At 35.1% G+C, this 68711-nt stretch overlaps 11 protein-coding genes and 1 pseudogene across 14 annotated transcripts; 4 read left to right on the top strand and 8 right to left on the bottom strand.

The window, feature by feature from the left end:
* Positions 84 to 2290, bottom strand: LOC104728228 (RING-H2 finger protein ATL20-like). Its single transcript, XM_010447247.2, has 2 exons — positions 1494 to 2290; positions 84 to 673 (listed from the first exon to the last, which is right to left on the bottom strand). Exons 1-2 carry the CDS (start codon positions 2209 to 2211, stop codon positions 210 to 212), a joined length of 1182 nt encoding a protein of 393 aa, XP_010445549.1. The 5' UTR covers positions 2212 to 2290; the 3' UTR covers positions 84 to 209.
* On the bottom strand, positions 11900 to 14220 carry LOC104728212 (retinol dehydrogenase 12-like). The gene is made up of 7 exons (XM_010447236.2): positions 13976 to 14220; positions 13774 to 13894; positions 13460 to 13577; positions 13183 to 13319; positions 12878 to 12979; positions 12687 to 12779; positions 11900 to 12599 (listed from the first exon to the last, which is right to left on the bottom strand). Exons 1-7 carry the CDS (start codon positions 14197 to 14199, stop codon positions 12264 to 12266), a joined length of 1131 nt encoding a protein of 376 aa, XP_010445538.1. The 5' UTR covers positions 14200 to 14220; the 3' UTR covers positions 11900 to 12263.
* On the bottom strand, positions 14259 to 17024 carry LOC104728204 (nephrocystin-3-like). The gene is made up of 9 exons (XM_010447229.2): positions 16875 to 17024; positions 16467 to 16652; positions 16122 to 16380; positions 15882 to 16032; positions 15569 to 15791; positions 15383 to 15474; positions 15157 to 15292; positions 14749 to 15080; positions 14259 to 14638 (listed from the first exon to the last, which is right to left on the bottom strand). The coding sequence occupies exons 1-9, from the start codon at positions 16922 to 16924 to the stop codon at positions 14409 to 14411; spliced, it is 1659 nt and encodes a 552-aa protein (XP_010445531.1). The 5' UTR covers positions 16925 to 17024; the 3' UTR covers positions 14259 to 14408.
* Positions 17111 to 18876, bottom strand: LOC104728187 (50S ribosomal protein L9-like). The gene is made up of 6 exons (XM_010447212.2): positions 18771 to 18876; positions 18476 to 18647; positions 18236 to 18370; positions 17810 to 17920; positions 17613 to 17717; positions 17111 to 17529 (listed from the first exon to the last, which is right to left on the bottom strand). The coding sequence occupies exons 2-6, from the start codon at positions 18623 to 18625 to the stop codon at positions 17365 to 17367; spliced, it is 666 nt and encodes a 221-aa protein (XP_010445514.1). The 5' UTR covers positions 18626 to 18647; positions 18771 to 18876; the 3' UTR covers positions 17111 to 17364.
* On the bottom strand, positions 19069 to 22624 carry LOC104728194 (KH domain-containing protein At4g18375). Its single transcript, XM_010447218.2, has 8 exons — positions 21553 to 22624; positions 20793 to 21248; positions 20452 to 20703; positions 20125 to 20370; positions 19875 to 19945; positions 19658 to 19766; positions 19435 to 19561; positions 19069 to 19354 (listed from the first exon to the last, which is right to left on the bottom strand). Exons 1-8 carry the CDS (start codon positions 22258 to 22260, stop codon positions 19335 to 19337), a joined length of 1989 nt encoding a protein of 662 aa, XP_010445520.1. The 5' UTR covers positions 22261 to 22624; the 3' UTR covers positions 19069 to 19334.
* Positions 27926 to 31253, top strand: LOC104728169 (annotated as a pseudogene).
* On the top strand, positions 31962 to 33117 carry LOC109127444. The gene is made up of 4 exons (XM_019232114.1): positions 31962 to 32075; positions 32435 to 32507; positions 32616 to 32671; positions 32816 to 33117. Exons 1-4 carry the CDS (start codon positions 32020 to 32022, stop codon positions 32919 to 32921), a joined length of 291 nt encoding a protein of 96 aa, XP_019087659.1. The 5' UTR covers positions 31962 to 32019; the 3' UTR covers positions 32922 to 33117.
* On the top strand, positions 33547 to 34538 carry LOC104728153 (protein RKD4-like). The gene is made up of 3 exons (XM_010447185.1): positions 33547 to 33741; positions 33831 to 34278; positions 34377 to 34538. Exons 1-3 carry the CDS (start codon positions 33572 to 33574, stop codon positions 34536 to 34538), a joined length of 780 nt encoding a protein of 259 aa, XP_010445487.1. The 5' UTR covers positions 33547 to 33571.
* LOC104728146 (uncharacterized protein At4g00950-like) lies at positions 35029 to 36412 on the bottom strand. The gene is made up of 2 exons (XM_010447177.1): positions 35558 to 36412; positions 35029 to 35268 (listed from the first exon to the last, which is right to left on the bottom strand). Exons 1-2 carry the CDS (start codon positions 36206 to 36208, stop codon positions 35182 to 35184), a joined length of 738 nt encoding a protein of 245 aa, XP_010445479.1. The 5' UTR covers positions 36209 to 36412; the 3' UTR covers positions 35029 to 35181.
* On the bottom strand, positions 38814 to 41780 carry LOC104728137 (golgin subfamily A member 6-like protein 6). 3 transcript variants are annotated; one of them, XM_010447165.2, is made up of 4 exons: positions 41571 to 41780; positions 40344 to 41399; positions 39421 to 40256; positions 38956 to 39336 (listed from the first exon to the last, which is right to left on the bottom strand). In XM_010447165.2, the coding sequence occupies exons 2-4, from the start codon at positions 41287 to 41289 to the stop codon at positions 38956 to 38958; spliced, it is 2163 nt and encodes a 720-aa protein (XP_010445467.1). In that variant the 5' UTR covers positions 41290 to 41399; positions 41571 to 41780. The 3 variants fall into 3 exon arrangements, with proteins under 3 accessions (XP_019091332.1, XP_010445467.1, XP_010445473.1); XM_010447171.2 differs by having other exon boundaries at positions 41524 to 41779; XM_019235787.1 differs by lacking the exon at positions 41571 to 41780 and having other exon boundaries at positions 38814 to 39336; positions 40344 to 41289.
* On the top strand, positions 46672 to 54040 carry LOC104728114 (calcium-transporting ATPase 8, plasma membrane-type-like). 2 transcript variants are annotated; one of them, XM_010447146.2, is made up of 34 exons: positions 46672 to 47009; positions 47128 to 47226; positions 47330 to 47372; positions 47524 to 47618; positions 47701 to 47832; positions 47932 to 48021; positions 48135 to 48204; positions 48334 to 48404; positions 48482 to 48565; positions 48654 to 48731; positions 48807 to 48884; positions 49066 to 49146; positions 49223 to 49305; positions 49417 to 49525; positions 49609 to 49664; positions 49823 to 49865; positions 49934 to 50017; positions 50110 to 50247; positions 50345 to 50410; positions 50496 to 50591; positions 50792 to 50908; positions 50996 to 51136; positions 51236 to 51295; positions 51578 to 51733; positions 51826 to 51942; positions 52070 to 52168; positions 52307 to 52444; positions 52550 to 52653; positions 52786 to 52831; positions 53000 to 53128; positions 53214 to 53315; positions 53416 to 53507; positions 53594 to 53675; positions 53769 to 54040. In XM_010447146.2, exons 1-33 carry the CDS (start codon positions 46764 to 46766, stop codon positions 53643 to 53645), a joined length of 3195 nt encoding a protein of 1064 aa, XP_010445448.1. In that variant the 5' UTR covers positions 46672 to 46763; the 3' UTR covers positions 53646 to 53675; positions 53769 to 54040. The 2 variants fall into 2 exon arrangements, with proteins under 2 accessions (XP_010445448.1, XP_010445455.1); XM_010447153.2 differs by having other exon boundaries at positions 46673 to 47009; positions 48810 to 48884.
* On the bottom strand, positions 65872 to 67405 carry LOC104753533. Its single transcript, XM_010475777.1, has 2 exons — positions 67301 to 67405; positions 65872 to 66632 (listed from the first exon to the last, which is right to left on the bottom strand). The coding sequence occupies exons 1-2, from the start codon at positions 67308 to 67310 to the stop codon at positions 65872 to 65874; spliced, it is 771 nt and encodes a 256-aa protein (XP_010474079.1). The 5' UTR covers positions 67311 to 67405.

The following is a 68711-nucleotide window of genomic DNA, read 5'->3' as shown; positions in this document are numbered from 1 at the left end:
AATGACCAATAGATTTGTAATGACATGATATCATATTAACTCTTGAGTATGTCTAATTTATTAATTTAATTAAAAACGAAGAATAAAAAAAACTCTTATATTCATATACATAATAAACGATTGTAAAAATACATCATTTTAACTAAAATAGATGGAGGAGTATTAAACTAACTACAAATTACAGTAAAAAGGACAAAAGAGACTGATGCTTAAGAAGAATTAAAGTTATGCTCAGGTGGTAAATTCTGCTCCGGAGAGTTCCGACACACCGGACAAGTCCCATTCAACTTCAGCCACTCGTCAATGCAATCAGCATGAAAACAATGTTGACACGGTGGTATTGTCCTAAGTGTCTCCTTTGGTTCGTAGTCCGATAGACAAATGGCACAAGTGGAATCGTCTATTTTGGGCAGCCTTTTGCTCTCTCCCAACACTATTTTTGGGTACGATTCTATAGTAGGCTCATCAAGACCCGTTACGATGACACGAGAATGCAAATAATGGGCTGTTTGAGCGCTGTTGATGATATCTGGTGGTGGGCTTGGGACGAGACGGCGTCCTTTGATACACTCGTTGATTTTGCTATATACAAAACAGAAAAGACCAAATACGATTAAAGCTCCTGGGATCCCGGCACCGATGGCTATTGCGTAACGAGCTCTTCTCGGAATAGCTGAAAAATCAAGGGAATGAGAATTGATTAGAGGAAAATAATAATACTAAAAGCTATGATTAATTATCTTTAATCATAACTAATAGTATCATGTGTATTGAAAGAGACAAATGAAGAAAAAGAAGATAATGTGCCAAAATGTAATTGGTAGAAGAGAAGACTCTTTTAGTAAATGGGGGTAACAATTAAAATCGTTGACAAAGTTAAGCAAATCAAAGTGGGAGATATATACTAGTACTAGTATATAAGATAAAGTCAATGCATTGGAGCTTTCATTATGACGGCACCGACCCATTTGTCCACTTACCTAATTGTTATCTCCCAACTTCACATTCGTCTCAATGAATGCATGTGTTTTGTTTTTCTTAGTGAAAGTGAAAGTGAAAAGATGTAAGAAGAAAAGAGATAGTATTTGAAGTCTTTTAGGATAATAAGGTTGAGGAAAAACAAAAACGCTTAGCTGATCATGTGCCTTTCACATTCATAAGCTAGCTACTCAGTTTAGCCTGATCATGTGTACAGTGTACACGCATATAAAAATATTTTAATTTCACCTGTTGGTTCATTAGTCTGTCAATCTATCATGTTTGAATAGTCTCATGTTGGTTATATAACTTGTCATTCAACCAGATTTGTATATACTTCTATATAGACACAAAGACTCATTCAACACACAAATTGCGTCATGGTCTACGTCCGTTTTTCGTCTTAATTAGTAATTATATCTTCTTAAGCTTCTGAAATTTATTATAATGAAGATAAACAATCAACCAAATTTTACTAAAGAAAAAAATGAATGTAAAACTATAATTTAATTTACCTGGTTTATGAACATCAGAGCAAATGGTTTCACGAGAAGAATTACTCTTAACCCCACACTTACCACCTCTAACCTCACACCTTCTACATCTCGGAACCCTCCAAGTGAGCCAGAGGTTATCACTCAAATCCGAAGACGACACCATCTCCTCATAAAACGGCCACCGAACCGGAACATAAACCGTTTTCATCAACCGGCACGATTTGGACGACAAGAAGTTCATCACCCTAGGAGAAGGAGTCGCAAACACCGTGCCGTTCTCATCGCTCAAGCACGTTATCGGATTCAACGGCTTATAACGTAGAAACTCCGAAGTAGGACACTTAAAGAACGTGAACTGACGTGAGTAAACGCCACTAAACGGCGTCGTTGAGAGGTTTAGCTCTAAGATCCGTTGAGGAAGACAGTTATCTGGGTCGTTGATCCAAATCTGTTGAGCTGCGTAATCTATCTCTTCGACGGTGAAGCTACCGGAGAAAGGTAACGTTATAGTGGTTCGGTTAACGTCGTTTGTATCGCACGTTAAGTCAAAGCCTTTGTCGTAACCGCAAGATTGTGATTGTTGAGGTTTTAGACGGAAAGGGAAACGGATGGTCGGACCGTCACGGCGACAAACGGCGTTAGTGCATGTAACGGTGGCAGTGGTGGTCGTCGTCGGGATTAGGAGAGATGATATAATAAACAAGAGAGAGAATGATATTGTTTTTGTTAAATCCATTTTTTTTTCTTGGTTAGGTAGGTGTTGGAAACTAAAGCAGTGTGACCAAAACCTTTTTGTAATTGGACTGGACCCAAAGTGTGTGTACGTAAGCATTTGTAGTAGTGTATACTTATTTATTTTTCTTCGCAATTTAATACTACTAAGTATATGTCGTGTATTTATTACGTAAAAGATTTTACACCATAATTACTGAGAACGAACGTATTTATGAATTATAGATGAAAAAAAATCAAAATGTAGAAAAATAAAATTGATTGTTTGACTCGTAATGTTGAACTAAGTTTTGTGTTTTTGTTTATGTTATATAGTTATGTATTTTCATTGAATTTTCTCTGACAAGAAAAATATATAGGTGAGAGAGTGATAACAACTCAAGAAAGATGTATATTATAAAAGTCAACTATTTCCAAACAAGCAAGACTCAAATTTTTCACTTTGTCACAAGTTAAGACTGACTATGAGTTATGAATACAGTTTCCAAGAATTTCTAGTAGCCAGAGCATAATACACGATGCGACTACAATATTGTATATTTACATGATTATGATTGATTCATAAGAAAAATATTTGCATTGAACGAAAAGTCAAATATCAGATTAATTTACGAAACATTTACTCTTTAACTAATGAGTTCCATAATGACATTTGACCTCTTCTCCGTCTATGCGCTTATCGTCTTATCCACTGCATCAAGAGGTAGATTAATCAGCTCTAATGTCTTTTCCCAAATTTCTAAATGGTTCCCTTGCATGTTCATATCCATTTTTTGAGAATTTTCGTGCTCGTGAAAAAATAAACATGCATGCCGTTATCAAATTTCGATAGTCTTAAACGGCTCTTAACATGGAGATATATATATATATATATATATATATATATATATATATATATATATATTTGGTGATGATAACCAATTATTTTAATTAAAATCTCACACAAAAAGGTATATAATTAATGTTGATCATTGATTCTTTTTTCAAATATCTAAAAATTCAAAACTAAAATTGGTTTATTCAAGGAGAATTTTCAAACATTCATAATAATCTTGGTCTGACCATGGCATATACATATTGTGATTTCTACAACTTTGGAATAACGAACAGTATTTGGACGACCATAAGTGAATACCCTACCTCAGTGGAAGTACGCAGAAAATATGGCAATTCAAATGTTATTTGATTACAAAACAAATTCTTCATGCATTGTTCCAAAACACACAAAAAAAACGAATACTAATTACTAACACACAACCGCTATAAGAAATTGGAGACCGTAAGGACAAATAATTTTGCGACCCATTATTATTTATTGAATTGTGTCTTTCGAAAAGGAATGGTGTATAAGAGGTTTCAGCTGATCTCTACCTGATATATGTATTAACTTACTAATGAACAATAGATTTGGATAACTCATTTTGGTATCCCTACCTACTTGCTCTATGTACATGGCATTTTTAACGTCAAGTCTTCCTAATTAGACTTTCATGCATTACTAATGGAAATGCTTCTGTCTACCTAATTAATCGAATTCGAATGGCATGTAGTATACGGCTCTTAACATCAAGACAAAGACATCGTAATGGCATATGATGATTACTTACTGAGCTTAATTACTTTGAAGATGCGTTAAGAAAAACGCATTGTATCACAAACTAAATAAAAACACCAAAGAGTTTTGTCTTGTCCTAATAAAGAGAGAGCCTTCTACTCCGTAGTTTTCTTCTTCTCCATCTTCTCCATCTTAGCCTTCTTACACTACAAGAAAACAATCAATTTGCGATGGAAGAATCCATCGCACATCCCTCGCAAATCGTCAATCGCAAGGGATTTGCGAGATACTACGATTCCTCGCAAATCGCGTCTCGCAAATTCCAAACGTCGCAAGTGCCTCGCAAATTTTGCGAGGAAAATTTTCCCTCGCAAATGTCTCGCAATTTGCGAGGACACCTTTCCTCGCAAATTACTAGCAATTTGCGACAAACCTCTTTACTCGCAAAGCTGAAGCAATTTGCAAGAAACTGAATCCATCGCAAATACGTTGCAATCTGGATTAATTGTAATAAAATTAATTTAGAATTTGGATTAGAATTGAAATTTTAATTTGAATTGGCAATTGGTAATAGAATTAAAATTCCTATTAAATCCAAACTGAAATGGAATTTTAATTGTCTTAACAAAAAATTCAAACTAGGATGAAATTTAAATTGTCTTAAAAAAATATTTACATTACAAAACACAAGGTTTTAAAAAGTTTGAGAGAGAGAGTCGGTTCTAGTTCCGGTTGCGCTACCGGTGTTGGTAGTGTTGCCCTCTCCTCCGGCTTCTGGGTTGGTAGTGTTGCCCTCTCCTCCGGCTTCTGGGTTGCTTCTTGTCGTGTTTCCAAACTTAGAAGCAAATTCCGGATCCTTTTCAGAGAGATACTCGAAGTATGCATCATAGCTATGCATCCTCTCTGAACTTGTTTGGATTTGATCCGCCTGAGTTTGGATTTGATTCGCCTGAGTTTGGATTTGAGTCGTCTGAGTTTGAATTTGAGTGGCCTGAGTTTGAACACAGTCCTTAGCGGCAGCTAGCTTCTGAGCCAATATTACCGGATCATTAGCCGGAGACATAGGCGGTGGACGGCTACTGGCAGAGGATGCTTCAAACTGTAATGAACCAACCCCATAAATCCTGTTTTTCTTCTTTGGAGCAACCTACAAACAAAACAACAACACACCAATGAACTTCAAAGAAAGACAAAGACAAAACTCAAACAAACACAAAGACAGTCAAAATATATAAAACAGACAACTTACCGATGTGTAAATTTTGTTTTTGACATGAATGGGCACCCCACCAGAAGCAGTGCTCTCTCCATTATCCCATGTGCAATTCTCAGATTCCAACTCCTGAATCTTGGACGACACCTCGTTGAACAGAGACTCAGACTTTCCATCCGTGAAAGACCCATCAGGCTTTCGATGAGTGTCTTCTAGGATGCGTACAAGATCAGGAGTTAACTCACCAGTTAGCTCACACTGAAACAGAGAAACAGACAGATGATTAGTGTATTGATTGTCCATAAAGTCAATGCTAGTTCAAAAAGAAGAAGGCCTAAACACTTACATGTTTTCGAGCTCGAGCTTTAAAAGAGGTTTGGCCTGAGCGATGCTTATGTATGCCGGTGCCATCAGGATCATGATATCGAGCATTCTGGCTGTTGGTACTCTTGACTACTGATTTGGGGTCAAGCCAATATTTAACAAGACCAACCCATACTTGAGGATCAATCCACCGTGGCTTTGCCTCATCACCTTTCAGTTTCCACTTTAACTTCCACCTAGACACTTGATCACACATCCTGTCCTTAAGTTTGGTTTCAAACTCCTTCCTAACCCTATCGTTTATGGAACGGTCCCAATTATATATTTGCTTCCAAAAAACAAAAAAGTAAATTAGTATATGTTTAAACTTGACATATAAAACTTTTTGTAAATTAGCAAAATAGATTTGACTTACCGCAAAAGATTCATACCAACGGTCTACCACGTTAGTCGGCGTCTGTGTCCAATTGGCATGAGGCTCTTTGAAATCTCTTTCAAAGATGCTTCATACAGTAGCGGCAACAGAGGGATATTGGTCAAACCTCCAAACAAAATACAAAATGAAAGGAGTGAATTATTTACTAGACAGATTTCAGATTTCAACATGAAATTAAAAACTTTAAAGTTTTGCTTACCAGACAGTTCTTGGAGGTCGACGTGGATCAAGCTTCGTTAAACCTGCACGCCCAGGACTATCGAGCAACTCTTCCAGTGTAAGATTGTTGAGACGTGTAGAAGCTCCTGTAGACGACGAACGAGCGGATGGAGTCACCTCCGGATGATCCCCAGAGCCAAGATTCACATTAGAGGGTGAAGGTGAAGGAGAAGGAGTATGATAAGACGGTGTCACCGGTAGTGGTTGCGAGGTTGAACGGCGAGAGTTAGAACCGGTGGGAGTCCGTGTACGATTAGAACCGGTGGGAGTAGGTACACCTTGATCAGACAGGAACCTTGTGTAATCGTTGCCATTAAACATCTATAAGAAAATCAAAATCAATTTAATCAGATCTAAGAGAAATAAGAAATTAGGGTTAATTTATGAAATTAGGGTTAATAGAATTAGGGTTAATAGATGAAATTAGGGTTAATAGAAGAAATTAGGGTTAATAGAAGAAATTAGGGTTTACCTTGACGGAGAAGACGAAGGGTTTGCCGGTTCAACAGAGAAGACAAAGAAGAGCGGCTACAATTTTCCGGAGAAGACGAAGAAGAGCGGCTAGAGTTTGCCGGAGAAGACGAAGAAGAGCGGCTACGGTTTGCCGGAGAAGACGAAGAAGAAAGGAGATTAGGGTTAATTGAGAGGATGAAGAAGAGAGATTAGGGTTTAGGTGAATGAGTTTGAGCTTCGCTTAAACCAGAGCTCGGTGGTATATATAAACATTTTGAGCACTCGCAAAGCCCTCGCAGTAATTGCGACGGAGTAACTAGGAACCGACAAACTGACCAATCAAAATTCACCAAACATTGCGAGGGATTAGCGATGGATCCGTCGCAAATCCCTCGCACCTTTATAATCAATCGAAATTAATTTTATACCAAGACCATCCTCATTAAAATGTAATTAATCAAAAGCTAAAGAAATACCAAAATCCAATATTATTAATCAAAAGCTAAAGAAATACAAAAATCCAAGAAATCAAAATCTAATATTATTAGTTTTCTAAGTCCAACATTATTATATACAAATAGTTTGTTATGTGTAGATAAATCTCTAAAGTTTTGGAAATTAATCTCCAAAGTTACTTGTCTCTGGATGCAATGTTGGTTAGTAATGATCTTCTTTAATTTGCATGTAAAAGATCAAATTGCAAGGGAACCGTGAGGCTTTAGCGAGGGATTACCTAGGGTCCCTCGCACATCCCTTACAATTTGCGAGGGATCTGCGAGGCTACACTCACAGATCCCTCGCAAATCTCTCGCAAGTGTATATATCCTTTTGCATCAACTTTATTTTCTTAATAATACAATCTCTATTAATTTCATATTTTTCCTATGTTTTGGAAAGTTCATTTTTCATATAGTTGGTGATTACTGGACTATGGACTCTACATTGCAATTGTTGATCAAAACACCTTTAACACTTATATATGTTCATAATGAAAGTAAATCACATATTGATTTACATATATATATATATATATATATATATCTTTATGTGTTTTCTTTACACATGTTGATTCATCTCAAATGTTTTTTTGTCTCTTGATGTTTAATGGGAACTTCACTTCAGAATTAAACCTAAGCTCAAATCCTAAGCTCAAACCCTAAACCCTAAACCCTAAACCCTAAATCCATAATGACCTCACAAATCCCTCGCTTATTCCTCGCAAATTTGCTACGGATTATATTACTCGCTAATTCGTCGCAAGTCTGCGATATATTTGCGAGGGATGGCTTCTTCCTCGCAAATATATCGCAAGTCCCTCGCAAATTTGCGAGAAACGTGCGACGGACACTTCCCTCGCAAATTTGCGAGGGATTTGTGAAGGTCCTCGTCTTCGTAGTAAATGTCCCGCAAATTCATCGCAAATTTGCGAGGACGTTTCTCCGTCGCAGATTTCCGTCGCAAATAACGTGTTTTCTTGTAGTGTTAGGCTTCTCAAACCTCTCAATTACAATAACTAATAAGTATAAACAACGAAATTAATTAGAGGTTATAATTTTGCAAAGAATTGCTGGATAAAAAAAATCAAGATCAAGCAAGAGCAAATTTACGTACATGGATGTTCACAGCCAGTAGTCTTTCTTTTATTGACATTTAACGGGACAACATGATCGAGTACGATATTCCATCCATATTCTTCTTTTAAATAATAATAAAAAAAAATCATCAACATAGTCTTCTTCTCACTCAGCCATATCCCATATGAGCCTTTTAAATGGCTTTAATTAATATCACGCCATCTTGGAACCAAAGGTTTCGTATATACAATATACTGACAACGTGAGTTTGGACAACACCAGGAGACAAACAAACGACGATGATGCCGGTCTCCAAAAGGCAGTTTAGAAGTTTCCGCATGAGGCGAAATGTCTTTTCAACGCGAGCGTAAGAGCATACTCCTTAGTCCTTATCAACCCAAGTGTTATATCCCTCCTCTACGGAAATTATGCTACCGCAACAATTTGATCGCCATGCAGGAGATAATACTATCAACATGACAAAACCAAAACAAAAAGAAAAAGAAAAGAAAAATGTGTTTACCGTTCTATACTGTTCGTTTCCTGCGATTCCAGACCCTAAATTAAGGTACAAAAGATCCAATCAGAAAAATTCTACTACTTGAAATATATTATTTTCTTCTTTCTTGTGAAGAAAGAAACTATTATATATTAATCAAGAGTCCATAAAGGAGAAGAAGATTATACTTTCATGGCGGATTCCTCCATGGTTAATTTGAGAAGAGCGACTATTAATTAAGGGTTCCAATCTTCGAAAGTTGGTTTTGTTCAGATCTTTAGGGGTTTATGTATGAACAACGTTTTTTTAAAATAGTTTTTGTTACTTAGCTTATTTACTCTGGTTTGAGATATAATAAAGTCACCGACCGTATTCATAAATTTAGAACAAACGATTGGGCTTTAAATTTAGTTCAGGCGACTAAGCCCATTTAGTTATAATATTCTTACATACAGTAGTAATATATGATTGAAATGAAATATTCCTATTGAACGAATAGTCTAGTTTCTAGTCACAAATTAACTGGAACATCTTGACCTTCTATAAGCCTTTCCACTACATCAAGAGGAAGACCAATCATCTCTAGTGTCTTTTCTCAAACTTTGCTCACTGTTTCTACGTTGTGAGCTTCTTCGGAACAATTTGTGGGTTTGCAATTTTGAGATATGAATAACGTGCAAACAGATTTCTCATTGGTTTTTAGCTTTTGGTAATGTTGTGGAATCTGAGGATCTGTCGCTGAGAAGAGTGAGCTTCTACAACCTTCTTGTGGTGAAAATATGAAATACGGCCAGGCTGAGTAAAGTTCTTGGATCAATCTTGGAAGATCTCTCGTCTGCGGAATTTGAGACATGTCAAAATGTTAATTTATATATACAATATTGGATTTGATTGTTTATGTGCTTTTGTAATTGTGATCCAAACACAATTTACGCGGTATAATTAAAAATAAAAAAACAAAAAAAGAAGGTAAACACAAACAAATAATTTAGGTTTCCATACATACTTACACCATTTGTTCGGACAACACCGGGAGATAAACTGACGACGCTAATGCCGGTCTCTATAGGCAGTTTTTTGAAAAGAATATTGTTAAACATAACCTGACGGTACGGTTGAAAAGAACAAGAAAATGTAATAAGTTTTAGATTATAGAAAAATCTATCAATTCGAAAATGCTATATGTTCATCTATATATGTAATAAAGTTTACGTGAGCGAGTTTGCTGCTCGAGTATCCTATCAAGCTTGAAAACTTTCGTTTACCAGAAACAACATTCATGTCATTCGGATCGACAAAACCAACATAATGCATCTACAAAACCAAAACCCAACAAAGCATATATAATCACATGGAGAAAGATAGGGCAGTCAAACATATTTATATAGTAAAACGTTTTGATTTCATGATCGATTGATGATACTTACAACAGAACTGACGTTAATGATTCGACTTCCGGAAGCTCGGATTAGCGAAGGCAAAAGAAGTAGTGAAAGCAACGCTGGAGCTAAATGGTTCACTTGCATGTGTTGTTCATTACCATCTTTTGAGAATTTTTGTGCCCCTGCAAAATCAAAGTTACAGGTTGAAATTAATGTGCATTTAAATTTGCGTTTTAACATTTAGGTTTCGTGTTTTTGGTTCGATTCAAAAATATTTGATGACATTTACATTTGCGTTTTGATTTTGACACTTCTGAACGCGAAAAATCATGTTTTCATTTTGTATTTGTTGCTTAATTCATTGAAATTTCTTTTGACAAAGAATGGTGTAGATGAGATTTCAACTGATCTCTAACGTATATATGTATTAACCTACTAATGAACAATAGATTTGGGTACCTCATTTTGGTATCCTTACTTAGATCTATCTACATGGCATTATATATATATGTACTATCAACCCAAGTGGGTCCATAAATTTCGGAGTAAGAGCAATGATTAATGATGCAAAAACCATATGCCTTTGGGACCTCATCGATAGCAATAGCATCACAACAGGAAGAAGCTTTAAAACGTAAGTAAAATAGAAACAAACCTCCCATAGCGAACATGCCGGCATTGTTAATCAGAACATGCAATGGGGCTAACCGTGCGTTCCATGCATTGCTAAATCGGACTACGGAATCTAGAGATAGAAGCTCAAGTTCCATCACCTTGAGAAACAAAAACCATAGTATCATTGTTACCACCAATTTGGATGTTAAACCATAGTTACCAATTCAGATATGATATAAAATAAGATATATATCCTAAGAATCATATATAGAGATAAGTTACTAAAGAATCACTAGTATAGTTCTTACAAACATTTTCTTTACAAAGCTTAATATAAATTAATTTCACTAGATTATTCAAATAATTTAAAATAGCCATGATGACATGTAGATGTACTATAAAGCTGATAGAAATTGATCAAAAAGATTACCTCAATATTAAGTGGGAGTCCCTTACCACTAGCAGACCACTTGGTCTGCCATTGTTGAATTAGCTCATAAGCTGCTTTTATGTTCCTTACCGCCATAACAACATGAGCACCAGCCTCCGCAAGCTGCCTGCAAACTCTCACAAAAAAAAAAAAATCAAAAACAATATGAGGTGCTATAGGAAACTTTATACTAAAAAAAAAAGTCTTTGTTCTTTATTAGGGACCTAGCAGTCTCGGAGCCAATGCCACTAGTGGAGCCAGTGACAATGCAAGTTAAGTGGTTTAAAGAAGGCAGAGGTAATGGATTGTGTAAGTGAGAAGCCATTATTCTCTGAAAAAGAATCTCTTGCATAACATTGACCCATCCTCTCATCCACTCAATCCAACTTAGACCATCTTTTTTCTTAATTGTCTTCAACGACACCGATTCACTACTCATCTTCTCTCCAAAGTTCACAACGCTGATGGAGAAAGACAAAATGATTATATATTGATGATTATTGCGTCAAAATCTTTTTTTTTTAAAGGCTTACTATTAATTAGAGGAAACTCTAAACAGAAAATGTAACATCTTATATAATAAAAGTAAGTGGGGGTTAGTGGTTTGAGATTTTAAAGAATTCTAAAGACTTTAACAAAATCATCAAAAATTAAGAAATAAAAGATTTTTAAGGATTGCTAGAGAGTATTATATAGTTTTGTTGATTAGTTTTCTAAACTCTTGTAAAATTGTTAAAAAGATCTCTGTATTTTTGTGATAGTTTCCATGACTTTATTTTGTGAAGAAAATGTATAAAATCATGAACCAATAACATAAAAATTGAATTCATTAATAATCATAGATTCTTTTGTTTTAATTAAATAACACAAAACTTTTAATGACTTTATAAAAATCTGAATCTAATAACCCAAATTTGTTAAAATTTTAAATGATTTATTTTACAAATCACAAACTAATAACACTAAACTTTAACAGAGATTAACAAAATCTTGATCTAATAACAATTAAAACACCTCAGCTCTCACTTGATTACAAAGCCAAGAAGGCCCTCCAAGTGACAGATATTGAATGTATTTTTAAAAAACTAAACATATGCCAGACTTTTTCTAGTAAAATATATGTAACACGACACGACGTTTTTTTCGACAACAATCAAAGCCTCTTGTAACTTAGAAAAGAAAAAACCACATTGCTTAAAAAAAATATGAAAGCTAATCCGTGAAATCTCATCATTCATCTTTTAGGATGTGTGTAGTTAGCGTAATGCAGCTTTGAGGTCATGTTCTAGAAGCTATCAAATGGAGAAAAGAAGAGAGAGAGCCTATATCGCCTTGTAATAGACTTGGGAGGAAGACTTATTCTTGATGAGTGCCGTAACGGCATTGCACCTCTTGTCCTTCTATAAGCCTCTCCAATGCATCAAGAGGAAGACCGATCAGCTCCATCGTCTTCTCCCAAACTCTGTTCGCTGTTTCTATGTTGTGTGCTTCTTCTGAAGGCTTTGTGTGTTTGCAGTCTTGAGATATGAATGTACAAATGGGTTTATCATCCGTTTTAAGCTTTTCACAATGCTCTGGAATCTGAGCGTCTGTCGCTGAGAAAAGTGTGCTTCTACAACCTTCTTGAGGCGAAAAGATGAAATATGGTATCAACGCATATTGAACTTGAACATATCTCGGAAGATCCCTTGCCTGCGTAATTAGATGTTCAAAACGGTTCAACGCCATATAAGTTATGACTTCTTAGGAACGAGCAATGGAGTGAGACTTAATACTCACAACATTTGTAAGGACAATCCCGGGGGATAAACAAACAACGCTAACGCGAGTTTCTTGAGGAAGCCTTTTCAAAAGAACATTGCTAAACATAACCTGACCAGATTCAATTGAAGGGAAATAGAAAGTAAGTCCATTAGTTGCTGAGACCAAGAACGAAAAAAATTTGAATGCTCTTCTGTTTAAGTTCTCACCTGTGCAAGCTTGCTGCCAGAATATCCTACGAGGCTTGTAAACTTTCGTCTACCAGAAACAACATTCATGTCATCCGGGTCAACAAAACCAACATAGTGCATCTACCAAAAGAGCAAACCCAACAAACAATGATCTTGCATAAGATGGGAATAATTTAGAAATGTAAGTAACCCTGTATTATGTATATATAGTGTTAAAAATTTTCACTTTGTTTAGGATCTGTTGTATACCAAGAAGATTCAAACTTTTCAACATCACTACAAAAGTAAATGAAACAAAATTATTTAGTGATGATGATACTTACAACAGAGTTGACATTAATGATTCGGCTGGTGGAGCCTCGGAGAAGCGAGGGCAAAAGGAGTAGTGAAAGCAACGATGGAGCTAAATGGTTCACTTGCAAGTGCTGCTCATATCCATCCTTTGAGAACTTCTGTTCCTCTGCACAAATCAAGACAAGAAGCAACTAAGCTGGTTTTGCTCAAACATGTACTACAGAAAAATGTGGCAATCTGAACCTCATTGGTTAAGGAGAAATAGTTCAAATTTTTGACAGCTCAAATGCAATAAACCCAACCAACCTCCCATGGCAAATATGCCGGCATTGTTAATCAGAACATGCAAAGGGGATAACCGCGAGTTCCACACATTGCAGAATCCGACAACCGAACCAAGAGAGAGAAGATCAAGTTCCATGGCCTTGTAGTAAAACAAACATAAGTATATCTCATTCACTATACTTAACATCCACAAAATCTATAGATTCTTTTATCTAATAAGATCACAAACAGTTCTTGATCCATTTCACAGTTTCTGGATGGCACATTGTTGACTAGGTTTTAGTCCAAGCAAACACATTGCTAAATATAGATGTGATGATCAGATTAAGATATACCTCGAGATTAAGAGGGAGGCCTTTACCAGACCAATCGTTCTGCCATTGTTGAATCAGCTCATGAGCTGCTTTTGTATTCCTCACAGCCATTACAACATGAGCACCAGCTTCTGCAAGCTGCCTACAAAATTTTCACACAACCAAGTCAAAAAATCAGCTACTCTTCTACTTGTTCCCAAATTCCTAATTAAAATCAACAAACCTAGCGGTTTCGCGACCAATGCCGCTGGTGGAGCCAGTGACAATGCAGGTGAGGTGATTGAGCGAAGGAAGAGGAAGTGGATTCTGTAGATGAGACGACATGAATCTCTGGAAGAGAAACTCGTGGATTACACAACTCCATCCTCTGATTAACTCTATCCACCCCAATCCTTCCTTCTTCTTCTTCGTCAACGGAGACGTTTCACTGCTCATCTTCATCTTCATGCCTTAGAGATGAAGAGAGAGATCTGTGTTTAAGAGAAAAGACAAAAACAGTATCTGCGTGATTAAAGATTTTGATTCTTTTATTAATTTTAATCCTCCCTCACACACCTCGGACTTGTCGCTAATCACATTTGTCGTGTTTTGTATTAATTAATTAACAACATAAATTCGAAATTAACAACAATACTCTAGTAGCTAAGACTCTGCTTCTATCTCTCTCTAATCAAAGCTAATCTTCTTCTAAACTTGAATTTCTCATCTTTCATCTCCAATTTATCCAAGAAGTGCACAATCTTCTGGAGTGTAACAATGAGTTCTTGTGCTGAAGGACCAAACTCTTTCTCTTGGATCATCATAACCCTTTTCAGCAATTCCAGTAATTCTCCTTCGTCTCTTCCTAATCTCGCTTGGATTGACACCAAACAGTCCAGCGCCTCGCCTGCATAGTGGAACATGAAATTTCATTGATCATATAGATGTTCATCACTTCGAGAAAACAATCCATACAACAAATTTCATTGATCATGTTATGGAAGAGAGATATTATACCAACAGGGAGAGACTCTTTGCCAAATGCCTTCTCACGGATTCGTAGAACCTTTATGGCTATTTGCTCGGCTTCTTCATCCCGATTTAACTGAGAAAGAGTGACTGCAAGATTCAGCATTGGGAAAGTTATCGACTGATCCTCTGAACCAACTGATTTTTCCATAATGTCGAGACAAGTTCTTAGTAATCGTTCTGCCTCCACATAATTCTTGGAACGGGAATAAGATGCTGCGAGGTTTATAAGATGTGTAGCCATGCTAGGATGGTTTTTTCCTTTGAATCTCTCGTTTATTAGTAAGCATTCTTCTAGTAACTCTCGTCCTTCCTCTCCCCTGCGAACAAAGCAAATGTTAGTGACTTAATTGAATTCCTCAATCACAGGAAGTAGATTAGAGGCACAGATTTTACCTTCCAACAAAATGAAGCAGCTCAGCAAGATCTATCCTCATATTTTCCAAGATACTGTTGTCTATTGCCATATAATTTGAATCTTTGATTATTCGTAGAGCGTTCTTGTAGATATCAACGGCTTCATTTGCATCGCCTGTTAAGAAAACTCGAGGTACAAGACCATCTCTTCAACAAAAACTCATAGTTACCACATCGAAACAGAGTAGGGAATTATAGAACCCACCTTTTGAGCACTTTGCATTAGCAAGGGAACACATAGCCATGCCAACTCTTCCATCTTTCTCTCCATATATCTTCTTATATATTTTTATAATCCTACCAGATGGAAAGAATATGGAAATGGATCACATACAAATTTGAGGATAACTAATGTAAAAACTTTGACCAACGAGTCCTTTTCACAGCGTACCTGGTAAAAGGAATTTCTGCTTCAGCAGCTTTACCTTCTTTGAGCAGAAGTTTACCAAGTGAAAATAACGGCACCACGAGATCCTCACTTTCAGAACCTCTATCCCGTTCCAAGATAGTCACTGTACGCTCATAAACACCTACCGCTTTAGAGGCTTTTCCATCCGAAGCAAAACTCTTTGCCAAACCAAGTAATGGTGACACAAGTAGAGTATTGCAATTACCTAGCATATAGAAGTCATGTTGATCACAGACCAATGAAAAAGGAAAAAGAAGACACAAGAAAAACAAATATGGGTTTAGAAGATCATTACCATATCTATTCTCTAATATACGAACAGCCCTCTGTTGAGCGAGTATAGCGTTTTCGAACCTTCCTATTGCCGAATACATACTGCCAGCATGCATAAGTACTGAATCCAAAAGAGGTTCGGAGTCCTCTAAATTATCAACAACCTTGTTTATCTGCATTTGTTAACTTACTGTTTTTAGACATATACAACACAATCCAATTAAAGAACAGAGTTTTTTCTGATATCTGGCTTCAGACTCACCATATCAAGCAATGCCCGGACAGGTTTCACGTCTCCAACAGCCATATAGCCCAACGCAATGATGTCAAGAACAGCAGCTTGTTCGAAACCTTTCAAACCGGAATCCATCTCTTCTTTCACAGCAACATAATTCGCTCGAAGAAGGTCCATTGCGTCTCTTTCCTTCCCCATCTTCACCATAGCTTTGACTTCGTTAAACAACTCTTGCAATTCCATCTCAAACTCTTTCATCTCATTAACATTGTTGCTTGAAGTAGACCTGCTTAGACAGACAAAACTCATCTAAATTCTTCTTTCTATGAGTTAGAAAAAAAAAACATCAATCAAAACCAATCAAGTTCTCACCTTTGAACTTCAGAAACGCCTGAAGTAGCATGAATTGAGGAGGTGATTGAATCGATTGGAGCCGATAGAAAATGGCGGGCGGGAATCAAGTAGAGCATAGGTTTGCGTTTCTGATTACGGAAACAAACACACTGCCATGTCGAGTCTCTCGGTGAAATACTCGACTGAGAACTGAACTGACTCGCCCTGAAAACCCAAAATCACAAATTCAACAAAGACACAAAAGCCAAACACTTTCGGATACCCAATTCTTCTAGAGAGATATTGAGCTAAACCAAGTCATCTTGGATCAAACTTAAGCTACTTTACAGTAATTTGATACCAAACTCAGAAATTAAAAGACTAAGCTTTTTTCACTAAAAGGCTTAAACTTCAAAGCGATGGCACAGGGACAAATGAATCGTTTACCATTTGGTGAGAAGAGTCGTCGAAGAGAGGAGAGAAATAGAAGACACCATTGACGAGAGAGTGTGAAGCTCTTCGTTCTCGTGGCCTCGGTACCGCTGAGTCGCCGCGCCGACTAGAGAAATAGCGCCGTTTAATCTATCAATATGACTGATGAACTAATATTAGAAGGCCGGAAATAATATAATTTCATAGTTTAGACACCAAATGTTTTAAATTGTGCTAAATAGACACATGAATAATTTGCACAAAAACCCTTAACTTATTATAATATTCTGGTCGAATTCGGTTTTGATACAACAAAACTTTGATTCATATGGTTTAAATTTAAAACCGGACTAGACCCGGATTATACAACTACAGAAAAAAGAAACGAGTGAAGGGAAAATGCAACTCATTTGTGTTTAACAATGTTTCTGCAATTCCAAAGACTACATTAAAACAGATTGGAGAAGAGAACTATCACTGAAGGAAGACTTCCAAATGCAGAGAGTTAATGGCCACGGACTTTGACTTTGAGAATCCATTGCACGGTTCCTTGTGGCAAAGGAATTGTCTTGGGGAATTTCAGAGGCACCTCGTACTCGCCAAAAGTTTCCAAAGGCGCCGTTAAAACCACATTGTCTGGATCAATCCTCACACAGAGCTGCCTCGCCACCTTCATAAACCCCACACAATAACCAATCATTACAAGATCTACTTGCAAAACTTGTCTTCACTTAGAAGGAAAGAACAATTTACCTCAGCAACAATCTCTTCCTTTGTCACAGGAGTTTGTACATCAGGTTTGTCGTCTTTTGATGAGCGGTTTTTGAACTTCTCCTTGTCAATTAACTTCCTCAATACCTGTTAAAATAAAATAAAAATGCACAAGAGGGTTAGTTAGAGAGATATTACAATGCTGAATAGTGAGAGTTAAGAGGGTTAGTTAAATTTACCAAATTAGCATTTGCCAGGCGCTTCGCAGCCTTTTCATACTCCTTTGTCTGGACTTCAGAAGTTTTATGAACCACCTTAACCTCCTCTTTTTCTTCTTCATGATTATACATCTGAACATATTCCAATCAAGAGAAATCAAACACTTTCCCAAAATAAACTGTAGTACCATAACATTATCAAGTCAGTCAAAACTATCTGCGGTTCCCTTTACATCTGAACATATCCCCCATCACGAAATCAAATGAAAGGAGAAGCCTCTTCTAACACTAAAACAAAATAGTTTCAGTACCATAACATTATCATATCATGTCAAAAGTTATCTGCTTTACCCTAAACATCCAGAACTACACATCATCAAGAACACACAACCTAGATACCACAAACAATTAGTATGAGCTTTAAAGAAGAAGGAAGTGTGAATAAACCTTGCGTTGCTCTCGGATGAGATGAGCATACTTGTCAATGTTAGGCACAGCAAGTAGTTTAGGCATAAGATGATTCCTGAAGTATCCAGGAGCTACTTTCACAGTCTCACCAGCTTTGCCAAGCTTCTCTATCCCCTATAACAAAAACCAGATCAGATCAAAGAATAATCAAAAACAAACACCACACAACATCTGATTCAATTCAAAAGACTCATTTCCCAGAATCATAAAAAAACTCACCGTTGTAAGGATAACTTCCAATTTCCTGTATCGAACACCTTGACAAGCGAAAAGGAGAGGATGATGAATCGCATTTTCAGACTTGTGATAAGCTTTTCCTCTCGAAACTACATGACGAATCACGTTTCTACTTTGCCCAACGTACGCCATTTTCTCGATTCAACAATGTTCTCTGCGACCAGATTACAAATGAGAGTGATTCCACAATCTTAAAAAAAAAAAAAAAACCCTAGAACACGATGTATATGAGAGAATAGATAAAACGAAAAGAGCAGAATAAGGAAGAATCAATCACCAGTGAAGCAGCGACGGCGGTGCGATGCGACGGCTCCTTTTCACGAACTCGGAAGAAAGGGGCTAACGAGGAAGCCGCAGGTGAGGTTTTAGCAGTGGCAATTTCTGTAAAAATAAGACTTTAAGAGTTAATTAATTTCTCACCCCAAACTTTTCTGGTTGCAAAAATAGCCCCAATCTCATATTTGTACGGTATAATAAATCAAGCTTTTATGTTTGTTAATGAAAACTTCATGGTAAATTTATTTTTGAGTATGCACATACAGATATGAATAATACTATAGATGAAGATGAATGCAAAAAAAGAGTTGAGTTTTTAGTGATTACCTTCGGATAAAACTGTAGTGACTATAAATAAGTTACAGAACAGAACAATAATGTAAAAAGAAGATTAATAGACAACATTGAAACCAAAGAGTGATGGTCAAAATGTGGACTGTTCATCTAAGCTACTGCTCATACTGCCCACTGAAATCCTAAATATTCAACAATTCATACATAACTCCACATTTCTTAGTTTCTTGATCTTCATCCTTCTGTTGACTGATGATGATCTGGTCCAAGCTCAAGGTCCATCCTCTTGTACTGCACCAAACATGGAATCGGAAATCAGACTTACAGATCAGTAATATTCGATATTTGAGTTCGGAAAGACAGAAACTTACTGCTCAAGATGAAGCCTTGAAGCAAGCTCTGTGCTCTCTCTGCCTGCTCGGGTGTACCCGAAATTCGAATTATATTCTGTGTTTCTTCTGGTCGGTCTTCAACTAAGGTTACACTAGCTCCAGACCACTGTGATCAAGTGGGAAAGAGAGAAGACAAAGCGTCAAGATCTTTTATTAAAAACATGATTTGCACCATTCTAGTTCCAATCAAAAAGATATTCACCTCACTGATTTGTGCAAGCTTGTTTCTTGATTTCGTAACGAGCTTAGGAACAACTGCATCTGGTAAGACAACTTCAAGAGTGCTCCTAGTAACAAGTGGCACCGCCATTCTATAGAAAAAAAAAAGTACAGGAAGGAGAGGTGTGAAACGAGCACTTGTTGTTTTGAAATATGTTTGTCTACGGTTCCCGGGAACAAAAAAAAGGGAGTGTCCGTACCTGTTTGTCAAGACAGGAACCTCATCCCGGTATTCACTTTCTCCCGCCTTTGCAACTGATCCAACACCTTCCTATCAAAACCGAGAAAGAAAGAAAATATATGTAAATATAGGGACGTTGAATGGGATGGACAAGAACCATACGCTACTTTCCAAGAATTCAGGTCATTGTTTCAATGTCATAATAAGTCTGAACCTAACTGATTACAGGTGCCTTTGTATTGAAAAAGATTGTTGTTAAAAACAGAAACCTTATATTGTGACATGATTGTGCTAGCTGCTTGCTGCAAGGTCAGATGGGAACCAGTAAGACCTTCACGGGAGTGAGTTGTGTTATTTGACGAAGCTACCTCCATTACTCCTGCAACACCTTCAAGAGGGCCAGTTGTGGATGTGGAAGCTGGTGGTGTCTCCTTTTGAGAGTTGTACATATGACTCCTCAATCGTAAAGTTAATTCAACAAGTGCCTCTCGAGCTGCTCTGATCTCGCCATCAATCTACATCGACATAAGAATTCTCTTTTGAGTCTAGAAGTTGTTTAACAAAATACCCAAATCCTCGAAAATAGAGAAACAGACCTGTATAATAACATCATTGATAGAAACAACACATCGGGGAAGTTCTTCCCTAGCTAGAATTTGTATGCTTGTTCCAGTTAATCGTGAGATCTCAGATACTGATCCTGCTTTCCCTTCCAAACATACGGAGTCTCTAGATGAGACAAGTAACCTCGTTGCTACTACATTATCTTTATCCGGACTAAGATCTATGATCTGAGTTTGGATGTGCAACAAGGCTTCTTGAGCAGGGAACATAGGATCATCAGGAGCCTAAGCAAAACAAGAACACAAAACTTCAAGTTCACCAATTGTAAATGTAACAGATGATACTGAAGAAGACCTGGGGATATTTAAAGCACCTCTTCCGAAGAAATGGTGATTATCTGTTCATCAGAACCAGCTACTGGGTCAGATACTCTCACATCCACGCCAATCTCGTTTTGAAGCAACTCTATTATTCCTTGTGATTCCCCAACAACCCGAACAATCTTGTCAGCTGGACAGAGAATGCGGAACACAAGCTCTTCAGTGTAGAAAGGCTGTGCATTCTCACCAACCGGCACTGCTGAAGCTTCTTCTGCATAGTTGGATTGGCGAGAACTGAAGTTGTTGTTTCTATAATTATTACCATGAGGAAACCTATCTGATGATTGTCTTCTTTGCTGTGGGATGTAATCATCCGAAGCAGCTGGAAACGGCCGTTCTGGTGAATGTACACGCCCTTGAAAATTACTACGATCACGATGCTGACTCTCTCTTAAACGCGATGATACAATCGCTAAAGCGTTTTTCACTGCATGAAGTTCACCTACAATCTGAAAGAAAAAAAGTAAAAACATCAGAAACTCATTTCCCATAGGTTAGCAAACACCAAAGAAGGCTTCAACAAAACACACATAAGAGTGATTTCACAATTGTAAACAACCTTAAGCTCACAATCATAGTTATAAACTATCAAGCATTGCTTCAATCTCACAGACCATCAGTCAATTCACTACAGTTCACTAAGTCTCAAGTTCATTTCACATCAAATTCTTAACCAGATTCACCATTTTCATATATGTTTTTCAAGCAAATTGCAACTAGTTCAAGTTCTCAAATATAGCAATTTTTTCAGACCTGAACAATCTCTTCAGAGAGTGAAACACAACGAGGTAAGTTACTCTCTCTTGGAAGAATCCGAATATGAGTCTTAGTTTCAATCCTCATCTGCTCAATAATCTTCCCACCTTTACCCAACAAGCAACCAACATGCATCCTAGAAACCACAAGTCTAGTCACAACTCTCCCTCCACCAGGTCTAACTCCACCGTAATCCTCCTCCTCTTCAGGCTGTGCACCACCATACCCAAACTGAGGCTCACTCTCAAGAATCCTATCGTGAACACTAAACAGAGCCTCCTGAGCAGGAGAGAAAGACGGCATTCTCCCATCAGGATCACGCCGGCGATTGTCTGAAATCTCAATGATACGCTCAGCGTCTCCGGGAACTAGCTCGTGCACGTTAATCCAAGCTCCGGTGTGCTGTCTTATCGACTTAATGATTGTTCCGGATTTACCAATGACGCCTCCAGCTTTAGCGTCGTGACAGAGGATTCGATAAGTCGTCGTTGCCATCGTTTCAGAGTGAGACTTTGATGGCCGGCCATTTCCACCTCCACCTCCACCTCCTCCACCACCACCGCCACCACCACGGTATCTGTTATTCCCACCGCCGCCGCCGCCAAAATGGTAATTATTGTTGTATCGAGGTTTAGACCTGGGCATGGAATCTCCATCATAGTCTTGGTCATAGTGGTAGTTTCTCTTCGATCTAGATCTCTCCATTACAATCAAATCACAAACTCAATCTCAACTAGTTTTTTTAATATCAATCTCGATGGCAAAAGCTCCCAAATTTTTCGAATTCCGAAGGTTTCTATGAGATTTGATAGTTCACAAAGACCCTAAATAAGTCTACAGTACCCAATTAGTTTCCTTTTTACCGGAAATTAGGAAAAGGAAGAAACTTTACGGTCAATTTCACGGGAAAACTTGGAGGGCGAGTCCAAATTCGATGGAGGCGAATTGGGTGCAATGAGGGTTCTTGTGATTTGTGAATCCAAAGAAAAAAGGAAACCAAGTTTTGTAGTTGATAGTATCGAGAGAGAGAGAGAGAGAGAGACCGTGCCAAGGGTGTTTTAGTGGTGTGCGCTAACTACGGTATTGGTCTGGGTAATAAAATTCAAAACGATAACGTTTTGAAGCTTATAGAGAATTTTGGGCATGGTTCATCTTTAAGAACTCAAAAGACTCTTATATTAAGCTAAAACAGATTTGCTAGAGCTAGACATTGAATCGGCATGGGTCAAGATTAACTTTTTGGCTCACATAACATATTACTAGATAATGAAAATGTAATATATAACTTTTTTTTTGAAAAATATGATATGATTATATACACAATTAGATGATATTCCGTGTCACACACGGTTGTAAAATTATTTTTAAATATAAAATATATTGTAGTTATTGGTCTAAATTTGGTAATGTTAGTTCTTATAATTGTTAATATATTAATTGATATGATTTGATTAAATATGTAACCAATTAGATGATATTCCGTGTCACGCACGCACAGATTTAAAATTGTTTTTAAATTTAAAATAAATTTCATTTAGTGGTTTTAAATTTGGTATTGATATTTATGATAATTGTTACTATATTATTTTTATGTTATTTTATTAGTAGATATAGATTTCCCTTTCAGATTAAGTTCCGTAAAAGGTTTTTTACATAAATTTAGAAAACAAATAAATGTTTATATTTTACCTCATATAAAAATTATTCTAAACTATTTTCATTCGTTGTTATTATAAAGTAATAAGGATAAAATTATAATTTTTATCAAACATCTATGAAAACCAAAACGACACACATTTGAAGTTTTAGAACGACAATTAAAGTAAAACGGTGGGAACTGTAAATAAGTCAATATTTAAACTATATATCATGTTGATTACACATTACAAAATTATATTAAACTTTAATTTCAAATGATATTCTTTAAAAATGTTGTCTAATAATAAAATATTAAAATGCATAAATTTCTTTTTGTTAAGACAACAATTTCATTTTATTAATAATTTAATATATTTGGAAAGAAATCTTTTGGTTACAAAGATTGAGGGACAAATCTTTGATGAATCTAATATTTAAGAAAATAATTAATTATATAGCAAAAATAATAATTTTGAACATTAATTTTTCCTTTTAATATCTAGTAGATATAGTAGGTGTGTTCAAATGTTGGACTATGAATACACTCATATGGTAAAAAATCATTTGAGGAATATATGTTTTGAATCCTTGAATACCTTTTTTGTTCTAATCTAATCTGAACTAGACCAAAATTATTGACCTAAAGATTAGAAATATGATAATTGATTTTAAAAAAATTATTTACAGGTACTTATAATAAAAATCAGGATAAAATTTAAATGAACCGAAACTATATTTCTAAAATTAAAAGATAACAAATTCCAACTAAAAATCCAATCTAAAACAAATCTTTTTTATTCTAAAATTGTGAACAAATTTATTATCATTGTAAGGATCGATCCAATCCTCACAAGAACAAAAAAAAAAGCTTACAAATAATTAGAATGAGGAAAAATAGCATATCAAAACATGCCTCTAAATGATTGAAAAGCTTATAATTTCTTCAGACTACCGAGTTTTTGTTATCTGTTATGATTATTGTCATTGAAATCACACCATCACATGTCTACACATGAAAAAACAATCCTTCAAAAATTCTGTGAGAAACATTTCTTCCATGAGCAATTTGAATATCGGTTCTTTTCTCATTTTTTTCTCTCTCCTTCCTATATAATTTTTTATAGAGAGTATTTTGATGAGCACTCTTCAGTGGAGGTACCCTTAGACCATCATTAGTGGGGAGTACTCACAAAGTTACTCTCATATTAATTAATTATATAATTAATATTAAATTAATTAAAGGAACCATAAGAAAACTTAAGCAAAATCAGCCTATTACTAGAGAACCCCAAAGAAGGTTACTCAAACATTTAAATAATAATTTTTTAATTTGTGTTTATTAATTATCAAACTTTAATTATTTAAAATTATTTATATTACATTAATCAAAAACAGGCTTGATTAATCAAAAACATGCTTCAACAAGAACACAACATAAAAAAAAAAAAGATGAAATGTTTCAAAGTGTACATGTCGTAAAACAAAAGCAATGTGATTTCAATAAAAAATAGCTTCACTTCAACGATTGTAAAGCAGAAGAAGTAGTGACAAGGCTAGACAAAGTCCAACGAGAAGTGCATTGTTGTAAGTGGTTGGCTTGTTCTGCATTGGGTTCTCTCGTGATCAACAAGACTAGACAAAAGACCAACAAAATTTGAAGGAACAACAAAACCAAGCAGTTGAGAAACAGAGAGACCATAAGAGAAAGTAATCAATTTACTAAGTAGGCTTCCTACTAAACCACATACAAAGACTTAGAGGCACCAAGCAAAAGCATACTCTCATAATGCAGCAAAAATATCAAAATTAAAAGCTTTGCATTTGACCCTAAATTCTACACAAGATCATAGAACAGATCCATGCAAACAGAAATCAATCAAACAAAACCAACCCTAACACAAGCTTCATCGGTAATCAAAACAAAGATAGAAATTTTCATACCTATCCACTGAGCCCATTGTGCAATCAATGGAGAAAAGATTAATGTCCAGTGAACTTGCTGTCTCTTGCGTTCTTCTTCCCAAAAATCCTCCATAGTACGCTTCTAAGAGACACACAACAGATAATAATACAAAAAAGGGTTCCTCTTCTCATCTCTTTTCAAAAACAAACACAAACTGAAACACTAACCTCATTGTACCCATCTCTACTATTTCCTAACAAAGGTTCGCTACTTCCTAACAAAGGTTCACTTAAAGTTTCAGATTCAGTTGCATCCTAACGTTCACAACCAAATTCTAACCAAATAAACCAGTCACAACCAAGTTCAAACCAAAATCCAAATCAATTGATTGAATCAAGCAGCAATTACTAAGAATCGATTACATGATTGTTTCTTCTCTTTTGGAGTACCACTACGTTGGAGGATCTCGAGCTCAACGAGACCTAGAGACATGAGACCCAAAGTGAGACCAGACATAATTCTGGCCAACATCCTCGCCGCAACCACCGTCGACCTAACACCAACAACCCTCGAGTTTCATATGAATCGGCGATTGCGGCAAATAGAGGAAAGAAGAAAGACTTACGATCTCAAGAGCACTGAGAGCATCGACCATGGAAAACGAGGTGAATCGACTGATTTTTCTGGTTTCAAGATGAATCGGCTTCCATCGCCTTTTGGATTGAGAGAAGAGAGAGGATCGGGAAAGAGAGAAAGAAGAAAAGGGAAAAAAAAAATTCTTTTATATTTACCCATCTACGTATCATAACAGGCCACGTCGCGTTGCTTACTGCGTTCCTTAATTCCTTCCCATAGAATCGCTTCTCTTATTAATGGACTGAAAAATGAATTTTTAATTAGACTTTTGGGCCCCAATAACAAGAGTATCGATGAGAGAAACTCTCAGTAATGATGCTCTTAGTAACTCTTATTTAACTTTAGAAATCTGTGGCAATGGTATGGTTCAACAAATTTCAAAGTTATGGTCTTTTCTTTAACTAAAAAAATTATTTTTTTGTTTAATATAATTTTAGAATACTACTGAAATTTCAAATTTCAATTTTTTTTTTAACGTGCCCTTTCTCCTCTAACCTAATTCTCTCCCACCTCTCTCCTCTCTAAATAAACAAACTAGCAGCCGCCTTTGTTTCGGCCAACGTCCGGTGGCTTTATAGCCCCGGCGTTGTGCCTCTTTTGTGTTTAATTGCTTTTTCTTCTTGCCTCTGTCCTTGTATGGCCATGGATTGTCTTCTTTTGCTGGTTCGGTGGAGTCTCTCCCTTCTTTTGAAGATCCAGATCCAATCTGTTTTGATGCTCGGTAGTTTTTAATCGAGGGGGTTTTTATTTCAGGAAGATGGTTTTGATTCCGTGTCTCGTAATCGATCTCAATCTCACCAAGTTAAGCATGTTTGGTATATCCCCTATTTGCTTGATGGTGCCTTTAGTTGTTGTTTGTGAGAATAGTATAGTGGTTTGTTGGGTACCAAGTCCTTTGTTTAGAGGTCTGTCTAGGGTTGTATGGCGTGGCCATGGGTTCCGTTAAGGTTCTTTGTGTTTTGTTAGGCTTGAATAGTTGGATATGGCTCGGGGTTTTGGTTTTGATTTTGGATCTTTGCTCTACCTCTGCTTCGAGTCCTCTTGATGGATTGTGGTTGTGAGGTTCTCTGGGTTCGCTCTTGGTGTTAGTCATTTGGATGGTATTTTGTTGCTGAGTCACCTACTAGCCTCTCTTTGAGTTTCCTTGTGAAGTTTTGGAGTTAGGTTTTAGTCGAAGCAGTGGAATCGTTCTAGTTCTTCTCTTGCAAGGACGTCACCAATTTTATGTCTGTAGGTGGCTGAAAACTGGGTCGACGAGTGTCCGCGTGTAAGAACAGTTGATCTTGCGTGGCTTGTCTCCAGTAGATTTCAAGGTTTTCTTTGTCCCTAGGGTTTCTTGCTCTCATCGTCTGGCTAGTGAGGTGCTTGGGTAGTTGTATTTGTGTCTTTGGTCGCGATGGTATCTTGCTTTCCTCTCTGTCGGTTTTGCTTCTAGTTTGGTGTTGGTGTGAGATTTGATCCGGCCTAATTGGTGCTTCCGACGCATAATGTTCTCTAAAGAAGCCAAGCGGGAGTCTCTCGTGCTTTTGTACAATTATAGTGTTTAGGTTTCATTTTCTCCAAATCATTTGTACCTCTTTAAATTTTTGCTTAAGCGTTTGTTTTTAATCAACTTCCCTCTTTTGGGCTAATGACTCTGAGGACATTCAGTAGTCGTAGTCCGGCAGCTCTTGTAATTTCAACTTGTATCCTTCTTTGACTCATTAATAAAATTCAGATGACCAAAAAAAAGAATACAACTGAAACATTTCAAAAGAATGATTCGTGACCGTATTTCTTGACTATTTCTCATTATATTTCTATCACATCTCATGTATTAATAAAATATAACTACTGAATATCCATATTAATAGAAAATTGATGGGATGGAATTGAAATGTTCCTTGATAAAGAAAAAAAAAAAAGAACACATTGATAATATCATCAAATAGCTTAGTTGATATCTAATTTGATGCATGAGTGTTACTTTTTTCACGTGCTATTTTTCTATATAGTATAATATTAATTTCTCATGTCAAAAACATATAATAATTCTTTTCTTTTTCTGTGTAAAAAATTTGACCGTTGACCTTTATTAGATATTTACCCGCCAATAAAAATCCAGCCGACCAATCCTACGTGGCAGTCATAACCTCCACCCAAAAAGAACCGAACCGAACCACCACAAAACCCAATCTCTCTGTCTCTGTCTCTCTCTCTCTCTATAGAAAAGTTCTCTCATTTCTTCTCCTCTTCTTTTATTTTTCTCCTCCGGTTGCTCAATCCGATCCCACCACAGACATTTCATAGTTTCAGAAATCAAGAAAAAAAAAAAAAGAAAAAAAGACGATGCCTTTTTGCGAGGTGGTGAAAGAAGACGTCGGCCCAGAGACGACGCTTAACAATGCCGCCGTTAAGATCTTTTACAGAACATATGGTCATGGTCCTATCAAAGCTCTTCTCATCATTGGTCTGTTAAATCTCCCATCTTTGTTTTCCCTTCTGATTGATTACCCTGAGAGATTTCGATTTCAATTGGGTTTTTTTGTTTGTTTCAGGTTTAGCTGGAACCCACGAATCCTGGGGTCCTTAAATCAAGGGATTGACTGGGAAAGATAAACCCAACGACGACGACGAGGAGGACGGAATCGTTTCCGATGATGATTCAGGCATCGAGGTTTGTGCTTTTGATAATCGTGGTATGGGTCGAAGCTCCATACCTACCCACAAATCCGAGTACACGTGAGTCAGTCTCTCTCTCTCTCTATTGCCCCCAATTTCAATACTGAAGAGCTTAATCTTGGTTTTAATGATTGCATGTGAAATTGGCTTTGTTAGCTTTCACTCAATTTGGTTTTTGTATATTGGTGCAGAACAACGATAATGGCAAAGGATTCAATTAGTTTGTTGGATCATTTGGGTTGGAAGAGAGCTCACATCATTGGCCATTCTATGGGTAACTTTTGGTTTCTGTTTTCTAGCCAAATTTATTGGTACTTCAAGTAGTCTTATTGTTTGCTTTTTTTGGCTTTTTGATTAACAGGAGCAATGATAGCTTGCAAGTTAGCTGCATTGGTGCCCGAACGTGTTCTTTCTTTGGCGCTGCTTAATGTTACAGGTGGAGGTTTCGAATGTTTCCCGAAGGTACTTGAAATGATATGCGTGGCGCTATTGTTGTTGAATCTTCTTTCTTTTGATAGCACTGACTTGGTTCATATGTGTGAATCTGTTTCTCATATGAAGATAAAGTTTTGTTTTATTGTATCACAAGATACACTTACATACAAAAAAATCTGACTATGGCCTTTTGTTTTTTATGTGCTTTCAGCTTGACCGACAAACAATTTCAATTGCGATACGTTTTCTGAAGGCAAAGACTCCTCAACAAAGGGCAGCTGTTGATTTGGACACACATTATTCAAAGGTGGGGACTTTTAGTTTTTTCTTTTTCCATGTGCTGAATTTGTAAGAACAAAAATTAGCATTGAACAGTTGTTAATAGAGCGAGATTTTGAAAATGCATTTGTTGAAAGTGTGCTTCATTGTAACTTTCATTCTATATTGCAAATATTGCTGCTCTTCTCACTTTGCGGTTGGAGCAAGCGATCAAATGAGTGAATTGGTTGACAAAGTCATTACTCTCGAAGAATTATTAACAATTGACTGAGAGATCAAATCATTGGTCTTTAAGAATTATGTAAATAGAGTAAATTTGTATTACTGTCCAGAGGAAATATTTGAGTGTTCTCATGCTGTTTATATATGCAGGATTACCTAGAAGAATCCGTAGGAACCAACACAAGACGGGCCATTTTATACGAGGTGGGTTACAGGTCTTTCTGTGAATTTTTTTACATATACCACCAAAGAATGATTTAAGGGAACTAATATTTGAGAGATGCAATGCAGCAATATGTAAAAGGAATATCAGAAACTGGAATGCAGTCCAAGCACGGGTTTGATGGCCAACTTAATGCATGTTGGTTACACAAAATCACAAAACCAGAGATCGAACTAATCCGCTCAGCTGGATTTCTTGTCTCAGTCATTCATGGAAGGTATGCAACAGCAACGCAATTAGAATCCAAGTGACCTTGTGTACTCTATCTTGGGTTTTTTGATCTTGTAAAATCTTTACCTCTACATAGTACTTAATTTGAGTATGTGGTGGGTTATATGCAGACATGATGTGATTGCTCAGATATGTTACGCAAGAAGATTGGCACAGAGACTATATCCTGTAGCTAAAATGGTGGATCTTCATGGAGGACATCTTGTAAGCCACGAGAGAACAGAAGAGGTACTACTGTCTTATTTATTCATGTCTAACTTCTCAATCTCTCTTGCGTCTGATGTATATAAGACCTCCCTAAGATGCTCCAGTCTGCAGTAAATGTTAGTGGATGTCATACTCAGATTACCGTAACTCACAGAAAAGATATAAGACCGAAATTGAATCATACTATCATGAAATTAAGAACAATAGTTGGCTATGAATTTGATTAACTGAATTAATCATATATGGAGAAAAGTTTAAAGAGCCTGTTTGGAAGCAATCATACTGTTACTCCTTGGTTTTAGTTACGATACCAAACTATTTAGACTTACAGGCTCTGAGGTCTTGTAGGAATAGCATTGCTACATTATGGAAGAGGGAACAAAGTTTCCCATGCTCTTGTCACTTGTCAGTATCTCTGTTTCCTCAGAACCTGGAAAAAAAAGGATTAACATGTACCTTCTGGTCAATGTCAGGTTAATAAATCTCTTCTCGAGTTAATCAAGGCGTCAGAAATGAAGAAAAAACCAACTGATTGGACTAACCTCACCATGGAAGATACAGGTATAGAAGTTCTATATTTTCTTTACCATTCTTTTTCTTTGAAGGTGTTGCTCTGCCTCTGAGACTAACATCAGTATACCATTAAATGCTTGCTCTGTTTCGTTTCCTCAGGTTATTTCAAGAGGAGACTAACATTGATTAGAAGCTCCTCGGAAAGCAAGAGTGCCGTCTCTCCTGGACATTTCATAGTGGAAAAGTTCAATCGCTTTCTACTTTTCCTCTTTGGACTTCTAGTTTTGGCATTTGAGTATGCAAGAAGAACTTTCAGGATGGTAAAACCCGTCAAAGTTGGACCTTCTCTCACATAACAACAACCCTTCACATTCCCAATTTGTCGACCAAGTAAGCTCCTCCTCACTGGTGAACTATATCAAAGATAGAACATTAGAAACTAAACTCATCATAATCTGAAATCTTTTGACAGAAAATTACATACAAGCAATGAGGCAGTTCTTCAATGATCAAGCTGATGAAAACATAAGCGCTTAAAAGATCATCTTGCTGCAAACAGAGGCTAAGAGAAGGAGACACTGCTTTTACAATACCAACTGTTGATATATTGACACGTGTAGAGGATCAATACAACGTCACTCCGTGACAAACATTTGTTCTACGAATGTAGTATGTAATTATAAGACATCGAAATCTCAGTTGAGATACGTGTTTCTGTGTACCTATATGAGAACACAACTGTTTCTTAAAGTTTCTGCATCAAAATAAGAATTACAAGAGTCCTAAACAACTATGCTAAAATCACTAGGCTATGATTATTATCTCTATAAATGAATAAGATCATAATAGTAGTACTAGAAAACAGTTCAATGCATTAGAAAGCTTGGGGTTTTGATATAAAACATTAATTCTAGCTAGGTTTCATGAATCTTTCATGTATCAAAAAAAAAATATTCATGAAGGATATATAGCTTCTAGTTATGAAACATTTATTATAAGATGATGAAACAAGTCAACAAGCTAGCTACTTCTTGAAACAAACACAAAAAGAGATGAGAAAAGGACATGCCTGGTACTGTTTCTGTCTGAAATCTTCATTAAGCTTTTCTTCGGTGAATTATGTGCGTAGCTGAGAGATGGTTTAATCTGAAGAACCATAGATAGAGAAGAGAGAGCGAAGAGATAGCAAAATGAGTAGACGAGAGATGCTTAGTTTAGTGTTCAAAGATTCCTTCATGCAAGATATACTCCTCGAATATACCCTCCCTATTCACACAATTTCACAGACGGACGGACCCTTTGTTTACGGAAAAGGGTATTCTCGTCAATTCGTCTCGCTACCAGAAAAAAAAAAATCATGGGCTTCGAAATAGGAGGCCTGTTTTGTAAGCCCACTCAAATCATGCTTCTGTGTTTTTTTTTGGTCTTGTGCTCGTCGCAGAAACAGAAAGGGTTTTAATCAATTTTGCCAAAACCCTCCCCATTGACGAAGGAAGGAGGAAGTGAGTAGCAGAAAATGGCTGCGACTGTTCCTGTAATTACTCGTTCTGACCAAACCTGGGATTTTAGCTGGTATGTTCTGTAAATGTCTCTGATTTGTGAATTTTTTCAATTGTTCTCTCCAGTGATTCAGCTCTTAGTTTCTGCTAGTTCGTAACGTGTTTGCTCTGTATCTGATGATAGAACATAAGGATTCGATTATAGAGATCTTGGGTCTGATAAATTTTAAGGAACTTACTCGATCTTTACTCACATAAACAGAGTAATACGACCTAGTTAGTTGTTACATTGCTCCGCTCAATTAGGTTAATTCGAACCTCTGAACTTGCTCTTTAGGATATTGAGACGATTAGATTGTTATAGAGTTGGTATCTTTACAATGGGACTTTGTTAGGGATACTGATGTAACAGAGCTTTTTGGCAATGTGCAGTAATTTGGATGTGAATTTTGAATCGGAAGAACATGCTTTGATTGCTTATACATCATTGGCTGTTGATAAAGAGGTTTTGGACAATTTCTCAATTCTATTCCAATACTCTATATGAATAGAAAATCTAATTTCCATTTTCACTGATGTTAGACTTTGTTCTGTTGTATGATCATTAATACAGTTGCAGCCTGATAAAGTGAGAAGAGTTATGTCAGTATCAAACAACAAGCTTTCTGTGTGAGTTTCTTTTCTTCAAGTCCTTCCATCGCCTTATTTTGATTTTGAATAGACATCTTTTTAGGGTCCATAGAACCTATTCGACTTCTCCCCTACTTCTTATACTAGTTTTGATTTTTTTTTTCTCACCTGATCATTTTACAGGCATTTTGAAGCGATAGAGGCAAGGCTTCTTCGTGCTTCCTTCTCTGCGTTTGTCGATGTTCTTACCCTGGCCACAAGAACAATTCAAGAATTTGGGCAGAAGTAAACCAACAAGAAGATTGTTTTTTTCTCATTTCTCACCGAGAACTCAAATTTACAATGTGTTTTAGTCAGTTCACTGGTTGCTCTGAGCACAAACCTTTCGATTTTTTTTTTTTTCACAGATTTATTCAAAACAATGTATTACTATTATGTAATGTGAACTGGATTTGAGAAGTGAATAAAGATGATTACAGATTAAAGCTTTTGACTTAACTACATTATGTATTTTCATTTTCGAAATACTATGAATTTATCATTACTACAGAGACTCTCATTAACTCTATATCCATCCTCTTTCCACATCAAATGTATCTATCATCGTAACATATAACACATGCATCACCTAATGCAAATAATAACACAAAAAAATCTACATTCAATTAATACCGATTGTGATTTTTTTAGTAATTTAGATCTTTATCACTTTCATGCATTATTGACTTTGACTAATTTTTAACCGAGCTTTAATTAAGAAACAACTAACACAATTCAGCCCCCATGATCATATAATTAATTAAAGTCACACACGGTATTTAGTAAAAGATTTAACAATTAATGATTATACGCTTTGGGACTTGTAACTCCCATTACATTGTACACAATCCCTATGAACTAACACACTACTCTTCTTTTTACAGAGACTATACATACGTAATGAGTTCATCACCATGTTCCGCTCCTCTTTCTTTTTTTAAAATTTGTTCTGTTTCGTTTCAATCACTACTGATTCTTCAACAAATGGATCCTAACTCTCTCTCTCTACTCAATTCTCCAAAAATGGAAAACGATTATGATCCAGATTCGCTATACGACATGTTAAACAAGTATGTGTATGTTGGAAACCTTTTTTCTTCCTCAACAAGTTATCTCTTGTGTCTTTGTTCTGTTATTAATCGTTTTGTGGTTTCTACAGGTTGCCTCCGTTAGAGTCTCTCCTCAATATAGAAGATCTGAAACCAACTCGGGGTTTGCATTTTCAGTTTCAGTACGAAAGCTTTGAAGATCTCTTCGAGAGCATTGACATGACTAACATAATCCCATCTGATGATATTGACATGCCGGCACAAGAGCCCTACATCTCCAGTGGTTCATCCTCGCCATTGGCTGTTGAAAACGACTGTCCGAGTTCGAACGTGAGATCTGAAAAGAGGACAGTGAAGAAGAGGAACTCTAAGAAAAAGAGGCAGGACAAGTTAGAGATGTCTGAGATCAAACAGTTCTTCGATAGACCAATCATGAAAGCTGCGAAAGAACTGAACGTGGGACTTACCGTGTTGAAGAAGCGATGTAGGGAACTAGGTATTTACCGGTGGCCTCACCGGAAGCTCAAGAGTCTGAACTCCCTCATCAATAATCTCAAGGTGCAACATTAGTATTTAAGGAATAGCGTTTTTAGTATTTATTATACGTTACATGTTTTTTTATTTTGAAAGTGTGTTTGAAATTGATTTGGTGACAGAGTGTTGGAATGGAGGAAGAAGTGAAGAACTTGGAGGAACATAGGGTTCTTATAGAACAAGAACCTGATGCTGAACTCAGTGATGGAACCAAGAAGCTGAGGCAAGCTTGTTTCAAAGCTAATTACAAGAGACGAAAGTCACTTGCTGATGATTACTATTGATTTTCTACAACTGTTTTTGTTGTTTGGACTGATGTCTTTTTTTGACCCAATTGGTCAATTAATCTATAATATTTAGGGAATATGATTCTTATATTTTTATAGCCATTTACTCGATGGACTAAGCAACCTTTTTTTATCAGTTATTTTGATGAATGAAATTAAGGTTGACGAGTTGAATAAAATACCAATTTGCGTACAAAAGAAATTACAAATGCATTGATACAATGATTTGGAAACGTGTGCTTTACTATAATTTAACTACCAAATTTTATCTACTTTGACAAAATTTACAAAAAACTAGCAAAGTCAATTATAGACAAATATATATTATTAAAAACAAATCTTTTCATTTTTTGTGTGCAATGTCTTTTGAGTTTTGGCTGAAATGTCTTTTGAGTTTTCACATCAGTGATAATGATACGAATTTTTAAGAATTTAGTTCATTTTCAAATTATCTCTACACTTTCTTAAATTCCGTGAATTCAACAACAATAAAAACCTAGTTATCATTGTAAATCATAATATTAAAATGTTTCCTTGACAGATTTGTATAAAATAAAAGTATACACACAAGAAAAGACCAATTAGTATACCAAACTATATAAATTAAACTAAAACTGTAGAATTAGAAGAGATTCGATTTTTAAACAATGGAAGAGTTGGTTCTTTGAAGATCCTCTTGCTTACGCTTCCATGGAATCACTTGCTTAAACCCTTCGTAAACCCTTGCCTGCATTTATAAATATAGAATAATTAGGTTTACGCTTTTACTTCCCTCACATGCAATGCATACCCAAAAAAAACAGGTCCATATTATTATTGCACCCATATTTTAATCAATTTGACAATGATTTTTCATTTTTTTGGTTGTTTGCAATAAAATATGGACATTCCAATGGACAAAGAATTCATATTCATAAGATAAAATTTGAGAATCTTGTGACTATTAAAAAGTATGAAACTTTTGATAAAAACTTTAAAGAATCAGAAACTGAATTTAAGGAAAAAGAAAAACTTACCCAAAATTCAGACTTTGTTGTATGAGAGAGGTTAAAAAAGCTTCCTTCTTTTCTTCTAATCCTAAAAAGTTTCACTTTTGTACCGCCGTCTCCGGCGACTCCTCCTCCGGTCCAATCCTTCCGGCAAACACAACCGTCGTCTCCAAAACGTGGAAAGTCAAATATACCCTCAGACACATCTTTACATTTCCCAAAACTTCCCCATCTACTCGACCCACCACCAAACAACCTCTGCTCTTTCTCCGGCGCCGGCGCCGGAGCAACTCCTCTAAGCTTCCTAATCACAGCCGACGATCTCGGAAGCGATAGTGAACGACGACGTAAATCGTAAGGACCGTCAAGAACAGTCGTCGGAGAAGGCTCATTCACCGAAGTCGTGGATTCTCCCGGCAAAAGAAGCCTCGGAGGAAGGTCAAGACCTCTCACGACACCTTTATGATTCGACCTCGCCGGTTTTTTAACACGACGAGGCTTCCCCGGAGCTTCTTCCCATTGAAAAGGAATAGATCCGGCGATATTAACCGGTGGTGTAGCTAACCCTGGAGTTGTTTCATATGCTCTGTTATTATTATTCATTGGATATGAAAACAGAGAAAGCTTAGGTGTTGTAGAAGAACAGAACCGTTCTTGATGATCATTTACAAAAACCATTTTTTTTTTGTTTTGGAGATGAATTTTTAATGAAAACCAAGTAATGTTTTTTTTGACGTTATATGAAATGGGTTTGGATTAAATAGGATGAAAAAAAAAGAAACCTTTATTGAGATTGGATTCATTTGAACAAGAAAAAGGAAAAGTTTAAGGACGATGAATAGTAGTGGGAGAGGGAGGTTATAGAAGACATGATGGACAAGAAAAGATATAAGTATATTATTAAATGATTTTTTTTCGAATTTAATAAAATAAATGAAACGGCTCTTCTTTTGTGTTTCTTGTTCACGAGGGATGTGGTCTTTTCTAATTTTGTTTTTAAAAAATTATTATTGAAAATTTGAAAACGACTTGTTAATTTGAGTACCTTCACACTATCAAAAATTCGTGAATAGTTGAATTCTCATAAAAATATCTTATAAATTTGTTATGCCAAGTTCATTCCTTTTGTACGTAAACTTGTAGATTGAAAAGTAATGATTAGGTTCCAAAACGTTACACATGTGAAGGTGTGTTTCATTGTTATCACTTAGAAGAAGGACACATGCGTTGTTAGTTTGTTTTGGCTTTTAGGCAAGTGATATAAAACTGCAAATCTTGTGGGATAAGTGTTTTGTAAAAAAAGCAAAAAAAAAACAGAAAATAATAAAGGTAATCGTGATGGACGTTGACGAGGACGTGTTGATGGACCAACGGTCAATTTGATTTAGGGATTGAAAAAGTCAAAGGGCAGCTCTCTTTGTGTTCTATCTCTCTCTAGTCTCTCTATGTTTGTCGTTGCATCAGTTATGCTGCAGCGACTTTTGTGTAGAAACGAATGTGAGGATTAGGAGCATCATGCGAATCTCCTGTCTCTTCGCCTTCTCTTAGTAGTTTTCATCTTTCATGCATTATTTAGATGTATCAATATTGTATTTTGTTGTATTTCTATGATTGACATGCAACATGTTGAAACTCCATATATGTCTCTCTGTTGGAAATCTATCGAAACTATGACTTACGGCAAGTTTTGAACTATACATATTTTTTTCTACAAAATTATATAGTATTATACCCTTGTCATATCAAGTTCAACCAACACAAATATAATTAAAAACAATTTTGTACACTAAGCTAAACCACAACTTAAATGATTGATAGTTTATTTTATCTTTATAACATCTACAATATTATTCTTGCGTTGACTAGGAAGTTTACGATGGTTGATTGGTTAGACATTACAATCACAACTACAAGAAGAATGAATCCGGATTAGGCTATACAAGCACTCCAATTAATATTACAAACCACGTATTATATATTTAAGATGTGGTTTATGTCAAAGTTTTGATTTAAAAACTAGAAATCAAAGAAATTCACATGTTATATGTTAGCTAAAACCATTTTTAGTTGTAGTTAGTATCACAAAAGTATAAATGAAAGTAATTAAGCCACGTTGGTAAGATGAGGACTGCTTTGATTTTAACTTTGTTAGGTTAACGAGAATTGAGAGGCCACTGACATTAGTCAAAATGTCAAATGTTACTTTCTTCTCTTAGGTTTAATAGTATAAGATAATACTTAATAGAATGTGAAATTAATCTATGCCATTCGTTACGAAATAAAAGAAGAAGTAAAGGGGGAATTATAAAGATAACCCACACAACGAAGGCCTCTTTATTTTCTTTTTGGGCACTTGTGTGCTTTTTAGTTTTTTCTTATCATAAAGCAATTCGATTGCGTTTACGAAACCTGCAGTGCTAAGTGCTAGAATGTATCATTTGTAAAAGTGGAGAAAATATTTCTCAATTTCTCAACCACAAGCACATTTTCTTAAAATTCATTTTTCCTGATAAATTAGAATATTAGAGAGATTTAAATCTAAAAAGCCAAAAGGTGTTATGACTTATGATCTTACCTTATAAGGTCTTGGAGACCCTCTAACTCTAATCACCTTCGTTAAAGGGAAGACTTCCATCTATCAGTAAAACCACATTTTAAAGCTCATTTTAAACACCAAATTTAATCGTCGAAGACTCGTCAAGGGGACAATCTTCATTTTGTTTATATATGATATAGGAGAAAACATACGAGTTTTCAAACCTACAATGGTTTTCTTAAAATATTTTTTTCATAAAGACAATTGGGTTTAATTTTTTTTTAAACCAAACTTTCTAAGTATTTCTGATATAAATATCTTTCCTCTTTTGGTATAACATTATATTGCAATAGGAGGAGATAACACAAGACGCAACTACCAAACATTGTAGATTGAATGTTTGTAGCTTTCATAAAGAGGCAAAGCAAAAACACATGCAAAATGCTTTTTACTATCACTTCTAAAAGCTACTTTTTTACTATCAACTTCCAAAAGCGACAGATACATCCAATTTAATCCCCATCCTTTCCTTAGCCAATTAGGTCTTTTTATAATATGTGATGCTTTTTCTGTAGGGGCTTTTCTAATTTGGCTGCTGCTAACCAACACCGAACCAAAATTTCTGGTCTGTATAAACCAAACCAATAATCTGATTGAGCATCTATGATACTAGAAGTCAAATTGACAAAGTTTCAACAAAAGATGAAGAAACAATGTTTGATGTTTCTATATTGTAGCCTGTAGGAGTTAATTTAAACACAAACCGAGGATTCCTAGTATATATATATGAGTGAATTCTATATACATAACAAAAGCTAATTGTTCTCATTTACCTCAATAAAGAGCTTAAGAAGAATAATTGTAAAGAATTTACACATTTTATAGCTTCTCATACCCGTAGCTCCATGTTGCCCCGTCGCTTCAAATGTATCATTCCCTCACGAGCTAATGTGCCTTCAAGATCACCTATGCTTCGGGATATCCTAACCTCAAGCCCTCTCTGCACTTCCCGAAACAGACTTTTGATGCTTTCTGCAAAACGTTCTGCATCAAAGCTGCTAGTGGAAGAGGATGATTCAGTAGTGATTATTCCTACTAGAACCTCAACAAAGCCAGAAGCGATCTTGGATTGGATCTCCATTAGTTTTTGTCCTGTTGCCACTATGTATCTTTGCAGCTGAAATGTCTCATCTAAGAAATGCTCTAGTGATGTTTTGGCTTCTCCGTTTGCTCTGATTTTCCCACTAATCTTCTCCGGGTCATTCACATGCTATAGATAATGGTTAACCGAAAAGAATCAGTTTATGTTAACAGAGACAGAAATGTAACCTGTAAGAGAAAATGATCTGCTTACCATTCTTTTGCACAAATCATCAATCTTCTCTTGTAGTGATTGATACCTAGTAACTTGTTTGTTGAGCAATGTAATGATCAATAACAAAGCTCTTTTCCCGGTATCACTGCTATTTCTTTCGATCTCTTGGCTCTCCGGTTTCCCAATATATCTTTCAAGCATCATCAGTTGTTGTTTCAGCCTCTTTATCTTGTATGAAACTCCAAGAGCATGAAGATCCATTCTCCAAGGTGGATTGTTTGTGCTTGATGACCTTATTAGGCTCTTACTCTCCTTACCATTCCCTTTTTCTCTTTTCTCTGGTAAGAGTCTTTCGTTTTCAGATCCTTCTTCAGCATCAGATTGTGCAGCCTTCAAAGTTAAATGTCTCAACTCATCAGGAGAATATGATTCCCTTCCTTTTTCAGTTGCATTTTCCTGAGAAACTTCCCTTGATCTGAATTCTTTTTCTCGCTCTTCTGGTTCTGTGTCCTTTCTTCTACAACTCGTATTGTTCTTGTGGGGTATCAAGCTTTTGAACTGAGTCTTGAGTTCTTGTTTCTTCAGGGAAACCGATTCTTCCCCTCTTCGATTTACCATGCCTTCCAACTGTGTGTTTTCGTGTCTCAACTGTGACATTTCTTGGTTCATTCCTTCAATACAAGATCTCAACCGCTTTAATTCTAATTCGGAGTTCATCAGATGCAAACACAAAGCTTCAACCTTTTCATCTTTTAGTTTCATATGATCTGTAAATTCCCCTAGCTCTATCTCTCCCTTCTTCCCTATAACTCTAATACAAAGTTCTTCCTCACCAAATGTCAAATTCTCACGCTTCTTTGCAATTTCATCCACTCCTTTAAAATGTATAAACGGATAATCAGAATCAATTAAAATTTCAAAAAGAGACTATACATGAAACGTGAACCTCTTCGAGAACTTACCTAGTTCATTGAGATCACCAATAGAGTAGGAATCCATGATTTGTGGGATGACATCAGGATCTTTATTCAACTCCAGATGTTCAATATGAGTAATGGAAGGAACACTGTTGGTTTTAGACTTACTTGTGGCTTCAAAAGCAAACATGCTTCTTAGTGACCGTCTCTCGTGTTTTCTAGATTTTGAATTCGTTCTCCATTTCTTTACTTCTTCTTCATCTTGCTTCCTTTTAGCCTCCTTAAGCAATGCCATCTGTTTCTCTGTCATGTCCAGTTTCGACTTTTTCATCATCACACCCAATATTCGATCTTTCTGTTCCAAATCTTTTCGCAGCTTAATGATTTCCAATGACAAGTCTTCAAGTTCAAGTCCTTTAGCTTCGATTTGCTTATTTGCACGACTCAGTTCAGCTTCAAGCTGTCTCTGGCTAGAAGCAAGCTCAAGGAATGTCTTCTTCTGCCTCCACAGCTCAGACGAATGTTCTTGCACCTCTCTCTCTTGCGTTTCCCTTAAATCTTGAACTTCCTTTTCGGCTTTGACAAGCCTTTCTTCTAATTCTTTGCATTTACGCTTCTCTTCTTCCATTGCCTTATCTTTAGATTCCACTAAACCTTCCTTTTCTTTTAATCTTTCTTGCATCTCCGATAAGCTTTTTCTCTTCCTCTTCTCAATGTTCCTTAGTTCCTTCATCAGAGCCTCAATCTGAAGCCTTATTCCATACCTCTCCCTCAACCAGTTCTGCTTTTGAGACGCGAATATACTAACTACCTTCTCGTTAGCTTTTGCATCTTCATTCCTCACTTTCTTCAACTCTGTAATTTCACTTTTGGCATCCTCAAGCCTCTGGAGAAGCTTACTCTTCTCCTCATCAAAGATTTTCCTAATCAGTAAACCAAATAGCATCATATTGCTCCTCATCTCGCTCTGTTTCTCATCTCCCTTGGACATGATGGCTGCTCTTGAAAAAAAACCACAGACAGCAACAACAAGACAATCAACCTCCGTAGAGATGTGACTAAATCTGAATCTCAAGACGCAATTTGCCTATTACAATCCATCTGATAGGAAAACAAAAAGCAATGAGAGAAACTTCTGATTAAATTCAATGTGAAATCTAATTATCCAAAAGAGAAAAAAATAGCAAAAAATCAAATGCAGGAACCGAAGGGTTTTAATTGATACCAAAAGAAAGAAAGAAGAGATGCCAGTAAAGAAGTCTGAGATCTTACGCAAGATTTAAACAAAGGTTGAGTGAATTAGTTGCAAGTCTAAGCACAAGAAAACTGCATAGTACATGTGGTATAGCATGTTATATTGTTGGGTGGGAGTTACATAAGCTTTTCATTTTATTTTCTTTCCAGATGGTGATGGGAATAAAGTTTGGTGAATAAAAAAATATCTGACACACATGTAAAAACACTTTGAGAAGAATCATGTAATAGATCATCCTTACAGATAGATAAAATAAAAGCAAGAAATGTATGCTTCTCCTGGTTTTATCTTAACACAAAGGCCCCCTTAACATGTCCCCACTTGCTCTTACTTTCTCATTCCAATAATCTCATAATTTTTTACCAGGGTTATGAGAGAGCAAGATCAAACTAATAATAGTCAACAAAAGCCATGAAACAATAGCTTAACCAAGATCCAATCTTCATTACTGCTAACTTCAGAATCAGATTGGCACTAATGTTGCAATTTGAATAGAAAACTTTTTTTAGAAAACGAACTTTTTAAACTCAAAAGTTAAAAAGGGGTACACAGAAATAGAAAAAGAGTTTTATTTTCCCCATAGGGGTAAAAATACACTGTATCTACGACATAAATACTCTTTCATCAAGTTGTTATGAATTGATTCGTGATATAGAAATATCAAAGAAATTTAAACCACAAAAATGATTAGAGATTTATAAAAAGTGGACCATGTAAAAAGTTCAATCATTCCATTTCACTATCAAACATTAACTAACACCTTTAAATAATTCTTTCTAAATTTACATAAGAATTTTTATTTTTTCTTTTGACGAAAAAGGTTTTGTTCTTTGAGGCATTATTACAAACAACTTGAGAACTACATCATTCAATTGCTGAAAAAACAAACAACCCATCACTTGTCTATTCTAAATTCGAAAACTTTTTAATCCCAATCAAACAGTGAAGCTTCCAAATACATACATCCATATTCAAAACGCATTCTTTTTAGAAACGAAATGTAAAAATTCAGAAACTTTTCACTATACATTATCATGAAAGAAACAAATCAAGCGGCTGGGTCAGTTTAAACCTTGCTAATTATATACTAAAAAGGGTTAAAGATTAGAAATTTAAGAGTACGTCTCTGTAAGAAGTAAAGTGTTGAAATGAGAGAGGAAGGATTGGTGAGGAAGAAAGGAATAGTATTGTTTAGATAAAAAGGTCATCATGATGATGAAGACAACTATGCAAATACAAAAAGCTTCTCTCTTGGGATCTTACTTCGAGAACCAATCAAGCTTCTTTTTCATGTTTCCCTTTTGATGAAATCTGTAAAGCTGGGAACTTTGTTTTGATTAAAATAAGATGATGGATTTTAGGGGTGGGCATTTAAACCGAAACGAACCAAACTGAACTGAACCAACCAAACTCAAACCGACCCAAACCAAACTCAATCCAACACTCCAACCATTTAGTCATGTTTATTCTCAACCCAAATTGTTCGGTTCGGTTTGGTTTAAAACCGAACCGAACCAATAACCCAATGTGTTTATTAAATTAATTAATAATATTATTAAAATTATAAATATGTGATTTTATCTATTACTACTTGCATTTAGTTTATATTTTACTTTATTTTAATTTTTCTAATAAATTTAACTAAATATAAATATAGATTTAATTATATTTAATATTAAGTATTAATTTTATTTTTTAGCTTTTCTAAATTATTTGATTAATTAACTATTATAAAACCACAATCAATTTTATTTTGTTGAAATTATTTGATTTTTAAACTGAATTAAAACCAAACCAAACTAAAACCAAACCAAACCAAACCGAACCAAACATAAACCGATCCGAACACAAACCAAACCAAACTAATTTCGGTTGAGTTTGGTTAGAGTTTTACTAAAACCAAATAAACCGAACCGAACCGAACCCGAACTTAAACCGAAATGTCCACCCCTAATGATGGTACTTAATTTTTGAAGTAACCCATTTATTTATTTATTAGTAAACCACATATGAAAATACACGCTATGTCTCAATCAGGCCCATCATCAAGCCCAATGGACTTTTGCTTTCTATATATTTTGTTTTGTTGACAACTTCTTGACTCGTTTGTTTTCAGTTTAGAACTTTAGATCCAAATCCAATGACGCTGCTGTGGCCTGTGTGTGTGTGGTACTGGTACAATGAAGAAGTTAAAATTACACAGGATAAGCATACATCAGACCACGTGTTTATGATTCTTTTCTATATGTAACAATCCATTATCCATGTAAACTCCTAATGACGACCTTTTTTATTATCCATGAAAACCACAACATTATATTCAACCATATTAGTAAATTTTAAATTAACGTGGAAGCATGAGATTCCTCCTAATTCCTTAATCCTTACATCTATAATTAAAACAGTAATGCGAGTTGAAGAGTGAGTTTTGCCTACACAGTCTGACAGTCTCCAGAGCCGTCTCAACATTTGTCGATGATTCATCTCAGTTTTGATCTTTGAAATGCATCATCCCCAGATCCTAGTGAATATTCCTCTTTGTTTTGTTGTTATTTGGGGAACATAAGAAAATATAAATATATGATTACAACAACGCCAAACGATAAAGATTTTGCAACAAATATGTAGCAAAAGGAAACAATGAAATAATACATTTGATCCATAAAAGAAAAAAAAAAATACATTCAATATAGAGGGACAAAAGTTCTTACAGACGTATCTCTTCAATCTTCATCAAGCAGACTGTATAAAAGTTCTTATATGAAAAAAGAAAAATTGTTACTTCCCCTTAAATGAATGAAATAGTGAGTATATTTATACTCTTGAGTCGTTTAGCATGACTTTAATTATTTAAATACATATGTGTGTAAACTTTATCAGATTGGAATTCTAAACATATTTTTCTGAACAAATTTAATAATTTCCTTATTTTGATATATAGTATAGAAATTGGGTCATTCAGAGCTATCTCAACACCAAATGTTTGAATTATAGTGATACAAAATAACGGTAGAAACAGGTAAACAAAATAATTGGTGTGATAAACACAATAAAGGTGTTATTTCTATATATTTATAGTTTTTTTACCTAGTGATTTGTTTTTGTTTTGTAATTTGTAGTTTGATATTTGTATTTGGTTACCGTACATGTAAAATGACTAAAAGTCCCTTAATAATTTTATACCAAATTCTAAAATAGTTTTTTGACTGTCTTGTTTACGTTCTCATCGCCAGGGATGCATTAGACAAAGGATTTGACCATCCAAATGTTACTTATTGATATTGTGAACATTTTTGAGTTTCTTCATGCTTTGTTCAACCTCATTATGTGAGAGGATGCTGTGTTCGAAAATTAGTTAATTTTTTAAAATGTGTTCTAATAGTAGACGATGAAAACTCGTACAAATGTTTGTGTTCATCATTATGTGCAACGTTTTCTACGACTTATCGTGTTCTTTGTCTAAAATTTATCGGAAAATATACGTAAATAAACAAGAAACACTACCAATCAAAACCTAGTATATGGTAGAATATGAAATCGATAAACCAATGAGAAAATAGTGTGATTAACATTGTAGATAACTAGATATATTAGTTTTTTTGGTTAAAAAAAGATATATTAGTTAAACATGAGTATTAAGTTATTATTCAATAAGATTTGAATGACAACTAAAAATAAATTATATTCAAATTGGGTAATTAAATATAGGTGAAGAATATTTGAGGGAAATACATAAATTAAATTAAACCAAACTAAAGAAATATAATGAATTAGGCCTCAAACAGAAAGAAAATTAATTGGGCCTCTAAGCCTTAATTGGCCAAGAGAATTAAAAAAACGCTCACGTGTACAAACTGTTTTTCTTCTTCATTTAGATGAAAACCACCGGTAACGAGTAAAAAAAACTCCGATCACCATTCCGAGTTGTTAAAATTACTCTTCCAACTTAGAAACGACGCTTCTAAAACACTCCCAATCACCACTTCTTTGGAATCGCGATTCCGCTTCCGCTTCCGCTTCCGATTCTGGAGCGGGGAGCTTCACCGGCGCTTCCATGTAACGTAGGACAAAACATGGTTCAAAACGGTGATATATTAGAGAAGAGACTCATGTTCCCGTTTATCTTCTTTATTTATTATCTTCGACTCACGGCTTTGTCTTATAATCTTTTAACCATCATTCGTCTAAACCGCGTACGAGAAAGAGATAAAAAATAGAATAAAACAATCTTTATAGATTTATATATCTATATATATCTGCAGATCATCAAACTGAAACATAATAGCCATTATCTTCTTCTTTTTAAAAAAAAATATTTAGTAGAGAAATATAATTATTAATGATAGTGTTAGTGAGAAAAAGGAAAAGTGAGGAGACAAGGACGTGAAAAGAGAAGATGATGGCGGCACGCACGACACGAGTCCGAAGAATCTGAGATTGTGACGTGACTTACATGTATTAGAAAACAAAAAGGCTTTGGAGGTCATGTGGTGCTTCGCTTTTTTAAGAAAGATCTTTCCAATCCTATCCAGCTCAACCGTTTTTTTTCTTTTTCTTTTCCGAAATGTACCAATCAGCCTTTGGTTGATAAATCAATTTCACATTTCCAACCAAAAAAAAAAATATATATACATTACTAAAACAATGTTTAAGAGATGCTGTGGTACATGTAACGATTATCATAGATTCATAGTATTAAAAAACCTGAAAAGAGAGTTAGAGAAATGCATATAAAAAAAAATGGGAAAGAGTAACGAAGTAAAGAAGTCCAAAAAGTAAAAGAAAAAAGAGTAACGAAGGAGGATTGAACTTTGGGCATTGGTGTTTCAATGGAGACGTTATCGACCAGTTGAGCTTTCAAGCGATACACAAATTCTTACAAACTTTGTACTATGTAAGAGTCAGGTGATTCGTGAGAGAACCTTCGGGAACACGTAAGATGCGTCGGTATCTCAAAATGAATATGCCTTTTTCATATTATTCAACTAATTTAATTTCGTATCCGTTGATTTCCATCTAATCGGACGAAGGAGGAGAGAGTTTAGGAACCTCGTGGTTTTCGGAATGTTAGACCCTTCTTATAAAGAAACTACCAACTTCGATAAACCACTCTTCACATACCAAACATCTCTCACTCTCTCTCTCTCTCTCTCTCAAAGTTTTAGTTTCTTTATTCGTAGATCACAGTCATCACTCTGCTTTCTCAATCAATGGTGGTATTTGATTTTTCAATGTTGAGGTTTTGGAAGAGGCCAACCAAATCTAATGATAAAGGAGGCCCTGGAGATCTCGAGGTTGGTCGCGGCGCCTGCTACTCATCTTCTGCCTCACACCTTCCGGAAGGTTTTGGTGGTGGTGGATCTGCACCTGAAGCTGAAGATGTGAAATCTGCACCTCTGGATTTGGAAGCCGGTCTTGCTACTAGTACCGATCATCGTCCCAGCTCCTCGAGGAGGGTGAGTTGAGTACACTTTTCTTTTCACTTTGTATGATTCTTGTTTGATTCAGTACCATTGGTTATATTACTTGGTCTTGCTTGCACGGTGGTGAATCTAAATGTTAAAATCTAAACAGGGTAAGTTGAAGAGAGCATCCGATGCGGTTTATCGAGTGATAAGCGAGACGTTGAGGAGGAACAGAACACGAACACGAACACGAACACCTGACCAATCAGTAAGCGTAAAATGATCTCAGTTTAGTTAGTACTTAGTAGATATATGATCTTTGTTTTGCTTACGAACTGTTCTTTAATCTTGATGTTTCCTTGTGGTAAAAGCATGTACATGATCACGACCAACGAGGAGAAGGCTCAGCAAACGGTATTAATTTGACTCTTTTGTAAAATCTTCGTATTCCCGTAAAAAATTTTCTTGTATTCTCCGCCTAACCGGACTATAGAACCTTATAATTTTATTAAACCGGAAACTCAAACCGAAATAAAATCGTTTCTGTTTTTGGGGTTTGGCACAGAACCATCAACTTCTGGTGGGTTTGGGATTGGATTGGAAGAACTCATTCAACTAGTCAAAGATGGTAGCCTTGAAGCTTTGAATCGATATAATGGGGTAATCATCTCTTTCGTTGATTCTTTGCTCTTAGGTTTTATTCTGATTTTACCCATTTGATGATGATGATGATGATTCACAGGTTCATGGGTTATCAAACCTACTGAAGACTGACTTGAAACTGGGCATAGATCGGAACGATGAGGAGATACAGCATCGCAGGCACACATTTGGGTCGAACACATACCCTTGCAGAAAGGGGAAGAGTTTCTGGGTATGAACAATCTAGTAGACAAGAAAGTTTCGGTTTTTATGTTTTTTAAAGTTGGGAAAGCTTTTCAATTTTTTTTGTTTCCATTGATTGTTGTTGTAGTGCTTCCTTTGGAGAGCTAGCAAGTTTTATCATTTGCTGGTTATTGTGCTTGCTGGAGTTATTCTTTCACTGCTCCGAATCAACACAAAGGTGAGTTTTTTTTTCTTCCTTAAATCGACAAGTTTGGTAATTATAATTTGAGCTCTACTCAGATTTCTGTCTGAATTTATTATCTATATCTCGCGCTCATGAGTCACTTGCAGGGTATCTTCGATGGATGGTATGTGGAAGCTTGCATCGTTTTGGCCATTGTTCTTTACGTCATTGTGAGAGGTATCGTTGTACAATCTTTGATATTCTTGAGTTCTTTGCCAACTTAATACTTGTCGTCGTACTTCAATTTTCAGACGAGAGTATAGTGAACAACCAGATTTTATATTGTTTTTTTCTCCCATTTTGCAGCTAGAATCGAGTACAAACAGTCTTGTCAATTTGAAAAGTTGAGCAAGGAGAAGAGAAACGTACACCTAGAGGTGTGTTCCTGCTAGTTAGTCATTTTTGCATGGTGTTACCCTTGCCCACAATGTGTGCTGAACGTTTTTGGTTGCAGGTTATTAGAGGTGGTAGAAGAGTCAGGGTTTCTATCTATGATATTGTTGTGGGCGACATTGTACCCCTCAGGAATGGTGTTCAAGTAAGCATCGCATTTTTAACAGAAATCTTTCTTTGGCTTGTCTGTCTTGAAACATCTTAATTTGTGTGATTTTTGATCATTTCTGCAGGTACCTGCAGATGGTGTCCTGTTTGTTGCAAACTCTTTGAAAGTTGACGAGGAAGAAATAACTCGCTCAGTCGGAAATGTATGCTGTACTGTACCCCTCTTGATGAGCTGTATCATTACCTCCCCTGTATTTCTAATCTCTCTTTTTGATTAGCAGGTCCAAAAAGATGTACAAAGAAATCCGTTCTTGTTATCTGGCTCAAAAGTGATGAAAGGCACAGGTACAATGCTGGTAAGCTCTCGATCCACGTCCTTAAATTTTGTTTTTATGCTTGACACATCCATTTCATAGGTGATATGGTTCCTGATCTTCTAACAGATCCCATTACAATGCTTGCTTTCTCTGTACATGGTTCTTGATCACTCTATTTACTCTATTCTAATTCACTCTATTCTATCCCTGTGTTTTAAAGGTTACAAGTGTTGGAATGAACACTGAATGGGGGTTGAAGATGGAGATTTCCCAAGAGACTGAGGAAGAAAAGCCTTTCCAGGTCTGTTTTATTGACTACTAATTCCTTGCTACCGATGATGGTTTGCTCACATATCACCTATGATTCGTTTTACTAGGGATACCTGAAATGGCTCGCGATTTCTGCCAGCTGGTTGGTCGTTTTGTTCGCTTCAGTTGCCTGTAGTGTTCGATTAGGCCGGTAAGTCTGTCCTTCTTTTACAATTTACCATTGCGCTTACGTTCGGAATTCAGATCTAAGATCTCCATCTCCATCCTGGCAATAAGGACCTAACAACACTTTTATTTCCAGATACTTTAGTGGTTGGGCCAAAAATTCAGATGGAACTCCAATGTTTAATTACGGAATTACCACTGGTGATGAAGCTATAGAATATGTGATCACATCCCTGAGTTTTGGGGTACGGGAATGCTGAACTTTATCAATGGTATATGGTCTTTTTTCTTGTAACCTCTTCACCATAATAATTTTTTTCTTTTTCAGATTGCTATAATAGTAGTGGCAGTGCCTTTTGGACTTTCGATAGCCGTTCGCTTGAAGTAAGTCTCTTATCCTTTTGAAAATTTGTTTAAACAAAATACATATCAGACAAAGCTTTAGTGAAACCTTAAAGTATGCCATTGCAGTTTATTATTTCTTTTATCACGACAGTTACTTATGTTTGTTTCTCATCTTATCATTTTCCTCATTCCATCAGCCTTGCAAAGACAACGAAGAGAATGATGACCGAAAAACTTTTGGTATTCCGATTTTTACAACATCATTAGAGCATCAACAAGTGCTTAACTTTCGTCATTTTTTTTTTCAGGTGCAGAAACTCTCTGCATTTGAAAGAATGGGATCTGTTACAACTATATTGTGTCATCAAACTGGGATTTTAACTTTGAATCAGGCAATTGTTTTCTTTTACATGCAATCAGATTTTTCCTGTGTCCTCTTATTCTCCCAGAGTACCCATTTAAGCTTTTTATTTCTGCTAAGCAGATGTCTGTGGTTGATGTCTGGGCTGGAGGAAGGAGAGTGCAAGATATGGCTAATGTTTCACAGTTGCCCACGTCTCTTAAAGGACTAATCATAGAAGGCATTGCCCAAAACACAAATGGCAGTGTTGTTTCTGAAACGGTAAATGTCCTGGATTACAGCGTTGAGTTGGATATAAACTATTTTGATTAGATTCTGTAATATGAATTATTCTTAGTAAGTTCATAATTAATTATAGGGAGTCACTGAACCAGAGGTCTATGGATCACCAACAGAACAGGCCATTCTTCGCTTGGGGAATAAGGTTTTGCTTCTTTCTAATCTGACGTTACTGCTTGCTATAGCTATTATGTTTATAACTACTGACTCTTAGTTACTTTATTTTGTAGTTGGGAATGCAGTTTGATGATGTTAGGTCAGCATCATTAGTCCATCATACTATACCATTCAACCCAAAAAAGAAATATGGAGGCGTGGCACTACAGGTAACATAACCTTGTCTATATTGTTGTTGAGCAGATATATACGCACGCGCACGCACACACACATATATATACTAGTTTTCACTTGACACAGAGATAGTTTGTTGCAGCTTTGTTAGAACTCTGGAACTGTTTGACTGTAAATCTGCCTGCATATTTAATTCTTATATAGTTTTTTTTTACCACTTATTATTCATTTCTAGATTGGTACACGAGGCCACGTTCATTGGAAAGGATCTGCAAAAGTTATTTTGAGTAAATGCGAAGATTATATGGATAGGGCCAACAACCGCAGAGCAATTGATGAACAGCAACGAAAGGTTTGTTTATTAATGTAGATGGCTAATTTAAAAATACACATATTTCTTGTTCGGCATTTGTTTAATATAAGTCTGTTCTCTCTTAAGTTTTTTGAAGGAACAATTGAAAACATGTGCAAGGAAGGACTACGTTGTGCTGCACTTGCCTATCAACCCTGTGGATTGGGAAGTCTTCCAACCATTAAGGAACCTCAAGACCTTGTTTTGTTGGCTATTATTGGTATAAAGGTACATTTCCAGCACTCATCCTAAAACTTAAGTTTGTATTAATAAGAATTGGTACCTTGTTAGTATCATTATTTATTCCAACGTTTTGAAAACATGCAGGATCCTTGCCGGCCAGGCACAAGGGATGCGATCCAACTGTGCAATTCCGGAAGTGTTAAGGTGCCATGGTTTTTTTTTTGGGGTTATGTTACTGCTGTATTATTGTTCTACCTCATACATGACACTTGAAGTCTCTGAACTTTTATTAGTAGAAAGAAATTTTCTTCCTGTAACTGAGTTTGGCGTAGTAGTATTTTCTGAGTTGCTAAACCGACTATTAGGCACTTCATCATATGCAGTGGCACCTTTAATATTTGTTGCGGAAGAACATATGTATAAGCGATTTTTTGGATCAACGCCTTTTATTGATTTACTTTCTGAGTGGAAGATGCTGACTTTCAGGTGTGCATGGTGACTAACGAGGACGTTTGGACTGCACAAGCAATAGCAATGGAATGTGGGATACTGATGGATGCATCTGGCCGTAATATAAGGACAGGAGCCCAATTCCGTGAACTTTCCGGTCCAGAAAGAGAGCAGATTGCCGAAGACATCTTAGTATGAATCTATTCTTCTATATTTGTGGTTTAATATATATAAATTATGAACTGGATTGAGCCAAAAATTAACAGACACTACTCTATGTGAAGGTTTTTGCTCAATCTTCTCCCAGCGACAACCTTCTTCTTGTCCAAGCACTGAAGAATAGAGGGCATATAGTTGCAGCCACTGGGATGGGAATACATGATCCAAAGACACTACGCGAGGTTTGTAGTTATCATATTAAAACTATGAAAACACTTCGCACTATTTTTCAAAGAGAATCTGTATTCTATATATAGAATGACATATCAATCATCGCTACAACCTATGATTCATGTTTTCCTTGCACAGGCTGATGTCAGCCTCGCAATGGGAGTTGGAGGGACCGCAGCAGCAAAAGAAAATTCCAATATTATCATACTGGACGATAATTTTACTACGATTGTCAAGGTTGGTTTATTATATGCATTATTTTTGTATGCTTATAGAATGCATACAAAAATGATGAGCAAGCGTTGACCTTTTGGCAGTTAAATTTTGTTTAAATCATTTTTGATAAGATGCTAGAGGCTTGTTTGGGTAATGCAGTGTATCATATGGGCTCGATCTCTATACACCAATGTCCAGAGATCTATCCTATTCCGGCTCACTGTCAGTGTATCAGCATTCGCTATCTGTGTGGTTGAGATTGTGTTTTATGATGCATTTCCAGTTAACGCTGTGCAGGTTCAGAAAATGTTATCCCTTTGTTATTTCATCATCTTGTAATCCAGCTTTACCACGATTTGAAACCTTTTTCTCTAACCCAGTTTTTGCTTTTCCCTGATGCAGCTTCTGTTGCTTAACCTTATTATTGACATCTTAGGGGCAATAGCGTTGGCATACAGACCAAAAGCTGATCGCCACCTAATGGGAAAGCCACCGGTTGGTATAAGGTACAAAATCTGAATAGGATCATGGATCTGATTTGATTAATATATTGTCTTTAAAAAAACTATAAGTTCTATGTGAATATAAGCACACTGATCATACATATGTATACCTTTTTCCTGTTTTTTTTTTTCCAGAGACCCTCTTATAACCAAGACTATGTGGTCCAAATTGATCATACAGGTATGTTGGCTAAATTTTCTTGCCATGTCATGTGTCGATCTTAATATCTGATATAATCTGCAAATACAATTCCTTGGTCATAATTAATTAACTAGTTAGATTAGTGAAAAAAATAACTGTTTGGAGACCTCTAAATAAGGCTTCTTTCATGAAATACCTTACCTCCAGGTATTTTACCTAGTGCTGTCGCTGATGCTCATAAATTCTGAGAAGCTACTGAATCTGAAGCATGGTCATACGGGCAATGCCGAAAAAGTGATGAACACATTTATATTCAATTCCTTTGTCTTCTGCCTGGTAATATACGATTTTCCCACTCTTTCTAATCAGGGTTCATTTGCTAATGTATTGATCATGTCTCTGTCTTTCTATAACAACGCAGGTCTTTAATGAGTTTGAAATCCAAAGTGTAGACCAAACCTTCAAAGAAATTCTTAGGGAGAATATGTTTCTCGTTACAATAACTTCAACTATTATATTTCAGGTAAGTCCTCTGTACAAGGTGATTACAACATTTATCTTCTTTTTCTGTTCATATCTAACCCGAAAACATAATTACTTTCTTTTTGTTCCTTCTGTGTCAGATAATCGTAATGGAGTTTGCAGGCATGTTCATTTCTTCAGTCAAGCTTGACATGAAAAAATGGGTGACGACAAGTCTTTTGGGATTGCTCAGGTTCTGCTCATAAAGATCCTCAACTACTTTATAGAAGTTTTACTCTTCCCATTTTTCTCAATATATATGTTCAAATTTTTTTTCAGCCAAGTCGCCACTCGCTACCCTTACCCAGCCAACCAATACTACCGTAACTGAGATTTGTAACGCCATATAGGCACAACTACCGTAAGAACCTTTTACTCCCTAATCTTCTAATGAATCACACATGAATCTTTTTGACAAGTAGAGTTACTCTGAACTTATAAATTCTCATTTCAGGTAAACGTTTGAAGCATCCGTCTAGCTTTGGTCGCTTAGGAGGTTGTTGTTCTCTGCGTGGGTGTGCGTGAGAGACTATATAATGCCGGATTATTGTGCTGTGTATATATCATAGTACAGTTAATTCAGTCAAAATTCATTTCCTCTTCAACATATATAGAGTGAAATGAGTGAGAGTCATATATTTATATAAGTTTTGTTCAATCAGTTCGTCTCTTCATTTTCGTTTCATGAGTTATTGGATGTTTCTAAATCTTCTGATCCAGCTGATTCATCGCAATTGTTTTTTTTTTTTTTTTTTTTTTTTTATCGAATCTACCCGATTATATCCTCCTTTCTCTATCGATTTCTTTGAGAATGTCAGTTGGTTCCTACACGAAAATCCACCATTCCTCCTAGGTTTACTGCCATAGGTTGATCGAATCAAGGCACTTGGACAATTTTAACCGGTTAGAGGCAGCGGGTGGGATACTAGTTAACTCGTACACACAACAAACCAAAACCCATTGCTACAAACATTCATACCATAGCTCATAGCAACAACCATATTCCTTGCGGCTGCGAGGGGTCAAGATACGTGTTATTTGCGGTTTTACTCGGTTTGTAAAAATCAAGTCAAAGAGGCGGGGCGGTTGAGGTTTTGTCTAAAGATTTAACGGTTCTTTTTTCTTTTTTTTTTTTTCTTTTCTTCAAATAATTTTTTTTTCACGTGAACGCTGCATAATCTCAACCGTATCTTATAAAGCTCTTCGTTTGTTCAGTTTAGTTCCAAATGATGTTGTGTGTGGTACAACGAAGAAGTTAATAATATTACGCAGGATAAGCAGTTGGCGGATCCAGAAAATTATTTTATCTGGGACAATAATATTAAATTATTATTTTATTATTTCTAAATAAAATTAAATCAGTTAAAAACATTTGATTATTTTTGTCAAGTTAAGATAAGTAATAAAATTTTGTTTTATTAATAGAATATGGGCTTGAACATAGGAAATATAAACAAAATTAAGTTTTTGTATTGTATTTGTATGATATTTTAATATTATACACAATACAAAAAGTGTATCTAAGAAGAAAATAAGGTAATGGGGGCAAAAAAAAATATTTTAGCAGAGGCATACTTAAAATCTCATGTAAATTAACATTAATCTGAAAAAATTTACCCGTGGCAAGTGCCCCAGTTTACCGTAACGTACGTCCGCCCTTGAAGCATACATCAGACGTGTTTATGATTCTTTTCTAATTGTGTTACTGTTACTAATAATAATCTAGATATGTATATACCTATGTGAACCCACTTAGGACATTTTTTTAATCCATGAAATGATGAAAACCACAACAACTATATGAGCTTTCGACTGGTAACACGAATTATCAAAATTAAATTACAGTAATTATGTGGATGTGGTATAGACGACAGTTCGATGTAGATAATTTTGTTGTAGAAATACGAATTAACATTTTAGACTGCAATGAAGTAACGTTTATGATATATTAGCTGTAGTATATATTATAAAAATAAATTAAATATAGTATTAAGAATTTAAGACTAATAACATTTTCGAATATAATAAATTAAATAAAGCGTTACTCTCTTGGAAACAAATAAAATATTTCAGTAATATGCACTAATATCTTTAAACACATATAAACTCGATGGATCAAGAGATTAAAAAACCATATTACTGTTGTTTCTTCAAGTGTGCTTTTTATTTGACAATAAAGCTATAAGCTATATAATAATATAATATATATATATATATATAATATCTAGAAAAGTTTTGTATAGGTTTAAATAGAAAAATACAATTGATAAAATCAAATACTATTACAAGTCACATTGATGTGTTTAATAAAAAGATGCAATGGTTGAGAATCTGTACAATAAGCTTGTTGAAAACAACAAAAGAATGACGTGGGTTAATTGGTGTTGAAAGAATTCAACAGCTGGACGAGAAAGAATACAAATGAACACTATACGCGGATTCTGATTAATTTGGGTGGATGAGTTATTTTTGTTTAAATATAAATAATGATATGTGTCATCCTTTAAATGGCTGCAGGTATTTTTGCTTGCTATTTTTCACCAAATGATTTAAGATCTTTTATAGTAAACTAAATACTTATACTCGTAAATATTTCATTTGATTTGGACAAAAAAAACAAAACTCTTATTTTTCTTAGATATGGATCCCTATACGTACCATAATTCTTTTAACATCTAAAATTTTTCTAACTACCCAAATCCAACAATTATATATTTCAGAATTATTTCAAATAACCCTGGAATATTAATTATGAGTTGGGTCCATTGTTCTGTTTAAATTATGTGTTTTATTAGTCATGTCGTGCTTATATTCTAATACATTTGTAGTTTTTCGTAGATTTATTTGTTTTAATAATAATAACTGTTATTTGAAGGAAATTTAGTTAAGAATATAAAATATAAAAGAAAATAAATATTATATAATAATTTTAATTTAAGATTAATCTACGTTATTAATTAATTTGTAGATACAAAATCATAAAATAAAATAAGAATATGAAATAAAAGTGATAGTGTATATAAGATGTTAAATTTATTAAACAAAGCTATTGTATAACATAAAATTGAAATGTGTGTAAAATTTTTAGGTGGAAAAGAGAGAAGATGGTGTTAAAGTAAAAAAAAAAAAAAAAAAAAAAAAAAAAAAAGAGGGTGTTGAATTTATTAACCAATGTGCATAATCTTAAGAACAATATTTGAAAGAGTCAAATAACAAAGAAAATTAGAAAAATCTTTGACCATCAAGCTGTTTACTATGATTAGCATAATAATAGAAACAAAACTAAGTTAAAATAAATAAAGCCACAATCGTTTGAATAATAAAAAAAAAACCTCATAACTCAATTCTAACACTTGGAAGTATCCGTGATGTCAATAATGTTTTGAGTTACGAATTTTACAAAAGACATAACTCAAAATTGTGAATCAATCATAAAACATTGTAACTCAAACTTAACTTTAAAAAAATAGTTTAGTTCATGATTGGTAATATTTTTGAATCATAACTTAACTTAACTCAATGGTAACATTAAAGCTGGTATTAGTATTTCAAATTAATAGATGGTTTGTGACTTATTGTAGGTCCAAGATGAATTAAAGTTGTATTCTCATTGTACAGTACTAATTTCACGAGAATTGTGTTTTCTTTATAACCTTCTTCTCTATTAAAAACAAATGTACTTGTGTTGCTTCAAAATTGCAGAACGATAAATTTGATCAAATAAAGTTACTCGTTTATGCGCATCTGCTAACATATTTACAGAGTGACTATGGTTCGAAAAAGTGGTAGAGAGACCCATGTTCTCTTTAGCTAACAAAAAAAAAACGCGTAAGAGAGATAAAGACAGAAGAAAATAAGTATAATTTCTTATAGGATAACTAAAATCTCATTGGCAAAACGGAAGAAGAAAAAGACATTACGCATTATGGCGGAGCTAGGTTGGTGAGAGACTGGGAGTGGGGTCAAACTGATCTCAATAAAATTTAGATTTTCACTGATTTGTTATTAAAAATTAGAGACAATGGTTAAAATTTCTTGAATGACCCCATAAATATAGTCAAAAAAAAAAAAAAAAAAAAAAACCCATAAATAAATCCAAACTCTNTATTTTTTTCTCTTCATATAATTCATTGACTTTATTAGAAACTTATTCCAGATCCGCCATTTATATCACTTCATATGTAAATGGTTTATGTTTTATATAGACTAGTAAGGGTTAATAATAGTAAATATATTGTATTTTTGTTAAAATGTTTTTGATTAGTCAAGAAAGAAAAAAAGTTGACCATTACAGAAATGAAGGAGGAAAGAGCACATCGCTACAATTGCTTACAATCAATTCAAGTATTCAACTAAAGCAAAAGTAAGGTTCTTATTACTGTAAAAGTTCCAAAAAAAAACAGGAAACGTGTTATATTCCCCTCAAGTAAATTAAATACTATATTTTACTTTTGTCCAGTGCTTTTTTTTTTTTTTTTTGACTAAACTTTTGTCCAGTGCTATATGTTCATTATTATGAGAAAGGAGTAGGTCTGGACAAAATACCCGAACCCGAAAATCCGATCCGAACCCGATCCGAAAAACCCAACCCGTATCCGTATCCAAAGTTTTAAAATACCCGAATGGGTCTAGGATTTATTAAAATCGGATACCCGAACCCGATCAGGTATTATCCGATATCTGAACGGATACCCGAACTAACCCGAAAATATATAAATATTACTATTAAACCAGTGCAAAATAGCCACTGGTAGGACTTGAACCCAACACCTAAGGCATTTAGTAAGTACATTGTAACCATTTTGACACTTTAATCTTGTTGACTAATACTAAAACCTCAAGTATTTAGATATTACTAAATGCAACTTTTTTTTTGGAATTTTAGATATGAGAGATTTTACTTATTATATTTTTAATTGCATTTTTTTTATTTCACACTCATGAATTCTGGATACCAAAATATTATTTTTACATATTAAAAATATATAAAATGAAAAATACAAAACAAAATAAGTCATTTTCAACAAAAAATGTGTTTGCCATAGTTTTTTCACATTTAATATTGGAGTCTGAGAGATTTGAATTCAGATTTGTTTGGAATTCGAATTGAATTCAAGTATTTTGTTAAGTTTAAGATGTAAATATTCAAAACCAAACTCAAATCTAAAATATATTTTGGGTAATCGGATACCCGAACCCGATCCGAATCTGATAGGTGTTTATCCGAACCTAATCCGAATATTAGAAATACCCGAATGGGTCTAGGAACCCTTTACCGAAATACCCGAAAATCCAAAATACCCGATCCGAACCCGAATGGGTATCCGAATGCCCAGGGCTAGAAAGGAGTGAGTGACTTTTCTCTGTATTCCTTTTTGTACATGTCCTTAAAAGTTTCAGTTTCTGATTTTTTTCAAAAGCAAAAAAGAAGGACGTAGAAGCGGTTGCATTGTTAAGATTTTTAATACAATGATTTTTTTTTTTTATTGCAATCTCAATTACTAAAACAGGATAATCATTTGACAGCTTGATGCAATCCGCAAATTCAGCATATGAACACTTTTTTGTGTGATTGTTTGTAGGGTATATGTAGTAGATATCATAATTTTATAAAGAAATTAAGGAACTAGCATTTGACCAAATAATACCCAAACTATACAGTATAATTGCCTTCATCTTCTCTATATACCCTTTTTTCTTTTTGAGTTTAAGGATACAACAACTTCCATTTCTGTTCATCTTCATTCCTTACCTTTTTTCTTCTCTTTTTCTCACCATTAATTCAAATGCTTTAATTAACCTTGAACTAGAGTCATGAAGACCAACACCACCATCACTTCCTCTTTCTTCATTTTCCAATTGTTCTTGATTCTCCACCTTCTTTACTTCTCCTATGCTATTAACATTAGTGTCATCCTAACTCTCTACATATTTATGTGTGCGTTCTCCCTTCAACAGTCAAAGATCTTCATTTTTATTTCATTAAATCTCAAATTTTCTTGGAATCTCCGTCGTCTTTTATTTTTATAACATGCATCTTTTTTGTATTACACGTTATTTATTAATATCACACGTAATGTTGATACATCTTTTGTCTTTTGTTTGAAGGCAATTTTGATTTTTCACATCACTGAAAAATGGTAGTTACCAAAATTTTGTGACTCAGTGATATTTTCTTAATTCTTTTTGAGTCTAGTGGTAGTTACTAATATTACCCTTGTTTGTATGAGTTAAAGAATATTTAATTTAGGGTCTGAAATAGTAACTGCAGTTAGAACGGCTAAATCCGTCTTCAGTTTGGATCATTATATCTTTAAGGCGGACAATAAATTGTTACGAATCAATTTTATTTGTATGTAAAAGCGATCTGCAATTAATCCGCATCTCTGTTTTTTTAAACCATACTATTACAGAATACGCTTGATGAATAATAAATAAAGAACGATTTAATCTGCAGACGGATTTGTTCGTTTCAAATACTGCAACTATTCACATCGTTAGAGTTTAAAAGGTAAAAAGGTTGAATCTTCATAACTCTCATCTCAAGATAAAATATAATTTTTAAGCTAATTCTTATTGACAACAAAATAAAAATAATAATAATACAAAAAAAAGAGAAATAAACAATAGGAAAGAGAAATCAGTTCCGTTTTTGCGGCCGGTGGTGGCAACTTGACAGTGACACAACTAACCCACAGAAGTACTGAAAGATAAAAGAATGTTGTCATAAAACTTACGATGCATAGAATTACTAAAATTAATGTTTTTTTGGTGAACACTAAAATTAATGTTTATTGATTATGGATGTATTAATGTATCATTTGAAAAAGAAAAAAAAAAGAACAAGAAAATGATGAGAGAAGAAAAGGAAGTCAATTCATAGGAAGACAAGTGGTGGCGGCACGAAGTCACGAACACAAGTATCTGCAGATTCTGACACTATTTATTATAGATTGTGTAATAATATAAACGGTTGGGTCTCCACATGCTTTGTTCCTTCACTCTCAAAAGTTAGATTTTCTTCTTTTCTTAAAAAGACCTTTTCAATAGTACCATTGGAACTCAAATGTTTATTTTGTTTTTGATAAGATTATATTGTTTCGAAATGTATGTACCAGTTTAGTCTATATGTGTTTAATTAAAGTTACCAAAAATCCACTAATTGTAATAGAAAAAAATACTAGTAATATCCAGTTTATCGAAACTACTATTGTACATTAACATTTGTTTTAATTTTGAACTATATATAATTATCACAATGGAAGAACGTAAATGTCGAAATGTGACAAAAGGGACAAAAATATCCTAAGGTCACCCTTTCTCTCTCTTTCTTTTCCATATATGTCAACCTCCGAATAAATTTTTGGGTTTGATTGATAACAACTTTACAAACCTTTACAAATATACAGTTTAAATATTTCGTGTGATTTAATCAATTAGTTTTTTTACTCGTCACACTCACCTCATTTTTTAGTTCTAGAATTTTATTTTCTTGTTGTTATCATACATAACACAAATATATAGTAACGATAGTCGATAGCGCCTTATTGCTAAAACAATATATGTTTGAAAGATATATGTAATTTGTTATCATTAAAAAAAATTGGACAGAAAAATTAGAAATGAATCCAAAACCAACTTTGGAGGTATGAGAACTTGAAAAGACTTGAACTTTGGGCATTCATAAATGAATATTCATTTATTTTTTAATTCAACTAATTTTTGTTCTTTGAATTTTACCTATAAAGATACTCTTATCTTTCTTCCATATTAATTCCCAACATCCTTTTGAATCTTACTAATCCAAAAAAAAAAAAAAGCATCGTTCGTTTTCTCTGAATTCTTTTTTCTTTCTTTCTTTCTTCCAGTGGCATCTCATTGTCCGTACATCAGTCCAGTCCCGCACACAATAACCTTACAAGAACCAGAGTACGTTCAATGATTAAATGGTCATTGTTCATGTTTTGGAAGAGGCCATCCGAAGGAGGAGAGCCGGGAGATCTAGAGATTGGTCTCGACGCCGGCCGCTCATCTGTACACGCAGATGTTGATGTTGCAGTTCCAAACCTTCCGGAAGTTTTTGGTGGCGGCGACGGCTCTGTTCCTGAAGCTGAAGATGTGTCAGGCGGTGATTTGGAAGCCGGTACGGATGACAAAGGCAGCGGCTCTGAATCTGCAGTTGAGATTGCTCCTCTCGATTTGGAGGCCGGTCATCATCATGTTACTACTACCTGTTAAAGATACTTTTAACATGAACCCCAAAATCTTAAACATCTATATTAATCACATAATAGAATCATAAAGAGGGTTAAAGTAATACCTCCACTCATTGTAGAAATGATGCTTCCTTGAATAGTTTCTTCTTCTTCAATGGCTTGAAGGCTTGAAAAGAAACTCTTAGATGATCTTTAGGTGGAAGATAAGGTTTCTCTCCCCTTTCCTATAAACTCTTTTCTTTATGTGTTGTTTTGTTCTTATGATGATTTGTGATGGAGCAAACCATCTATTTATAGGTGGGAAGAGGACCTTACTCCTCATTAGGGTTTTGTCTCATGATTTAATCTCAACCATCCATCATAGTAGAGATGAAGACAATGGTGACATGTGTGATAACAAGTGTCTAGTATTGCTTCAAACACAACATGCAACTTCACACTTGTCCTCTTATAAGCTTTAGCATGACATGTAGCTTAATACTTGTCCTTATAAGCATAAGCTTTACATGTAGCTTAACACCTGTCCTTTTAGTTCTCAAATGATTAAAATATAACAAACCCAATTAAATAACCTACTAACTATAAGACCACATACATGGGTAAGAAATAATTATTTTCTTATTATTTTCTTACATTCTCCCACTTGGTCGTTAGTATAAGGGTTTTATTCGGGAATCATAAGGCCAGCATAATATGTTATATATATATATATATATATATATATATATATATATATTTTTATTTGGTCTTTCATAAGTGTCTTCACTAATCTTGTAACCAATGAGAGTCATGGCGGTCACACATCATTTTGCAACATGATTCCTTCCATGTACTACTACATTGACTACTTTTCATAGCTAGACCATAAACATTATTCCATAAGTAGGAGTTATCTTTAATGGTCTCTTTGATGTCTTTTAAGACGTATTCTGTTATCAATAATTCCAACAAACAATAATGTGTGCGCACGTTGGAAACAGAATAGAAGATGTAAAAGTCATAAGAGAGCTCTTATAAATGTCAAAAATAGGCTAAAACATTATCAGACAACATAATTAAGTGCTATCCTCCAGACCCATACTTTCTGCATGCTTCATAAATGTCTTTGGAGGTAATGCTTTCGTAAATATGTCTGCGACCATTAGCTCAGTGCCTATGTGTTCAATGACAAACTTTTCTCTTTTAACATCTTGCTTTAATGATAGATATTTGAGTTCCATATGCTTGGCTCCTTTAGATATCCTATCATGCTTAGAGAAGAAGATTGCGGCTTGATTGTCACAGTAAAGAATTAGAGGTTTGTCAACAAAATTCAAAACCCCAAACTCTGACACGAAATTCCGCAACCATGTACCTTGAATAGAAGCCTCATAACATGCTACATACTCAGCCTCCATGGTGGATGAATAAATCAATTCTGACTTCTGGCTTTTCCATGAAATGGCACCTCCACCAAGGAGATACACATAGCCGAGAGTACAATGCCTAGAATCTTCACATCCACCAAAATCTGAGTCTGAAAATCCAACCATCTGTGGATGTGTTGATTTTCGATATGTCAACATGTAGTTTCTTGTTCCCTTTAGGTATCTCAAAACTTTCTTCGCAGCTTTCCAATGAGCAAGTCCTGGGTTACTCTGAAATCTACCCAACATTCCGACTGCATGGCTAATATCAGGTCGAGTGCAGACCTGTGCGTACATCAAACTTCCCACAAGAGACGCATAAGGGTACTTTTGCATTTCATTATATTCCAATTCATTCTGCGGACATTGCTTAAGATTAAGCTTGTCACCCTTTTGCATAGGAACATTATTAGAAGAACACATCATCATGCCAAATCTCTCAAGAACTTTATCAATATATGCTTTCTGAGACAATCCTAAAATTCCTAGTGATCTATCACGGAATATTTCAATTCCTATCACATAGGATGCCTCACCCATATCTTTCATATCAAAGTTCTTAGAGAGATAACTCTTAGTCTCATGTAGTAGACCAAGATCATTACTGGCTAATAAGATGTCATCAACATACAAAACCAAAAATATGAACTTACTCCCACTGATCTTGAGGTATATACATGGATCTACAATGTTTTCTTTGAAACCGAATTTCGTGATGGTTTCATCAAACTTTAGATACCATTGCCTCGAAGCTTGTTTCAGTCCATATATTGATTTCTTCAATTTGCAAACCATATCTTCCTGACCTTCGATTATGAAGCCTTCAGGTTGGCGCATATAGACTTCTTCTTGCAAGTCTCCATTAAGAAAGGCAGTTTTCACATCCATTTGATGTAACTCGAGATCATACTGAGCTACTAACGCCATGATAATTCTGAGAGAGTCTTTTCTAGACACAGGTGAAAAAGTCTCACTATAATTGATGCCTTCCTTTTGACTAAACCCTTTGGCTACAAGTCTGGCTTTATATCGTTCTACATTGCCATTACAGTCGAGTTTGGTCTTAAAGATCCACTTACACCCGACTGCTTTGTGTCCATCAGGCAATGGAACGATGTCCCAAACTTCATTCTTAACCATCGAGTCTATTTCATCTCTACTGGCATCAATCCATTTATCAGAATTAACATCCTTCATGGCTTGTGAATAAGAAACCGGATCTTTAATGTTTTCTTCTCCAGATTCTATTTGATAAATCACAAAGTCATCGGAAATAGCAGATCTCCTCGTACGAGTTGATCTTCTTAATGCTGGTTCCTCTTGTGCTTCATGATCATTATTGGCAAGATTTTCATCATGGAGTGTGTGATCATTCAATGGGGTTTCCTCATTGTTTAACGGTTCAACAATGCTAGGAACCCCAACATTCGGAACTAAGGGTAAAGGAATAGCAACCCTAGTTTCCTGAATGGTTATATCACGAACTTTATCACTCCCACTAATCTCACCATTCTCAAAAAATCTGGCATTATTGGTTTCTACTATTCTCGTACTATGGGATGGACAATAAAATCTATATCCTTTAGACTTCTCAGGGTAACCTATAAAGAAACCACTGATCGTTCTGAAGTCTAATTTCTTTTCATGTGGATTGTATATTCTTACTTCAGCTGGACACCCCCAAACTTGGAGGTGTGACAGACTAGGTTTCCAGCCTTTCCACAGTTCAAAAGGGGTCTTTGAAACTGCTTTGCTAGGAACCCTATTCAAAATATAGACCGCAGTACGTAATGCGTCCATCCACAAGGATATAGGTAGGTTAGCATGACTCATCATGGATCTAACCATTTCCATATAAGTACGATTACGCCTTTCAGCTACACCATTCTGCCATGGAGAACCAGGCATTGTGTACTGCGCAACAATTCCTAATTTTTGAAGGAGTATGGCAAATGGTCCAGGATGTTGTCCTGTTTCATTATATCTGCCATAAAATTCACCACCTCTATCTGACCTTATGATTTTCACCTTTCTATCTAATTGCCTCTCAACTTCATTAATGAATGCTTGTACAGCATCCACAGATTGAGATTTTTCATGCAATAAATAGAGATAACAATAACGTGAATAATCATCGATAAAAGTGATGAAGTACTTTTCACCTCCAAAAGTTGGAACGTCAAATGGTCCACAAATATCTGTATGTATGATTTCAAGAAGCTGTGTACTTCTTGTGGCTCCTTTCTTAGTGTGTTTAGTTTGCTTACCTTTAATGCAATCTATACACATTTTCTTATTGGTAAAATCAAGATTCGGAATTACTCCATCTTTTACCAATCTTTTAATTCTTTCATAAGAAATATGTCCTAATCTTTTATGCCACAAGAAATATGAGTCATCAGTACATGTTTTATTTTTAAGTCTACTTTCAGAATACAAGGAGAGATGTGTCTCATAAGGTTGATCAGCCAGTTTTAACATATAAAGACCATCAACTAATATTCCAGAACCAATTCGTTTAGAGTTCAGAAATATATGAAAACAACCATCTCCTTGAGTAGATTTAAAACCAGCCAAATCAAGTTTGCTTACAGAAACTAAATTACGGGAAATAGATGGAACATAAAGAGTCTGATATAAATCTAGACAAAATCCACCATCTAAAATGAGACGATAGGTGCCAACAGCTTCAACTGGTGCCTTGTCTCGATTTCCCATCAGTAAGTAGTTTTCACTTGAATTTATGGTCTGGATCGTAAGGAATCCCTGTACGGAATTCGTTACATGTACATTAGCACCGCTATCAATCCACCAAGTTTTGGAAGAAACATAAGTAAGATTAGATTCGAAAAAGCTTACGGAACCCATAGGATTACCTTTCTTTTCGAACCATTCTCTTCGTTTAGGGCAATCTTTCTGAAAGTGTCCAACCTTTTTACAAAAGTTGCACCTGTAATCTTTCTTTGCCTTTTTTCTTCGGATTAACTTGATCGGAATCGGTCATTGTGGGTTGTGCTCTTTGATGGCTCTTTTTATGCCTAAACCCAACTTTAGGTCCAACTCCTTGAACATGATGGGAAACTTTAATTCCTTCACGACCAAGTCTAGCCTCCTCTTGGACTAGTTTATTAGCCAATTCAGTAGATGTCCACCTTTCATCAATTGCATTATAATTCATCTGAAAGGGTCCATACTGAGGAGGTAGTGAATTTAGGATAAATTGGACAAGAAATGAATCGTCCACACTCATTCCTAAATTCTTTAGTTTAGCCGCAAGGTTGGTCATTTCAATGCAATGTTCATGCATAGACCTTGTCCCATCATACTTAATGGTTGTAAGATCTGCCATAAGTTTCCCTGCAAGGGATTTGTCTGCAGTCTTAAACCGTTCTTCTATAGCTGCTAGATAATCTATAGCTTTATCTGCATCTGGAAGGGAAGTTTTGATATTGCTAGCTATGGTCATTTTTAAAAACATCATGCTTAATCTGTTCGCTTTCTCCCAAGCTTTATGGAGAGCCTTTTCTTCCTCAGTACTAATTATAGTTAAGGGATCTGGCTCTTCTTCACGAAGTGCCAAATCCATATCTAGTACTCCTAATGTGAACTCAACTTTCTCTTTCCATTCTGAGAAGTTGGTTCCAGTGAGGATCGGAACAGTAGAGACCATAGATGGCAAATTAGCAGGAAATGATGCTGCGATTTAGAGATATAACAAGCTTTAATTGAGGTTCAAAATTTAAACAACACATTAACAAAAATTATTGAATGCATATGACTTCAAATTATAATGCTCCTGTGGGTAGTCATTATAATATATCCTAATGTCATAGCTTTCAGAAAATTTTTCTTTAATGATGTATCAGATTAATTAAGCTATCTGTGGATATACTTAATTAACTCATGTACAAACATTCTAATAAATTATTGATCATGTTTTATGTCAATAGCCTACCTGTGGGTAGCTAATTAATACATAAACATATCAAAATTTAAATATTTTGGTTTTCTATGTGCATATCATTATATGATAAAAACCATTATGGTTATATCAATTTCTTAATTATGCACATTAAGATAAACCAATCTTTTATACTTATATATATATATATATATATTAATTTAAACATATATTGTAACTTGAAACTTAAATCATACAAAATTCAAGTGTACAAACATCATAACTTAAAGCCTTAATTTTCAGTTCATTAAACCATAAATCTATTATTCTTAATGGATTAATTAGATGTTCATAACCATAAGCTCTGATACCACATGTTAAACATACTTTTAACATGAACCCCAAGATCTTAAACATCTATATTAATCACATAATAGAATCATAAAGAGGGTTAAAGTAATACCTCCACTCATTGTAGAAATGATGCTTCCTTGAATGGTTTCTTCTTCTTCAATGGCTTGAAGGCTTGAAAAGAAACTCTTAGATGATCTTTAGGTGGAAGATAAGGTTTCTCTCCCCTTTCCTATAAACTCTTTTCTTTATGTGTTGTTTTTTTTCTTGTGATGATTTGTGATGGAGCAAACCATCTATTTATAGGTGGGAAGAGGACCTTACTCCTCATTAGGGTTTTGTCTCATGATTTAATCTCAACCATCCATCATAGTAGAGATGAAGACAATGGTGACATGTGTGATAACAAGTGTCTAGTATTGCTTCAAACACAACATGCAACTTCACACTTGTCCTCTTATAAGCTTTAGCATGACATGTAGCTTAATACTTGTCCTTATAAGCATAAGCTTTACATGTAGCTTAACACATGTCCTTTTGGTTCCCAAATGATTAAAATATAACAAACCCAATTAAATAACTTACTAACTATAAGACCACATACATGGGTAAGAAATAATTATTTTCTTACACTACCGATCGTCATCTCCCGAACTCGTCAAGGAGGGTGAGAGTATACTCTTGACTTGCACGTTGATGAATACGAATCCGTTTATCTCGTTTTGGTTCTTATTTGATTCATTAGCGTTTTCGTGTACTAGTTCGATTTTTCTACCGAGGCCTATCATAGCCCCGTCTTAACAATTTTGACAACCTTAGGCAAAACACTTAAAAATGGGCTTTTTATTAAGAAAAACAAATTCCAATATAACAACACTATACTAAGCCACAATACACAAACTATTTAGTACTATTTATTAACTAAGAGTAACATATGAAAACTTTATCTACGAAAGCTAATAAATATGACAAAAATTAGATATATCAAATATAATGTTTTTCTACAATATAACAACAGTATACTAAGCCACAATACACAAACTATTTATGTATTAATTAACTAAGACTCTAAGGGGGGGTTATTGGTTTAGGATTTAGAAAGAATTTGAATGATTTTAAAAGTTATGTAAAATATGTTGTTATTCAATCAAGACTTTTTAAAACTCTTTAAAAATTTGGTGTTATTGGTTGTGGATTTGTAAAAAGTTATCTAAAATCTTGATAAATCTAGTGTTATTGGATTAAGAGTCTTATAAAGTCATTAAAAGTTTTATGTTATTCAATTAAAACAAAAGAATCATGGATTGTTAATGAATTCAAATTTTGTGTTATTGGTTTAGGATTTTATAACATTTCCTTCATAACAAAAGTCATGAAAACTCTTTCATCAAATAGAAAGATTTTGAAAGATTTTATGAAATATTTTACAAGATTAGGAAACACAAATCAGCAAGATTTAAAATAACTTCCTAAACAATCTCTTATAGAATCCTTCATTTTTACTTTCTAATTTTCTATGATTT

Source organism: Camelina sativa, chromosome 2 (genome assembly GCF_000633955.1).
Source record: "Camelina sativa cultivar DH55 chromosome 2, Cs, whole genome shotgun sequence".
NCBI lineage: Eukaryota > Viridiplantae > Streptophyta > Magnoliopsida > Brassicales > Brassicaceae > Camelina > Camelina sativa.
The sequence above is the reverse complement of the archived record's forward strand: the minus strand, read 5'-3'. Positions and strand labels throughout refer to the sequence as shown.

Coding starts and splice junctions, on each gene's coding strand:
- LOC104728228 (XM_010447247.2), bottom strand. CDS start 2,211: ATGGATTTAACAAAAACAATATCATTCTCTCTCTTGTTTATTATATCA. Junction 674..1,493: donor CTCTGATGTTCATAAACCAG/GTAAATTAAATT, acceptor TTGATTTTTCAG/CTATTCCGAGAAGAGCTCGT.
- LOC104728212 (XM_010447236.2), bottom strand. CDS start 14,199: ATGAAGATGAAGATGAGCAGTGAAACGTCTCCGTTGACGAAGAAGAAG. Junction 12,980..13,182: donor TCATTAATGTCAACTCTGTT/GTAAGTATCATC, acceptor CTCTTTTGGTAG/ATGCACTATGTTGGTTTTGT. Junction 12,600..12,686: donor GGATTGTCCTTACAAATGTT/GTGAGTATTAAG, acceptor CTAATTACGCAG/GCAAGGGATCTTCCGAGATA.
- LOC104728204 (XM_010447229.2), bottom strand. CDS start 16,924: ATGGTGTCTTCTATTTCTCTCCTCTCTTCGACGACTCTTCTCACCAAA. Junction 16,381..16,466: donor GGCGTTTCTGAAGTTCAAAG/GTGAGAACTTGA, acceptor CTGTCTAAGCAG/GTCTACTTCAAGCAACAATG. Junction 15,081..15,156: donor CTGCTTCATTTTGTTGGAAG/GTAAAATCTGTG, acceptor CTTTGTTCGCAG/GGGAGAGGAAGGACGAGAGT.
- LOC104728187 (XM_010447212.2), bottom strand. CDS start 18,625: ATGGCGTACGTTGGGCAAAGTAGAAACGTGATTCGTCATGTAGTTTCG. Junction 18,371..18,475: donor TGGAAGTTATCCTTACAACG/GTGAGTTTTTTT, acceptor TTTTTGTTATAG/GGGATAGAGAAGCTTGGCAA. Junction 17,718..17,809: donor GCCTGGCAAATGCTAATTTG/GTAAATTTAACT, acceptor TTATTTTAACAG/GTATTGAGGAAGTTAATTGA.
- LOC104728194 (XM_010447218.2), bottom strand. CDS start 22,260: ATGGAGAGATCTAGATCGAAGAGAAACTACCACTATGACCAAGACTAT. Junction 21,249..21,552: donor TCTCTGAAGAGATTGTTCAG/GTCTGAAAAAAT, acceptor TTTTTCTTTCAG/ATTGTAGGTGAACTTCATGC. Junction 19,767..19,874: donor GTTCCTGTCTTGACAAACAG/GTACGGACACTC, acceptor TTTTTTCTATAG/AATGGCGGTGCCACTTGTTA.
- LOC109127444 (XM_019232114.1), top strand. CDS start 32,020: ATGGCTGCGACTGTTCCTGTAATTACTCGTTCTGACCAAACCTGGGAT. Junction 32,076..32,434: donor CAAACCTGGGATTTTAGCTG/GTATGTTCTGTA, acceptor GGCAATGTGCAG/TAATTTGGATGTGAATTTTG. Junction 32,508..32,615: donor CATTGGCTGTTGATAAAGAG/GTTTTGGACAAT, acceptor TCATTAATACAG/TTGCAGCCTGATAAAGTGAG.
- LOC104728153 (XM_010447185.1), top strand. CDS start 33,572: ATGAGTTCATCACCATGTTCCGCTCCTCTTTCTTTTTTTAAAATTTGT. Junction 33,742..33,830: donor CTATACGACATGTTAAACAA/GTATGTGTATGT, acceptor TGGTTTCTACAG/GTTGCCTCCGTTAGAGTCTC. Junction 34,279..34,376: donor CCCTCATCAATAATCTCAAG/GTGCAACATTAG, acceptor ATTTGGTGACAG/AGTGTTGGAATGGAGGAAGA.
- LOC104728146 (XM_010447177.1), bottom strand. CDS start 36,208: ATGGTTTTTGTAAATGATCATCAAGAACGGTTCTGTTCTTCTACAACA. Junction 35,269..35,557: donor CAACAAAGTCTGAATTTTGG/GTAAGTTTTTCT, acceptor TTATAAATGCAG/GCAAGGGTTTACGAAGGGTT.
- LOC104728137 (XM_010447165.2), bottom strand. CDS start 41,289: ATGTCCAAGGGAGATGAGAAACAGAGCGAGATGAGGAGCAATATGATG. Junction 40,257..40,343: donor TGGTGATCTCAATGAACTAG/GTAAGTTCTCGA, acceptor TACATTTTAAAG/GAGTGGATGAAATTGCAAAG. Junction 39,337..39,420: donor ATGATTTGTGCAAAAGAATG/GTAAGCAGATCA, acceptor CATTATCTATAG/CATGTGAATGACCCGGAGAA.
- LOC104728114 (XM_010447146.2), top strand. CDS start 46,764: ATGGTGGTATTTGATTTTTCAATGTTGAGGTTTTGGAAGAGGCCAACC. Junction 49,526..49,608: donor TCACATCCCTGAGTTTTGGG/GTACGGGAATGC, acceptor TTTCTTTTTCAG/ATTGCTATAATAGTAGTGGC. Junction 52,654..52,785: donor AAGCCACCGGTTGGTATAAG/GTACAAAATCTG, acceptor TTTTTTTTCCAG/AGACCCTCTTATAACCAAGA.